Source organism: Cajanus cajan, chromosome 1 (assembly GCF_000230855.2).
Source record: "Cajanus cajan strain Asha chromosome 1, NIPB_CcT2T_4, whole genome shotgun sequence".
Taxonomy (NCBI): Eukaryota; Viridiplantae; Streptophyta; class Magnoliopsida; order Fabales; family Fabaceae; genus Cajanus; species Cajanus cajan.
This window is the reverse complement of record NC_138517.1, coordinates 79,589,513-79,660,333: the sequence shown is the minus strand read 5'-3', so window position 1 is coordinate 79,660,333 and position 70,821 is coordinate 79,589,513. Positions and strand designations below refer to the sequence as shown.

Here is a 70,821-nt window from a genome sequence, read left to right as displayed (position 1 = left end):
GGTGGTAATGTAACAAGTCCCACATCGGGGAGGTCTCCTTACCAGGGAGGCCTTATAAGGCGGGAGGTTCTCCAACCTCTTGGGCCGGCTTTTGAGGGATGGTTCCCCTCCTTAGCCTTATGCTCGTTACAATGGTGCTTTCATTGAGCACACATCTTCCAATACCAGCCAAAGTATGGAGTGACATTAGCATGGATTTCCTTACCCATCTTCCTTCGTCAGCTGGGCACACAGTCATTTGGGTCGTCGTGGATCGCCTTTCTAAATATGCGCATTTCATTGCCTTGCCTACACATTTTAATGCTTCATCCCTGGCTTCCCGTTTCATGACAGAAATTGTCCGCCTCCACGGGTTTCCTCGCACCATTGTCTCTGATCGAGATAAAGTCTTCCTCAGCTCCTTCTGGCGTGAACTTTTTCGCCTTCATGGTACCAAACTCTGTTTTTCTTCCGCCTACCACCCGGAAACTGACGGCCAAATGGAGGTGGTTAATCGAGTGCTAACCGCCTATTTACGTTGCTTTGCGGGGGACTTTCCACGCCGTTGGTACCTCTTCCTTCACTTAGCAGAATTTTGGTACAACACCACACTTCACTCAGCTTTAGGCATGACTCCATTCCAAGCTTTGTATGGTCGCGCCCCTCCTGCTGTTCCAGATTTTGTGTCGCCACCCACCGCGGTTGTTTCAGTCGCCTCCCTCCTGCAACAAAAGAAGTTGATTATGCATGTTGTCCACGATAACCTTCGTCGTGCACGTCAACGCATGGTGGCTCAGGCTAATAAATCACGTAAAGACATTACCTTCAATCTCGGTGACTGGGTTTTGTTGCGTCTTCAGACGTATCGCCAGCTATCCTTGGGTCGTTCCACATCGCAAAAGTTTCGTCGACGTTTTCAAGGGCCCTTCCAGGTGGTGCGTCGCATCGGTGCTGTCGCGTACGAGCTCGATTTGCCTCCATCCGCGGCGGTCCATCCGGTCTTTCATGTTTCTCTTCTCCGGCAGTTTCACGGCGACCCCCCTCGAGCCATCGCCGCCATCCATGGTGATACCCCTGAAGCTTCCCTCGAACTCTCTCTCTCTTCTCCCACAACTGATGCAATTAATCATGCTTCCCAGTCTGACTGTCCACTTCAAGGCTCCACTTCCGCGCATCTAGAAGGCTCCGTCTCCGCACAGCCGTTGGATCAAAGCTTGATCCGTGGTTCTCCAACCATGACCACATCTGAGCCGTTAACTAAAAACACAACTGCCACATCAGCTTCACCTTTGGACTTCGAGGACGAAGTCATTTTTCAAGGGGTGGGTAATGATGCGAGGCCCCTTCGCAGGACCAGGGATAGGCGTCCCCCAATCTGGCTTAAGGATTACAAGGTTTAATTGGGCTTCGTATTGCTTCCGGGCTAGGATGTTATCGTATAAATGTTTTTTATCTTCCACTAAGTCTCGTAGTGGGCCTGATGGATCTACATTCCTAGGGTTCACCTTCACTATATATCTCAATTGTATTGTGTTGATGAGGCAATGAAGAATTATCACAGTTTATTTTCATACAGTTTTCTTTCTTAGGTTAATAGTAGCGTTGTCCATATCATTTTTCCAACGTAAAATCCCTAAAATAACCGACGTAGAATGTGTATTCTGTACTAGTAAATATTAAAACGCATTTTGTTAATATTTCACACAAAATTTTGTGAACTTTACGATTCTACTACTTAATCAAGAGAATGGCTCATTATATAAGACACGAAACTCACAAAATATATAATTTTAGTAAATTTTAAGCAATAATACAGTTAAAGACAGTGTTAATGAGAATTTTGTTTGCATTTGATTGAATTAGTTAGTATCGAATAGATATATGGATATAAGTAGATTTAAATAAATAAATAAATAAAGAGACTTATAAATAAAGAGAACTTATTTTAAAGAACTAACTATGTTTTACCAACTTGCATAATTATTTTCCTAAAAAATGTTACACGTACTAAACATGGGTTAAATAGGTTGAATTGCAAAGTTATGATAAATAAATAAAAAATATGATAACAAAGAAAATAAAGATAGACAAAAGTATAAAGTAAAATGAAAAAATTACTACTTAATGACAAATTTGCACGCAATCAACTGCAATTTTTTTTCAAACTTTTGGGGTGTACATTTTAAAAAGAAACAAATATCATTGACATAGTGTGATACAATTGACAAATAGTCTTATCTTTTAAATATCTTATCAAAAGTTTGATCATTAAATTCATGTGTAAAAAAATTATTATTGAGAAAGATTAATCTATTAATTAAATAGATTTCAATATCTTTAATCATTGATTTTTGGTATAAAAAAAATATTCTGGGTTTACGAAAACAAAAATAAAAGAAAAGAGTTGTAAATAATAATAAATAAACAAAAAAAAAAGTAATATGGCATTGCTTTGTTATTAATTGGGTCCTGTAATTAACCACAATAGTCATTATCTTATGTCTTTTCCTTTGCAACAAAATATTTCTTGTTAGGGGCAGGGATGTATAAGATCAATGAAGAAAAAAAAGATAAAGATAAACAAAAATGTGAGATAATTATTGTGATTTCTAACTAGTCTTATAATAATTAACAATTTGGATTCCACACACAAACACTACTCATGTTACGTCTGATTCAAGTAGATAGGGAGGCAACAGTTATTTGACTAAAGGTTAATTTGTAGCCCATTCAAAATGGAAATAAATAATTCATCGATTATAGGTTTGCATGAAAATCATTATTTACAACTATCCCTAAATTATTTACCCATAATTTTAAAGAGAATATACCAAACTTCTCCCGAACAATATAACATTGATGAAACTTTTTGACAAAAGAAAATTTGCATAATTGACAACTAGTATACCTAATTATTTCATTAAGTAGCGTTTCCTAGTATACATAACACTACACACATGTCTACTTTCATTTGGACAAAATCCAGTCTTATAATTAACCTCAAAATTTTCGTCATCGTGAAGTCACCTATATACCCATGCTTATGGTGACAAAGTAGGCATGCACGACAAAATATATTTATATAACAATTTTCATGAGTATACATTTAGTGATTAAGAAGAAGTTAATGATGAGTAGTGGCTTAAAGAACACTGGTGTATCCCAGTGTAGAATCTAAATGCTTTAATTACGATTAAGTGTTGAATAAGTTTTAGGTCTGCAAGCTAGCTAGCTAGCATGCACATCTGAATTTCCTTGAAACCCCAACTTTGTGGTTGAGATCCACCATGCACCAACCTCCTCTCCCTTTTGTTGACAATTGATAGTGTTTCCCACCTCTTTCCCTTTACTCATAAGGATCCAAGAGAGTAGAGAGAGAAATAGAGATAATGCCCTAGAAAAGCAATTGACTTTTAGATATTTACATGGTTGACATTTACATATGGTTTCATGTCTTCAAAGCATCCAATGATCCAAAGCTAGCAATAACTCACTCATTTGGCTTATACTAATGACTAGTAGTTGTGATCCACTCTATGAATCTTACCCTTATATATAAAATAGATTATATTTAAAGGAAAATGTCAATTTTATTCTGCAGAAATAAGTTACTATTTTAAAGAAAAAATAGTCATTAAACTAGTTTTCTTCCTATTTGATTTTTTGTTTAATATCTCTCTTAATACATTGATGATATAATAGTGAATGGTTAGCTGGCTATACACAAACTCAGTTGTGTTTTTTTGTCTCCCTTTGCAATGTGTTATGATGAGGGAGTCCCCCCTATGCCTATGGCTTTTTATTCTGGAAGAGGAAGAGATTTGGGACAGAGACCCCCCCCAATGGGTCAGGTCCACTGTCCTTTGTTTTCCATATTACATTGCGTGATTTTGTTAATAAAATAAAAAAAACAAACAAACAAAGGTGGAAGTCCCTTTCAATTCCTTCCGGTCCCATGCAGGGACTCAAAAGGTTTTTGTTTTCTTTAATCTTTCGTGTTGTGGTGAATGCTGGTGAACCTTTTTCCTTACATGCCCCAAAAACACTCTCATCGACTCACTAAGTATAACACTTTACTTTTTATTTCAAAAACAAGTGCTAGATTTGAGCTCAACTCGTATTTATGTTTATTACTAATTTATAATCACTAGAGTAAAAGAGATATTTTGTATCTCTTTATAATCACTTTGTGTTTCTTTGTGTGTTTTGTTTGAAAAATAAAGATATTACATAACTTCTTTGTAGAAGTAGCGTGACAATTTCTAAAAATGAAGTTAAATTGAATTATTATTTTAAAGAGGCTAACTTAGACTTAATTATATAGAAATAAACAAGACCATATAAAAGTGGACACAAAAATAATTATCAAAAGTGCCATTTTCTTTAATAATAATAGTAAATAAAAGATACTACATCACAATTTCTTTATCGAAAAGTCGGAGAATATTAAATGTAGGGATAGAATATTGTGTCGGTGAATTTAATTTGAATTTGATTATACAAAGATAAATATATTCACATAAAAATATATAAGAAAGTTGTTAAAAAAAAGTGATATCATTTTTATTAATAAAATATATTAAGTTTATTTAGTTAATGCTCAATAGAAAAATGTAGACAATGCTTTCATTTTATTTCTTCAAATTCACAAGATGTCTACATGCCGGTGAATATAAAATTAAATTTTCCTTGAACGTCAATTGACCTTGATTAGAAAATGTTTTTAATGGTTTTTTAACACCTGCACTTAAATTGAAGTCTATTCAAATAAGTAATAAATACTTCCCTTGTTCAATAATTCAGATTTTGCAAGTGTACGTGGTGGGCATGCATCCTCGACCTTAACATACGTTTCAATAGAATTTTTTTTACCTTAAATTTCAGTTCATATTTCGTGTGTCGAATGATCAACCATAATTCTTACATTTAATAGAATTATTTATTAGCAATTGAAAAATATAATTCTTATTTAAGGTTCACATAATTACATATTATGAAAAATGTCTTAATATATATATATATATATATATATATATATATATATATATATATATATATATATATATATATATGTGTGTGTGTGTGTGTGTGTGTTTATGTATGTATGTGTGTGTGTAAAAGATACTAAAAAGATAAATAAGTACACATGTATATACTATAATCTAAAATTATATTATATGATCTTAGGCGTCAATCAAGCAGTTACAACAAAAAAATCAAAAGTAGTTAAGGGCTACATTGTCAACAACATGACTCACGAAAGTCATTGTCTGTCTCTAACTAATCCCATCTTACTCTAATGTAAAGTTGATTATCGCAATTCAACCATCAAAAAACATACAAAAGTAAGCTAAATTTAAAAAAAAAATCAACATAAAACAAGTATAGATGAAATACACTATATTACTAACAACAAAATATAAACCACCCAACATGAAACCTCATGGTTCACACATAACATTCAACAATATATCAACAAAGTTAGAAAGGCAAACAACTCTAACAAGTCATAATCACACCATAATCATGTCATTCGACAAGACAATCACCAAAGCATATGAACAACAAAAATATCGCATCATGTCATACGCATACATCTTAACTAATGTGTCGTCACACATTCACATGTGGAGATCTCTTACAATGCCTGAGTAGTCTAAGTGGTTTCATTCTACGAAATCAATTCGATCATTTTCACATCTTACACCCCTACTAGATCGACAATGAAATTGGGGTATTTATCCATGTACATGATTTCTCAGATGTCGTCATTTAAACTAGGAAAGTCAAGTACTGTCATCAAATATAACATAGCTTGGGTGTGGGCTTATCACAACATTGAAATGAATTAACTAAGTCCTTATGAATTACAACCCAACTAACCATCCTCATGATATCACACACATCTCTAGTAATCAATTAAGGGTTGTAGCCAGTGTTTAAAAATCCAGATCGAATCAGTCGGTCGGACCGGTTGGACCGGGAATCGGTGGTCCAGCCGGTCTGAATCTTAAGTTGGATCGGTTATGCAGTCGACTCGTTTCAAACCGGATTGAACCGGTCAATTTTTCGGTTCAACCGGTGAACCGGTAGGTCAAACCGGTTCAACCACTTTTTTTCTTATTCTTTTTAAAAAAAATTTAAGGGACCATAAACCACAAAAATAATAATGAAAATTGAATCTCTTAATGGAAGAACAAAGATTTTTATTAAATATAACAACGACTACTTGTTCTAATGTATTTGTTTATAATATATACAACTTAAATAACTTTTATAGTGTATTATTAATTTTAAATTATATATTTAATAATATAATATCTATGTAAATATTACATATATTATTTTGTGATATCAATTGCAAGCATATTATATATGTAAATATTTTTTATATTTTTAATTTGTATTAATATACAGTTTAACATGTAATTTTGTATATATTTTTTAACAAAATAAAAATAAAAATAATTTTAAATAAGATAGAAAAATTGAAATTTAAAATAAGATATGAATTTATTAAAATTTATAAGTATAAAATATATTTAATATGAATATTTTTTTAATAAAAATAAATAAAAATCGAGTCATGCGGTTCAACTAGTGACCCACCGGTTCAACCTTTGATCCACTGACCCAGTACCTTAACTGGTTCGATGACCGGTCCAATTTTTAAAACTATGGTTATAGCTCTCGACTTTATACCTTACTCTAACATTGCCTAAGGATCTAGAGGTGTCAAAGTGAGCTTCAACTTGGTGAGTCAATCTAGCTTACCACAGATTTGGGCTGGGTTAGGTTAGAAAATACAAAATTATATATACCAATATTTGCTAAATTTCAAGCCAACTCAACTAACTCGTGAGCCAAACAAATTTGAGCCTAAGTGAGTCGAGTTGACCTGTTTAACCCACTACAATTAAAAAATAAAAACTATATTTTATAGTTTATAGAGTTGTGATTTGAGATTTTTATTGAAATTTTCTTTTATGGTTGCATTTAAATCTATAATAGACTTATTTCATAATAAAATCTATGATTAACTTCATACCTTACTTCAACATTGTCTAAGAATCTAGAGGTGTCAAAGTGAGCTTCAACTTGGTGAGTCAATCCAGCTCACCACGGATTTAGGCGGGGTTAGGTTAGAAAATACAAAACAATACCAATATTTGCTAAATTTCAAGCCAACTAAACTAACTCGTGAGCCAAACAGGTTTAAGTCTAAGTGAGTCGAGTTGACTTGTTTAACCCATTACAATTAAAAAACAAAACTATATTTTATAGTTTATATAGTTGTGGTTTGAGATTTTTATTGATATTTTCTTTTATATTTGTATTTGAATCTATGATCGACTTATTTCTTAATAGAAAAATTGCAACTCTTTATTTTATTTATTAAAAACATAAACATTTCATTATTTTTTATTTTTTTAAAAATTGGTGATTCAATCTTCCTAATCCACCAACCTGTGGTGGGTTGAATTAGATTGAAATTTTCCTAATTCATAGTGAGGCAATCTGAGTGAGTCAGGTTGGCTCACTTTGAAACCTCTATCAATAATCCAACCATACAATCATCCATATATGTTATCTCTAGTCAACATCTATAGAACAATTAACATCAATCAATTTACAACATGTAATAAATTCATCTCATTTATCCATGCTCACTATTTAATTCTTCAAATAACAAGACATCATCAAGCAATTCGCGTCCAACGCCCAACACCATCAAGGCAAGGAGTTATTTGTCTCATCCACACTCGATGCCATACAACCAACGACCGATGTGGATTAGGTGAAGACCTCTAAGCCTCATGTTTGGCACGGGCAAGGTCCCATGCCTAACCATAAAATAATCTGCGATGATTTTCTCCTTACGTTCGATGTCATTCCTTTGGTGTTCGACACCAGTCCAAACAGAGCCAATTCTCTCATCACATTCTCGACACCATTCAAATCATGTTTGGCATGACCAAATCACAAGTTATTTTCTCTTTTCACTCTCGATACTACCAATCATGCACCTGACATGAGTAAGACAGAGACTCCTAATTTGAGCCATATTTGGCGCCATGAAGATGCACCTAACGTGATGAAAAGTTTTACACTTGCAGACTCACGAATTTGCCTCAAACTACCTAAAAATTAGAAAATCACCAACATGCAAAGCAAGATAACACGTATACCCATCAATAACAATCTATTTCGCACAAGAGTTCCAACATGCAACCAAAATCACTCAAACTCACCAATTTTTCCCTAGTGGAACCAAAAACACCAAACTTAACATTTCCACCATACAATCCAACAATCCATCATCATAAACACATTTTGATGACAATCAAACAACATGCCTTCTCAACAACTCAACATAACTAGCATTTCTTGCTTTCTTTATCTCAAATTTGTAGAAAATTGAGGAAGGAAAAAAGGTATAAGTCAAGCTTCGAGCAACAAGAAGCTATACACCACACCACAACCTTGATTCTCAATAAAGAGTTTCAAATCTACACCCTCCACAAATCAAAGACGATCTCTGAAAAAAAAAAAAAAAAAGAGGGAAGATTAGAACTCCAAAGTTTTTCTCTCTAATTTATCTCTTTAAGTTTATGTTAACAAAAAACTTAAATACTTATGTCCTCGAGGTCAAACTAGACCTTTGCTTTGAGAAACCATGTAAAATACCCTAAAACTATTCTAGAGTTTCTTATCTCTTAAAATTTCTTAATCACGTCACAAAACAATTAAACACAATTATTACTATTAATGAGAACTTACAATATTATACCATACTTTAGTGCTTTGAAAAGATTCTAACGAACCACCAAGAAGGTTTTTACTTGGAATTTTCAACTTGTTGACTTCATATACGAAAAAATTTATAAGAAGAAAAAAAACTAAAAAGGAAAATAAAAAATAATAGAATTTAAATAAAAGTTATTTAATTAAAAAAATGAAAAAATATAAGTTAATTTTTAAAATTTTATTTAACTTTAACAAATACGTGTACTTTTATTGTTTATTTTAAATAAATAAATATAAATTATATATATAAACATTAATATAATCAAAATCAACTATATATATACGTACATAATCTACTGTGAATGAGTACTTCTAGAAGTATAAAATAAGAAGAAAAAAAAAAGAATAAAACTTTATTCATAAACTAAAATTAGTTTCTTCATAAACTGTTTTGTTTAAAATTTCTTTCTTTTTACTTTTCCAAAAATCTATTTTTAAGTTATACATAAGGTAGTTTTTTTTATTTATAAATAAATTTATATCATTATTTTCTTCTTACTTTTTCTCTTAAAGTACTTGTGAAAAAATTTATCCAAACAACCTATAAGTCTACAATACAATTATAAATAATTATTTCAATAATACAACAAACAATAAAACAAGTACATGATACAATCATATATAAGTCTTAATAAACAAATGAATCATAAATAACATCATAAACTAATGTCAATAGTTAAAAAGTCACGAAAACTATAGGTTATTATAGTCTGTCCACCTGATAGGTCAATTCAATTCAATGTATCATTCAACCTATTAAGTTGGCAAATTCTATGAGTTAGTGAGTTGAAAAGTGCAACTCAATGCATCTCGTTTGGACATGTTATGAAAATCAATTCACTAGATTGCACCTATTTCAACATCCTTATACTTACTACAATTAACCATTATTTCCTCCTTATACCAAATAATATTTCAAAACATACTCCAAGGCCCCCCTGTGGGCGTGGGCGGGGGGGGGGGGGCCGGGGGGGGGGGGAGGCGGATGCACTAGAAAATATTAAGCCATTATGTGCGTGTGGGTGTGTGTTCTTAAAGCATAAATAAAGTCTATAAATTTATAATAAAAAAAATTGAAAAGTATTTGATACTTCACTTCATTATTTCAAATCAATGTATAAAATATTTTTATAATATTCATTAGTTTAAATTAAAGAAACAAAGTATCAAATAGTTTTAAAAAATTTTAAAAATTCGTTGACTTAATTTATGTATTAAGAACTTTTAATTCAACAGTTTGATCGTTGAAATTTAGTATAAAAATACGAATAATTGAATGGAATAGGTTTAGGTAAACTTACTATTAGAGTAAGTTTTGTTAGACTTACTTCACTTAATAACTCATGTTTCACATTAAATTTCAATGATTCAATCGTTAAATTAAAAGTTCTCAATGATAGACCAAGTCTACAAATTTTTAAAAAACTTGAAATCATTTAATATTTCATCATATAAATTAAAATCAATGTATAAAATAATTTATGATTATTTGTCAATTTGAATTAATGAAATAGAGTAACAAATAATTCTCTAACTTTTCAACTATATTAATATTAAATTTTGTAATAAATAAATATTTTAAATATATAACTTATATTTTAGATTTATACTAAATAATTTACAACATGATATATATATATATATATATATATATATATATATATATATATATATATATATATTATAAAGGAGATTATAAAGGAGGTACATGAATTTATAACTATTTTTTTATCTTCACATTTTTTTAGACATTTTACTCTAAAAATAATAAAAAATAATATGAGAAATTAACCACACGTATAACCAGTCAAATAAATTACCTACTTTTAGTCACTCAAATTCTCAAAATGTTAAACACTTTTATTAATTAACCTCAATTTTAATTTAATTTAAAACTTTTTTAAATAAAATTCAGAGACACAAAATATCTCAATCTCACTTCTTTATAACAATATATAAAGGATATCCTCATGTTTGATTTCCACTTTTTTTTTTTTCTGATGTATTTTAACTCTAACGAATCCTCTAATTTTTTGTTTGATTACATAAAAAATAATTACATCTACATAGAAATGAGAGAATTCAAAAGTTGATTATCGGGTTAGATGTTCATTTTACTATTTTAATTCTGACTGAAATCATATAAAACTATAAACCACCCAAGCAACCACCCACTACTCTCCATTTTTTTTCTTCATTTTTTATATAGTTTTTTTTATATATTTATTTCCATTTTTTTGATTTTGATTTCATTACATAAAAAAAAAAAAATCGAGTGTATTGCGTGACAATAGTAAATGTTAGGATTAGAGATTTCAAAGTCTTTTTTTTTTTTTTGTCAAAGATGTGAATGGGAACTCACCTTACTCCACATTGATCATCGTTTAAAGGTAAACCATACACCCATTAATCTAATCTTTTGGTTTTTCATAATCTTTCACGAATATTGAATTATATCCATTTTGATTTTCAATTTTTGATCTTCAAAGTAATAAATAATTATTAAAAAACATCTTAATTATTCATAGATACTATTCAATCCTATATATGACTAAAAAAGTAAAATAAGTAAAATGATAAGAATTATTTCATTTAAATTATAGTGGACAAAATGAAAATGAAGTTTAAAAATTACTTCGTTTAAACTATAAAAATAAAAAAATAAAGTAAGTAAAACTATAAAAATAAAAAATTATAAATATAAAGATTTAAAATATTTATCTTAACTATTAAGATTAAAAATGTTTGGAAAAGGTAAATATAGAAACTATAAAAATCTATCTTAAATTATATAAACTAAAAATAGTTTAAAAAAAAATAAGTATACAAATAAAAAAAATTATTTTAAATTATAAGAACTAAAAAGTAAAGTAAATAAAATTATACGGATTAAATTGTATTTTGACCAATTTTAAACTAACTTAAAATTAAAATTTTTGCTTAATTTGCGTACATAATAAATTATTCATAAGTAGGTTATAGTCAAATGCTGCTGTGGCCTGTGGGTGAAAGACTATTTTTCCCAATGGTATTACTATTATTAACAAGTCAAATCATTTCTTTTAATGATTTTGGATTAAAAAAAAAACTAGTCAATCTTTTTTCGTTTCTTTGTGCCTTTATTTATTTATTATTATTGTTATTTTTGAAGAGGGGGTGGGGGATTAGTATATCATGTAAGTTGATTAATGACAATTACAAATAATAAGTTGAGGTCTAGTCAAGTATAGTGTCCATAAAAGAACCTACCCTTTCTGGCTCTCAATCTTCAGAAATTCTAAATTAATCGGTGGCAAACTATGGAATTTTCTCCTTCCAGTGAACCACGAGAGACCCTTATGCTACTTGAAGAATTGAAACTTAATCAAGAGATATAAAATATATATATATATATAATGGGTATTAAAAAGAGTCAGAAAATTCCACCCCTTATCAATATGTGAAAAAAAAGGTTATGAATGTAAACTTTTCAGCTGGTTTCTTGGCAGTTCAAATTCTGGCCTGAAAATGATTGATAAGTTGTTGAGGTCAAAAGCATTATTGCATTTCTGAATAAAATTCCCAAACATGTTTTTATGTGTACTCACTTTTGGTAATTTGCTCCCAACTTTGTTTCTTGTCAACTTCCAAACATTGTTAAACGCTAAAATTGTGCAGCTAAAATTGCTGCACAAATGTTGCTGGTTTAGTTCACATCATAAGAATTGCGTTTAGTATTGGCAAACCAAAAAAATGCGTTTGATAATTGAAAGATGTTTCCAAACAATTCCCCTTTCAATTAGTTCCGAATATATTCATAGTTTTGGGGTCATACTAAAACTTCCAAATTCTTTCCACAACCTAAAGAAAATTTAAGATATCTTGTTGAAAGTGTATATAAAAACAATGCAGTTCATTCTATATTTATTTTTGACTGTTTTAATATATAGTAAAATAATCAATCCGATCAAATTAAAAAGAATGCTCTAAATATAGTCATGTTAACTTTAAGCATCATTATTGTTGAGATAACGAATAAAATCACATCAAGGAAATGACAAATAACAAGTTAGTGATTGAGAACTCTTCTCAACCCATTATCCAAAAACTTATGGTAAATAAAAAGTGAAAAGGGTGAAAAAAAATGAAGCAGTTTTGCAGCAATAAGACAAATCCCAACGATGTTTGAGAGTTTTAGCAAAAAATGATATGATTACTTGGGTGGACTCTCTAAGAACCAGATAATGCAAAACAAAAGAAGCTAACAGTACTCTTTGAATTTTGACAATCCTCATTTGCCACTGAATATATATATTCATCGAATGATTCAGCTGAAGAATCAAATCATTGAAAATGTTCAGCAATAATAGGAATGAATCACTCCTTTGACTTCATTCAATTTCTTGTTTACGACTAAAACCGAATCTACAAAAATAGATTTCAATAATAATTATATAAAAGCAAAAAAATGGATTGAAGGTATTCAATTTTAGTTTTTTATTTAAAATTTTATCTATTTATTGTACCGGAAGATGAAGTGCTTAATATTAGTAGCATATTATATTATAGGAGATGGTTGGCATAATCAAGCCATTTATAAAATAAGAATTTATTCGATACATGTTTATTTATTTCTGCTTTTCCCACAATGAAACTAAATGTTACACGATGTAAGTTTTGGAACATGAGCTTCAAAATTCATTACTCAATGCCTCAAACCTTGCGAAATGTAGAATGTTGTATTTGTGTAATAAAATTCTAAGTGAGAGTGATTAGTGAAATGGAGAATATTGGAAAGAATGATATATGTAAAAAAAATTCAATAGATAAATTTTATTGTGAATGAAGTATGTCTGACAGGATCCTCTCCTGATTTAAGCTAAGACAGAGGATTCTCATTTTTCTTCAAATAAAAGTCAAGAAAAAAGAAAATTACTTATGATCAATTCAGAAAAATATATATATTTGTAAGTTACTTAGAATCACTTATAATTCGAAGAACTTACACAACCATTGACAGTTTGACACCCTTGCTTTTATCTTTTTTTTTAAAGAACTTTTTTTACCTTTTTATGTAATACATAAAAAATAAAAAAGAGAAGAAGATGATTGGTATGCTCTCTTAATCAATACTGTACCAAGGAACAATTTATTTGATTTGAGATAACTAATATATTTCATGTCAATTAATCTGAAAGCAATTATTGTGGATATATAGAGTAACAAAAGAAATCCATTTGTTTATCCACTTTTCTCTGTCTTGGTTTTTGGTCAATAGATGGAGAAAGAAACACATGATGGCCTAAGGCCCGAATGCAAGCCCTCAGTATCACTATGCAGCCCAACGTGTCCGACTAGACAAAAGCAAGTACCCACGAGAGCCCAAACCCACAACTTGATAACTGCCTCGAGAGTATGGATTTCGACCCACTTTTCCAATTTCCAGTAAACATATCATTTATTAACATTTTTCTTAGATTGTGTTTGGATAAAGGAATTTCAAAAAATTTAAAATTTTATAAATTTTAATTGTTTCAATTAAAATTTCTTTATTTTTAATATGTTTTTTTTATAAAGCAATTAAAATTCTTGATTTTTAAATTTTCTTATTTGGATGAAGAAATTAGACTTTTCTATTTTCTATTTTGATTATTTTTAAGACTTTATATTTGAACAAAATAATTAAATTTCTTTTATTTATAGAATCTTTTTATTCATTATAAAATAATTATTTCTATTTATAATTTCTTTTATTTAAATTAAATAATTAAAATTTCATATTTGTATTTCATTAACATAAAATTGTTTACTAATTTTAATCAAATAGGTGTAAAGCTTTCCAAAATAAAAATAAAATAACCTATGTTAAATTTGAATTTTCTAACTACATAAATTAAGAACCTCTAAAATCGACTTAAAAAAAACAAGAGATAATATAAAATTATATCTAAATAAATCAATAGCAAAGATTAAAAAATTGCTAGCAGTAACAATATCCATTTTTCAAGTCATTACTACAAATTATTTATAATAATATATCACACATTGTTGTATTATCCAAATGTATAGAGGCTTCATATGACTTAATCTTTTTCTATTTCCTTAATTAATATATATATATATATATATATATATATATTTTTTTTTTTTATTTTTTTTTTGGGGATTTTTTGTCAATCGATCAATTCCTTTGAGTCGAAATGTGCTACAAGACTTGGTATAATCTTCAACTCATTCAACATTCCATCTACCACTTCTTCAACTTTTTTTTTTATCTCCATCTTCTTTTTGATTACTTGCACAAAATCTCCCCACACTTACTTGGGTAGTTTTTTTTTCTTTATTGTGGAACTTCATTCTTTTAAGTAAATGATCAAACTATAACTCCTTTCTCTTTATTTGCTTCCTTGCTTGTGATATCATTTGTATTAAATGCATTATCTGCTCCAATTCTAGTACCTCATCCTTGACAAATAAGTCAACAATATCATCCCAATAAGGAATGACCTCGAATCGAAATCGTTTAACTTCTTCATGCAACTTGAAAATAAATAGAAACATGTTAATAGTAATTTGAGTATTAACAATCAAATCATTCAAATAATATTAACATTTAAAAGATGATTGACTACCTTAACATATTCATTTCGTGAATTTATGTTTTCAATTGCAATCATATAATTTGTGCTATCCCAATCAAACCCACTTCGACTAAGAGTGTTGATGACAATTCTATACAATGTTTTTCAAAGTCTAAAATGGTTTTTGGCATTATGTCCTACTAGGTGAACTTTGAAATGCTTAGACAAAACATGAGTTACAGTATTGTATACCATTACTTTCCAATTTTCATCTCCTTTATTGCCCAAGCTCCTTTGGTCTCTAAATACATTGGCTAAAGCATGTTCCATTTCTAAATTCCATGAGAAGTAGCTTCTCATGTCATCTTTCTTATCCTCAGTTGTTATTTTTATTTTTTCCATTGACTTGCTCTTGACATTGCTTAACTTCATTTCTCTTTAAAACAACCATATTTCATTTGTACATGTCATAAAAATTCAATGCACTCATTTAGTATTCCAATTCAAGCAAATCAAAATCTCAACGGTTGCACATTCTCAAATGTTAAATTGTAACTGTGACAAAATAACTAATCTCTTGAATCATGAACAATTAATATGTAATTTCAAAGTTCACTAGTAAGAACTAGTAAGAACTTGTATGGGCTTCTTTTGTTTTGTAATTATTTTGCTATAATTTATAAGGTACGAACTAGTTATTTAATTATAAAATACAAATATTTTTTTCCCAACAACATTTTTCACCACACAGAATCATCCAAAACAACAAATCAAATGCTTCTTTAGTACAACAACTTCATGTTGTAAAGACACCAAACCCATTCAAATGGAAATTAAATTAGCAAACAAATGAACACAAAACACAAACTTAGAGAATAAATCACATATGAGAAGAAATATAGAGATAAATCAAAGATCAACAAGAAATAAAATACATATAGAAAATCCTAGACATGGAAGAAATTTAAAATTACAAAAAAACGCATAAAAAATCAGAGATAAACAAACCAAGGATTGAGCAAACAAAATGTGAGTAAGAGCTTAAGCAAGAGAGAAATAGAACAAAAGAGCATTTGAGCGAGAAATAGATCAAATGAGAGAGAGGCGCAAACAGCTCAAGCCAATGAGCATGGAGTGAGAGTGCAACAAGCCATTGAGCATAGAATGAGGGAAACAAAGAGCAAAAATGAATAGAATGCAAGTAATAAATTTTGAAATTCTCTTATTTTAGGTGGGAGTTGAAATATCATGCTTTTAGTTAATTAAAATTCTAATATGAAATCCTACAAATTTAAATTCCTTTCTAACAAAATATCCAAACAAAAAATTTAAAATGCCTATTTAAATTACACTTGCATTAATATTGTTTGACACGAGTAATAGTGACTTGTGTTTTTTAATCAAGTTATTTAAGATTCAAATCCGAGTCTTTGATATTGAATAAACTATACTGGGAAGGAAATATCTACCTTATATGCGCTCACGGTTTTCGACGGAGATTAGTCACTACTTTAGGCACTAAGTTACTCAGGGTTTGAATATTAACTTTGAGTTTGAAATAAACTATATTAGAAAAAGAGTATTTACTTTATGTGTACTCACCATCCTTGACAAAGATTAGTCATTACTTTTAATAGTAGATACTTCGTATTAATATCATATTTAAAAAAAAAATTTCATTTGAATTTTTTTACCCAAACACACAGTTATATTATTTCTATGATTGTTAATGGAATTTATTTCAATTTTTTTAGAAATTTAAATTTTGATCTTATTTTACCCCAATTGATATTGTCATACTTGTAAGTCATTTTATCACGTTTTGTTTATTTTATTATAAGTTGCATGGATTAAAAAAAAAGAAAGTTATTTCATTGCTCGTGTTACCATCTTTTCCGCATTTGACCATCTGAGTTGTGAAGGATGGTTCTAGAATCAATAATCTAATATTCATAGGTTTCATCTAACAGTATGTTTATTTATATATATTTTTTATTGTGAGAAAAAATGCTCTTTTTATTTTCTTAGCATTTTCTGAATGTTGCAAAAAAATGAGATTTGCAATACACTGGTTAAGCAATCTGTAGTCCCAGAGAAGCATATAACACCTCCAGATACCATCTATCATCGATAACAGTGACTAATCTCTTGACTACGTTGGAGGCACTTCAAAGAGTGGGATAGCTGGCCCTAAAATTTAATGTGATTACATACACAAAATAAGATTCGAACCCTTAACTTTACTTAAGTGTGGATTAACTCCTATCGCTGAATCACACACTTAAAATTTGCAAGCATCACAGTTGATGCTCAGTAAATTAGCAAGTATTGCTTAAATGAGGAGCAACCAATAAAGGGACACGGTCAATTAAAAGATAAAAGATAAATGAAAAGGAAACGAAGCTGGTATGTCGATCTTTTGTTTGGTTATTTTGGCTAATGGGACGAGACGCCAACACACATGGACGAAACCACTTATCATATTGTTACTCTTGGTCTCCATCATTTAGGTAGTCGAGCCAATTCATACGATCATGTCACATCATTTTGTAATATCATTCATCTTTACTTGAGTCTTAATTTGACACAATTTCAATCTTCTCAACTTCTGAATAGGTTAACTCGTCACTCTCAGTAATCTCAGTAATCGAATAGGCCGAGATATCCAATACTATTAAGTCCACATGCGACTGATAAGAGTTACATTTCTAATGAACAAAACAAATAAGATTAATTAGTAACTAGAAAACAGGATTTCCAAATTCAAATCTAAATTGATCGCTATAAATAATTATATAAAATAAAGTAAAATTATTGTTTATTTATAACTCTTTTAATATTTGAATTCGTGTTAATTTGAGAGTCGAAGTGTGACTATTTTTTTTTAATATACTATTTTTTTTATATATTTATTTAAATAACCTAAACTCAAATATATTTACCTAAATATACCATTTAATTTTTTAGGTGAGAAAAGGGATTTTTCCAAAATTTTGAAAAATCCCTTTGAGAAATCGTTACCCAGTAACCGATTTCTCAAAGGCTCATTTTTTTTTTCGTTTTCTGGTTTTTGTTTTGTTTTTTTTTATTTTTAATTTTTTTTCCAGATTTTAAATTTTATTTTTTTAGTTTTTCAGTTTTAAATTTTAAGTTATTTTAAATGTTTTTATTAATTGTAAATAAAATAATTTAGTTAAGTTTTTAGAATAAGAATAAATAATAAAATAATTATTAACTAAATAAATAATAAAATAAATATGAATTTAAATTAATAAAAAAAGACAAAATTTTTATTTAAAATTATAGTAAACAAAAAATACAATATTTGGAAGGTTTGATGACATTCTAAGTTTGGTGACTTGAACTCCCTTGACGATAAAGACATTTCTTTTTTGAGTGACCTACATTCTTGCTTAGAGAACACCTTCTTGGTTGTCCTAGTTCAACCATATCCACGTATTCTAGATGATTTGAGACGACCTTTTTTATTTTTAATCTTTTTCCGAATTTGGTATGATTTGTAGTCTCTTTCTATAGGAGTGATTACACTACTTTTTACATAGCAATAACTACACTGTTAAAATAATGTTTATTTATTTGTTTTTTAAAATTTTCGGTAATACCCTTCAACTTTTCACACTTGAAGGCTTACGAGGTATGGATTTTTTGTTTTCATGGCTTTCCATGGCTTCTTCTCCATTCTTTTGTCTTCTTTTCAGATTTTTTCTTCTTCTTGGTTTTGTCTTTTTTTTTTCATTCTTTTTTTATTTTTCATCTTGTCTTCTACTTTTACTCCTCTAATCATTGTGTGGTCTGTGTTTTACAACTCTTACTATTGTAGTCTTCTTCTTATTCTTACTGTATATTTTTTCTATTTATTATTATTTACCCTCTTTCTTTTTCTCCATTTTTTTTAAAAATTCTTTTGCCAATATGAGTTTTGTTTGTATTAAAAGTTTGCCCTTTAATCGTGGAGTGTATGATTTATGTGTTCTTATTTTACTGTTGTATGCATTACATGTTCCTTGGGGTCAGAAAGTTTGTTCCTTTCAAAAATGTATTTACTGTATTTTGTTTTTATTTCAACTTGTTCATCTCAATTAATATTGTTTTTATTTAAAGTTGTTATTTATCATAATATTTTTTTTTTAAATATTTTATTTAAAATTAATTTTATTCAATTTTATTCTTTAAATTTAATTTTAAATACATTTTTATAATCTAAATTTAAAATAATAACTAAATTAATTATTTAAAATTTCATTATAATTTTTTTTAAAATCTATATATTTTAAACTGAAAAACTAAAAAAGAAATTATAAATCTAGAAAAAAAAACTTAAAAAAAAAATAGAAAACGAAAAAAAAGGGCCTTTGAGAAATCGGTTACTGGGTAACCAATTTCTCAAAGGGATTTTTCAAAATTTTGGAAAAATCCCTTTGAGAAATCGGTTACCCAAATTTTGAAAAATCCTTTTGAGAAATCGGTTACCCAGTAACCGATTTCTTACCTAAAAAACTAAATGGTATATTTAGGTAAATATATTGAGTTTAGTTTATTTAAATAAATATAAAAAAAAACAGTATATTAAAAAAAAAAGTCTCGAAGTGTCTTTTATAAATATCTCTTTTATTAATAAAGAATTTAGAATCTAACGAAAAAATTTATCAATGTATCCTCAAATAAATACCAAAATTATTCCTACAAATAAACAACTAACATTTATAATTCATTGATAAAAAGCTTAGTTCACCATACTGCTACTTGGATTTATATCATACAGTAAAATTAACAAGTTTTTCAGGCGTGTGATATGCAAGATTTAACAAAGACTTTCAAGAAAAGTAGTTGAGACACATAATTAACAAGATCATAAAAATCAAAAGTATAAATTAAATTTCAATATTAAAAAACTAGTAATTAAAAATAATATTATACTATAATATAAATTATTTATTTAATATAAATTTGAATTATAATATAATTTACATACTTAATTTCTTTTTACTAATATTTTAATTTATTATACATGTTAAATGTTTATTATATAATTAAAAATTATAATAAATTATATAAAAATAGATATTATGTTTAAATATATGAATCATATATTAAATTTATGGTAATTAATTTATATTATAACAAAATATTCTTTATTGATAATTTATTTTGAATATTAAAATTTAATTAATAAATAATTATGGTAAATAAAATTAAATTATATAAAAAGCTAAAAATTTTCTTAAAAATTCTAATTATATAAATACTTTTGGACAAGATAACTTTCGTGTTTAATATTGAGAAATGGATTATAACTTTTAATCGTATAAATGATATTTATTATGAGTTAATCACTTATTCGGTATAAATTTTTTTTACACGAACAACTAATCATATTTTTTAATAGTGTGATCATTTACTTATTTAATTAAATAAAAATAAAATAAAATAATTTAAATATATTATTGATTATTGGTAAAAAAAATTTAAATTAATAATATATGAATCTCATTTATTATTATATAATCTGTCGCAACGCAACCGTTAGCAAACACAGGAACACAGTGTGAGCTTTCGTCGAACATTTGGAAGGCAGAATGGGAGGGAGGAAGAAGAAGTTCATCGACAAGAAAAACTCTGCTACGTTCCAACTCATCGCTCGCGACTCCTCCGACCCTTCCTTCTCCCACTCCGACCGCGTCTTCGTCCGCGTCGACAACAACCCTGTCTCCATCCCCGTCGCTGCCGACTCCGTTTACGAAGACGCCCCTGACGACGACGACGACGAATACGCCGCCGGACTCGACGGCGGTCCGCTGCCGGAGGACGTCAGGCGGGAGATTCTCGAGCTAGGATTTCCGGATGATGGCTACAACTACTTGAGTCACTTAAGGGAAATCAAGAACACTGGCGCTGGTTCTTCCTTCTTTCACAACCCCAAGTTCAAGCTTCAGCACCTCCCTCGAGATGTTAAGGTGCTCCCTCCTTTTATCTTTTAATCTGAATTTTGTTGTTTTTTTACATGGAACAGTTTTTTTGGAGTTTTTTTTTCCTGATTCACAAGAGTGTCAATAATAGAACAGTGTTTTCAGAACCTAAGTGATTTTTGTTTCGTTGAGTGAGTTAGTGTTTGAACTGTGAGATCGGTGATGTTGATACGAGGAGCATGGATTGAAGGGATGATTAAATAGCTTGGTTGTATGTTGAATTGGGAATTGGTTAATTATGTTTTTTTGTTGTTGGTGAGTTTAGGCGTATGATGCTTCGAGGTTGCAAATTTCTGAGGCTGGTGGAGAGCCTGAGGAGAATTCCTTGTACAGTGTTGCATCCAAGACTACCAGTGTAAGGATTCAGAAAGCGGTTGATCCTGAAGTGGCTGCTTTGCTTGATGATAGCGATGTGTCACGGTTGGGCTCTGATGTCGAAGATTTGGAAGAAGACTTTGTTGTCAGGGCCAATCTAGATGAAGACGAGGAAGAGAAGGATCGGTTATGCAATGGAATGAATTTCGCTATGGAATCTGTGATAAATGGAAACCAAAACAATGGGCAGGCACTGCAAGTTTCTGCCCATTCCAGAGTCACAGACGGCTTTGTACCTTTGGATGGGGCAACAGATGGTGTACCAGGAGTGGACTGTGTTGGTGAGAAGCCTAGAGTTCGTCGTTTGCTGGATGAACAATTTGATTTGGTGAGTTCAGCTGTTCATAATATTTTATTTGCTGTCTATTTTGGTTCATTGATGCTTTCTGTTTACTAATTATAATATTTAATCAAGTATGTTGAGCCTCTTTGTTTCTGGTACCTCAGGAGGATGCCTTTGCCAAATTTTGTCCTTTATTGTATTAGCAATTATAATGTCTTTATTGACTGCTGCTGAACTTTTTTGCCGTTAAGATTCTCATTCTCTGTATATTTCTGTTATAGCTTGAACGCCAAGAATATGGATCTGATGATGACTATGATGATGATGGTGATGATTATTATGAAAATTATCAAGCTGATGAAGATGTGTCCCTTGCTGAGAAGCTTAAACGCTCTCTCAACAACAACGTGATGGATGATCTAGAACTTGATGATGAAATGTATAAGGTTCCTGCAGATTTATTGAAGAATAAAGATGCCCCGCTTGAGGAACAAGACGAGCCTGCTGCTGATGTAATTCGCCGTTGCAAGGAATATGCTGAGGAGTACGAAGTTGAAGATGAAGACAAGGATGTTGTATTTGTACAAGAAAGTAGTGATGAATCAGAAGCTTGGGATTGTGAGACTATTGTTTCGACCTACTCTAATTTAGATAACCACCCTGGAAAGATTGAAGCGCCTGGAGTATCTAGGAAAAAGAAATTGGCTGAAACTGTGTCTGCGGCCTTGAGTTCCTCTAGTCAAATAATATCCCTTAGAGGAAAACAGAATCTCCCAGTAGACTTCTTGCCTAGTGGTAGGAAACCGACCACTGAAAAGGCTAAAGGCCCGGGCATCGAAAGAACTGAACAGTTTAAGAGAAAACAACATGGCCTTGAGTCAAATGAGGAGAAGAAAGAACGGAAGGTATCTGTATCATCAACTATGATGCTTCATTTATGCATGCAATTGTTATCGACTTCTTTTTGAGACTTACCGGTTGTTTCCCCGAGAATAATAACAACGTTTATGTTTGGCTTTTATGTGTCCACTTCTACTGCTACTGTACAACATTGACAGTAATGGCTGTGTTGTATTGTAGGCTGCTGTCAAGGAGGAACGCCGTGAGGCGCGTCGCATGAAAAAAGAAATGAAAGAGCTTTATAAATGTGAAGCACATCGAGCACAGAGAGCTGCTGCTGTGTCTGGTCCTTCTTCCATTCATCTTATGTAAATTTTCAAATTGTAAATTGACGTGGTATTTTACAAAATTTGGTAAATTGATTCATCCTAAATAAGAAGTGGGTATTGCGGTACAGGGAGATGACATATACAGAGTTTAAAGGAAAAAGACAGTGCTAGTATATTGAGATTTATTAAATGAAATGATTTTTATTTACTTTTAAATTCAAGTAAATAAATATTATCTACATCTAATCTAAGTGACTTTTTTTCTTTCTTGAAGCATATCAACTTATGCGCTAATTATTTGATGTTATTTTAAAAGGTGTTTTATGAATATGACAATATCCATCACAATTTTAACTGTTAGTTTGGATTGCTTGTTTTGTCCAAAATTAAAAATCGAAAAGGAGATGGGGTGGGGAATGAATTGCTTATGATAATTTCACATATATGTGGTATTACTATTAGACTTTGCAAGATGTATTATTGTCTTAGTGACTCCTGTATCCTTCCTGGTAAGAAAAATGGGTTTCAAACTAATAAAGAAAACTTTAATTATGTTTTTAATCTTTATAAATTGGACCATATATATATATATATATGTATATATATATATATATATATATATATGTTCTACATCAATAACTCATGTTTTACATCAAATTTCAACGATTCAATCGTTGAATTTAAAATTTTTAATGCATAAATCAAATCTGCAAATTTTTAAAAAATTCGAAAACTATTTGATACTTTGTTTCATTAATTCAAATTAATGTATAAAATGATTTTATAATTATCTGTCAATTTGAATTAATGAAATAAAGTATCAAATCATAATCCATTTTTTTAAAAATTTGCAGACTTGATCTATGCATTAAAAATTTTAAATTCAACGATTGGATTGTTGAAATTTGATATAGAACATGAGTTATTGAACCTAAATAGACTTATTCTTGGAGTAAACAGATCTCTCCTCTATATATATATATATATATATATATATATGACCAAGATAGGTGTAGTTATAACTCTATCATGAAAAGAAACACTTTGAATTTCAATTAATGCCCTGAAATGATGGCATCATTTTTCTCAATTATCACTGTAAATGAGTGTCTCCAAATTCTCTGTGGCTAATGTGGATTTTTGAGTGCTGACTATGTGTTCCGTTTGCTGATTTATCTTTGTAGATAAGTTAATTCCAAGTACTGGCTTCTCACTCGCGTGTCTGCTATTCCACTTCTGTGAAGCTTGTGAGGTCTTTGATGTCTTCGTACATCATGACAGTTTTGCCACTTGAACATTGCACGGGAATTTTGCGAGTCTTTTTGCCCAAACAAAAACGTGCTCAGAGTTTTGTTATTCTTATACATAAAGGTTAAGCAAAAATAGTTATTTAGTGGCTTTTGTTCTGTAGAACAAACTCCCGCAACCATATTTTTTGCTTTGGCCTAAGTTATACAGGGGATATGCAAATTGTTTTAATTGTCTTTCAGTGTTTTGTTTTTTATATGGTCTAGTGAACAAAGGCTATGGCTATCAATTATATTTTATGCCTTTTGGCCAATATATTATGATGTATGTAACAACTAATTTAGCTATTTAGAATTATGAAGTGATTTTCCTTTCTAAAAAAATGAAAACTGACTTGTAAAGAAGTATGACACGAACAATATAAAACTTGAGGATGATCATATCTATTAAGAATAAAAACTGACTTGTAAAGAAATAGAGTAACACAGAGTTGTAATAATTGGATTTTGTCATCCTCCCCTCCAAAAAACCATATATCGGTGGGAGCTTATGGTGTCCATTGATGCCAATCTCGTCGTGGTCATTCAGGTCATTTATGAAGATCTCCCATCAAATTTGTGTGAAATGAGCGGCTATATTGCGAGCAAGACAACATCAAATATTGAGTCCTAATTAAAATGAGTTTTTGGGCCAGCGGTAATTTTCAAAGCACTCAATAGATAGGGATCGAAAGTATTCTCCTGTCATGTGATTCTAAACACTTTCAAGCACTTTCGAAAGATTGTTTTCGGATGTGTTAAACATCTGGAAATGTGTTTCTGAAAAAGAAAATATATAATAGGGGTATTTCTTTTCGTGTGTAAGTGGGTAAAGATTTAATTTAATACCTTAATCTATTTAAATCAATCTAATTATAGTTTTGTGTTGAGTTGAATCATGGAATTGTATTGAATAATTTTTATGTTACTCGATTATAATGAGATTGCTTAATGAGTAAAGGGATTTGTTTTCCAATAGATATAAACAAACCAATCTACAATATATTAAATTAAATTAATTAAGAATACTGTACACAAAACAACCTATTTTATATGAAATTATTTTGAATAATAATTAATTTAATATTTAAACATATGTTTAATTATACTTTTTTTTACTATATATTGTAGGAATAAGTTGATTAGTTAAATTGAAGAAGATATGAAGCAAAAATAATAATTTAATTACTTAAATACATTTTTAGTTCTAAGTATTATAGTTGTACAATTTTAATCTCTCAAATTGAGTAATTTAAGTTTCATTATTATTGTGCAATTTTGGTTCCTCAAATTTAATCAATTTTAATTCCTGTAAAATTGTGTGATTTTAGTTGTTTAAATATTACAATTATATAATTTTTGACCTATTTAAATTACATGTTACTAATTTTAATAATAATAAATATATATAAACGAATACATGAATGAAAATTATAGTATATGTAACTTAATTAGGTCAAAAATTATATAATTGCGATATTTGATGAATTAAAATCGTATAATTATGATATTTGAAATACTCAAATTACTTAATTAAAATTTGAGGATTAAAATTACACGATTATGATATTTAAGAAACCAAAATTCTTTAATTAGAATATTGTGAACTAAAATTGCACAATTCAAATACTTAAATATCAAAAAGACAATTAAGCCTGATTTAATTTTACTTGCTATATAATACAAAATTTGCTACACACAATGCTTGCTTGTTGAGATATTTGTGATTTCTTATCAATGGTTGTTATAATATTATTTATACTTTCAATCATGTATTAAAATTTAAATAAAGTATCTCTTTTTCTTTTGTTCATTTGTTTCAATTTTTAAAAATATATATTTTGTTTAATTATTGAACCTTAACCCAAACACCTAGCTTAACCGACCAGTTTACCCCTGAGGCTGAGATATATTAAAGGTGTACTGTAGACTGTATATATAAGTAACAATAGACATACTATTAAATTAAATGTTGAGAAATGGGCTGAGTCCAGCAAAAAATAGGCCCAACGGAGTGAAAGGGAAGCATAACCTAAGAATGCATAATAAAAAGTGGAAGTGGAACCCTAACTGGTGAGGGAGTGTGGGAGTGTGGGAGCAGAGCGCAGAGGAACACGATGCAGATTTTCGTGAAAACCCTAACGGGTAAAACGATAACCCTGGAGGTGGAGTCTTCGGACACCATCGACAACGTCAAGGCCAAGATCCAGGACAAGGAGGGGATTCCGCCCGACCAGCAGCGCCTCATATTCGCCGGAAAGCAGCTGGAGGACGGCCGCACCCTCGCCGACTACAACATCCAGAAGGAGTCGACGCTCCACCTCGTCCTCCGCCTCCGCGGCGGCGCCAAGAAGAGGAAGAAGAAGACTTACACCAAGCCCAAGAAGATTAAGCACAAGCACAAGAAGGTCAAGCTCGCCCTCCTCCAGTTCTACAAGGTCGACGACTCCGGCAAGATCCAGAGGCTGAGGAAGGAGTGCCCCAACGCCGAATGCGGCGCCGGCACCTTCATGGCCAACCACTTCGACCGCCACTACTGCGGCAAGTGCGGCCTCACCTATGTTTTCCAGAAGCCCCAAGCTTAGCCTTTCAATCACTTTTTCTCATTTTCTATATCGTTACTTTCAATCACTTCTCTGTTGGATTCTTTATTATTCGCTTCTCAATATATTTTGCCTTTTGTGTTCATTGGATTTTGTTTTCTTTTCTATGTCATGTTCTGTTGTTCTATTGTGTGTGCTTGCATTTAAAATCCATTCATATTACTACAAATGTGAAGCCTTTTATTTCCATCTCCAATCCTCCTTTATAACAACAAATCAAGAGGTACAGCAGCTAATGTCTCACAAGCTAAATAAACATAATCTAACCAAATAGACATGGCTTCGAATAATCTACTTTTCCTCCGAGGCACCAATTAATACATAGAAAAACCCACACAATAAAAATCTCACCTACAAAGAACCACGCTGGGGATAGATTTAGTTAAATCACTTCAATTTACATTTTTACTTGTTTTATACTGCACCCTCCTATCATACCTACCACAACCTATACTCTTATACCTATGGTGTTGTACAGTGCCAGAATGAATGATAAGGAGATACCCGGGGATGCTGTTGGCTGGAGATCGGTCTCCTTACATAGATATACACAACAGATCCCTGCAGTCTACACCATTTATGTAGTTTTAGGATGTTCTATCTGATGGCGCAAGCTCGTTTTTATCAGAATTGAGATTGATATTGGATTGTGATTCCTCAGCTGATGCAGCCTCATCCTGCTCATTCTCATTTTTCTTTGAATTCAAAAACCGACCTCCACATCCTCTTGCTCTCCTTAGTGCATGCAAATGTCGAGATTCATGCAAGTATGGCTGAAACATTTGTTTAAAGGTCAAGTAAGGGAATCCTTAGAGCCACACACAAAATATCAACATCAAGAAGTTAGCAGCTAACAGCACAACTTCTAGGAACCTTTATCCCTTCATTTTCCTTTTTTTAATAATTATCTTTTTTAAATCAAATTTTGGCATCATTAAAAAGGAACCTAAGAACGGATAGGGATAGATATACCTTCCGGTTCCTTGCAGCTTTTTTTTCTGATTCAGCTTTAGCACGGGACTGTCTACGTCTTAATATACCGTGATACTGTTTTGCATTGACAAACACAGGCTCCTCAACTGTATCAGTTGGCAAAGGAACACCTGCTTGTTGAATTCCCATTAACTGAAGATGGACCTGACCCAGGATATATAATTCGATAATATGAGAATCATAACAAGAAGCCACAATATTGCAAACATCCAAAAATTTAGAATGTACCATTGGATTTCCACCATAGGGTTGTGGGGGATAAGTTTGTGCATCATAGGGAGTAAAGATACTCCTGTAGTACGGATCTGGATATGGGTAAGTGGGCGGTGCCTTCAATTAGAGACATAAGCAACAAAAGTCAGTAAATTGAAAACAGAGTTTACCTTGTAAAATATGCTGGGTGACAGAAAAACCAACAGCTATGTAGCAAGATAAAAAAAAAATATATGTCCAGGAAGGGCAGGGGGTATGAAAGTGATTCAATTGCCTGACCAAGTCTGAGCAGCCACTTCTTACTTCTTTGATATCACATCAACATAGAAAATGGCACCAGCACTTGCTCAGGCAATCGTTCAACCTTCAATTGCCAGGATAAAAAAATTCTGGTCATTTCAAGAAAATAACCTCATCAACAAACGTAACCTCTAAAGAAACTTACTTAGACGGCAAAACTTCAGAGAAAACAACACTATTTGTCAGATTACAAGTCTTCATTTAAGCCATCCCAGGCTCTACACCAAGAGCCCTAGCAGTTTCTAAAACTTTAAAGCCCAGCATCAAGTATTACTTTCATATAATAATTAAAAATAACTTTCATTTTTGTTTATTAAGACTCGAGACACATGGGCTAACAAATTTTATCATGACAATATATTAGACAATATTCAGAATCAAATTTGTTCAATGGTAAAACAAATATGTATATCTCTTGTAACGATAACAGGTAAGAAGTGTTTGACGGCATAAAATGGCTATGGCCCATACAAAACAAAACATTCCCAAGCATTTTGAAATAGTTAAATATTAAGATACCAGCTCCAATGAAAGCACCGAGGATGGCAAACCAACAGGCCTTATTTACTAAGACAATTAAAAGATAGCCTATTAAAATTTGAAGTTCATACCACAGCATGTCCAGTTCCAAGCTGTGGAGGTGTTGCATACGGAACAACCTGAGTACCAATACCTGCATGAGAAATTCCATTTGCAGATAAAGGCTGAATTTGTGGTTCTGACTGCTGCTGTGCATCAGCTTCATTATCTATAAAACAGTGAGTTAAATAATTTCAGGATTCAGACATTACGTTCGTACTTTCTTTTGGGGTTGGGGCGGTGAGTTGGACAAGTCAAATGCATCACTTTAAGAAAAACACAACTTTAGATAGCATGGAAGACAAGCTAATTTTTTTTTAATAAGATAAATAACTAGAAGTCAACCTAATAAATAAAGGGCCATGAAACTTGGCAAGAGAAAATTTTCTACTCCACATGTACCACAACGGCACAACCAGAATGCAGAAGTATCTACTCCACTTGGAACACAAAAGCTCCAGATGTATGTTCAGTTTGTAAGTTTTAAAGGAAACAGAGGTTGTTGAATATATTTAGTTTGAAAGGAACTGAGAGAAAAAAAGGTATATTCTTCGAATGGAACTTTTATGCTAAATCCGTCAAATAAAGTGAGCTTTATATATTATTCTTTGTAATGTATTTATTTTATTTTCCTTGGGCATGGAGTGAGGCTTTATTTGCGGGGGCATGATATGAGTTGGCGGTTTCGGATCTTGAAGATTTATTATTAGTGCACACTATTCTGGTTAAAAGATAACTTCCTCTGCTACAGAACAGGGCTTTAGGATCTTGAAGATTTATTATTAATGCACACTACTCTGGTTAAAGATAACATCCTCTACAGAACAGGATTGTGTTGTTACGAACTCCTTCGATCTTAAATTAATGACTTTCAGTATTTCAAAATCACTGAGGGATGGCTATTCAATAAATCAATCAATTAAATAGAGATATTTATTACTAAGAAGTAAGAAGAGAAAGAAAAAGGAGAGAAAAGAGACAAAATTTAATTAATAATAAATTGCACAACAAGAAATAGACTCTAAAATTGAGAAGAACAAATAATACTTCTCAACAAAAGTTTTATTTTGTAAGGAATCCCAGCAACTAATCCAGTAAGAATTCTACACCATACGTAAAAACAGTAGCTGAGAAAACTGAATTTGCAAATTGTTTAATATTAATATATAGAGATAGTGTAATATGTGTCATTAAATTTTCTCAACAACAAAAAAAAAAGATTTAGTTTCTTACAAAGTTGTAATACAAAGGAGCCTACAAGTTCAAACAGATAACTTTTGGGCTTTCCCATTTTAAAGTCAAAGTTATTATAGAATTCAGGGTTAATTTCTGTACATCCAACAATTAGGAGTTTACTGCTTACTAACAATATTTTGTCTGGCATTTTTCCAAAGAGGAAACCGATAGACCACAAGAAAATAACAAATTATTACCAGGGAATAGTTAAAACAGATATGTTTCAATTTCTAGATGAATATTAATAAGATACTCAAATTTCAATCCACATTCCATCCTACACAGGCGCACCTTCCGGTGAGAGACAAAAAGTATCAAATAGACAGTTAAACTTCAATTGTTTCAGGGAAATATTTATCAGCTTTATTTTATGCACATTGTTACAGCTCAGGACTTCACACCATAATGTTTTAGAATATAAATTCCAGATTCACTTTAGATTTGTCAAGGGTGACATTCTTATTCTTATAAACAAACAGAAAATTAAAAACAATAGGGTAGTAGATTTTGTTGGTCGGAATGGTAACTGTTGTTTGAATTGCCAAAATCAAAATGGATGTCAGATAAGCTAACAAGGGAATAGCTAAAATTAGAACAAATAAGTTTCAAAGCTCAGTTTATGAAATATAAAATAAGAGGTTAAAGGCTTGAGATAAAACAATATTTGGGTTTCCCTAGGTACCCGTCACCCTTCTAAATTGTCTCTACGATGTCTTTTTTGTCTCCTCATATCTCCTTTTAAAGGGGCATACTCAGCAATTCTACATTTACTAGGACTTGTGTAGGCCATCATATATTTGTCTTACTTCCCCAAGATGGTTTTACATCTCACCCTATCCACTCATCAATCACAACATTCCTGAATTTTGTGCTATCCACCTTTCACTTGTGATTGCAGTTCAATACCCTGATTCCAGTTCACATAACATTGAAAGTCTAGCTGCAATTCAATAAAAATTTCACTGTAGCACATAACTTCTAGTGAACACTCTAGTATTAGCACAAATAGTATGTCAAGGTTCTCATTTCTGTTGAACAAATGTTCTTACATGGATGAACAAATCAGACAAGACAACACAAGAAATTTTCCCATAAATTGATCACTTTTGAGAAATGAATTTAATCCACTTATAATGAATTAAAAAGTTAGCTATGTAGCTTAAAAGAAAAATTGGAGAAGATTTTTATTTTAATGTAAATACCTGTGAGTTCATGAGTGGAAGAAGTCATGATTTCCTGATTTACATGCAATAGTGTCCAGATCTGGAAGCAGAACACATATTGTTAACAAAATTCAAGACTATTGCATACATGCTTCGAACAGAAAACAAAATCAGGAAAAAAATAAATTAAGAAAATGGAAAGGAAATATTATCTTTTGGATACTGTATGCAATTATAGTTTCTTCAAATGGAAAGGAAATGTTATCTTTTGGATATACTGTGTTAAAACATAGATGCAACCAGAAAACAAAAAATGAGACAAAAACTAATATCTAAGATGAATGGAGCTTGCAGATGAGGAATAGAGCCTGGCAAAATTTTAAATAAGCACAAAAAGTTGGTGCTGATGAATCAACTCAACAAGATGCTATATTTGTTATAATTGTTTATTAGCTATGCCTATATAAGTAGAATGAATACAGAGAAAGGGGGAAAAAAACACTTTAGAACTACAATACAATATCAAAGAAATGAAAAAAATCCATAGGGACCTTGCAGTGAACATGTATTTTTATGCTAGTATAGTATGCCCAACAGCCCAAGTATAACAAACATTCAAGCCTTTTCCCCAAAGGTGGGATTGGCCACATCCTACATGGATCAAACTATAGTGTTTTATTGTGAATCATGTCCATAGACAAACCATTGACCTATAAATCCTTTTCAATCATTTCACCTATAATTTTTCTCATTCTCCCTCTCCCTCCAGTGATAAGGCTACCTTCCATCTGATCTACTTTCTCAATTAAGGCATCTACCAATCTTCTCAATACATTCCCAAACCATCTAAGACAAGATTTTACCATTTTTTTCTACAATATGTGCCATCCTAATTTTTTCAGTGCACTCATATCTTGTCTAGTATGTCTACTCATCCAATGCAATATTCTCATTTCTGCTACATTGAATTTTTTCTCTTGTTGGTTTTTTGCAACCCAACAACACTCAATTCCATTTCCATACAACATCACATGTCTTATAGTTGTGTGGTAAAACTTCCCCTGAAGATTAAGTGGTACCTTTGTATCACAAATAATACTCAAGTCAAGGCACTCTCCTTTTTTTCCACCCGATTGAATCCTATGGTTTACATTCCCCTTTAACTCCACCATTTTGCATGATGGACTTGAGATACTTAAAACCATGTGACTTGTGGTAAGGTATGGTCTCCAATTCTCACCTCTAAGGTGGATTGAAGTGCCTCCCCCTAAACTTATAATCAATCATTTAATTTATCACCTATTACTGCAGCCAAGGGAGTAGAGAGTATAACAAGTAATTAAATTTTCATACAGATTACAAGAGTCCACTAAAAGGGTCTGCATAAGCCAATTCATTTGTACATCAAATTGTTTTAGCAGCATCAATTAATTATAGCTCTAATAATAGTAACCCTCTTGACAAACATATGGATTCTGAATTGGAATATAATGGATGGATCAAAATAAACTACTAATCCATTTAAGATATGCTAAAATTTAATTAAAACAACAAAACAAGGAAAAGTTGTTAACATATCCCATGTTGAAAAAAACGACATTATTCCTCATGTTGAGGCTTAACCTAATATCCTAAATTCAGCGCATAAACATCTCCTAAAATCACATCTGAAAACCATTATAATTATCCAGATACCAAACCAGCAATTATAAATTTGCAAGCAAAACCAAGGACAAAATCTACAATTACTGTCCATTTCCAATTCTTAACCCCAAATCCCAATACAATAGGTTTCAAAATCAAAGACTCATGAGCATAACCAATCAACAATACAAAGAAAGAAGTTAAGCACAAGCCAGCAAGTACGAGCTTTTTAAAAAAAAAAAAAATCTGATTACCTATCTATCCGAATCGAAATACGAGAATGAACAGCGAGGTTCCGAAAAACAGAAGAAAAAAAACGAAGGCAAAAAGAAAAGATTGGAAAGTGGGAAAGGGAAAAGCGAAGAAGAAGTGATGCAGTTTGTTGAATTGAGAAAAGGGAAGAGAGAGTGTTCTTACGAATTGGGAGTGTTGTTTTGTGTCGTAGCTGCCACCTATCCACACCACACCCACTCACCCAAATCACACAAATAAACCCACACTTACACTTAACTCACTTTCTAATTCCTATCATTTACTTTTCTCAAATTAACTTTCGTATTTTCCTCATTATAATTTTCTACCTATTAAAAAAAAAAAAATTAACTTCTTATTTTGTGTCCTTTTCCGTTTCAGAATAACTATGTTATCAATTGCTGATTCACAAAATAGTCGAGCATCCCTTAAGAACTTATAATTTTCTTCATAAATGTGCGTTTGAATCCTCCCTGATCCCGCTGTCAATTTTTTCATCTGTTTTATAAAGTTAAAAAAAATAAAATTAATGGTACAGATTAAATTTTCTTTCTCTTTCCAACCGCAGGTAATTCAAATGGTGGTTAAAGTGATCAACTTTATATTTTTCTTTTTTTACTTTAGTTTTATATTTTTTAAAAATATTTATTTTAGTTCTTTATTTTTTTTTAATTACTAATGTGATATATTTTCACGTAATTTACACTATATTTATTTATTTATTTGCTATTATCACTGACTGTTATGTTTTAATTATTAATAAAAAAATTCCCAATATCAACGTAAAAAAATTATAACTTAAAAAAAAACATTTATCATTTTTTCAATAAAAAAATAACGGTAGAATCTGGCTAATTGCGTTTAGAGAGATGCAATTTGTTTTTTCTTTTTTCAGATAATAAGTAAGTTATAGCGAAGAAAAGAAAGTAAAAAAGAGAAGAGTTGAGTTGGGCTTAGCCCATAAAAATCGGGGCGACCCGACCCATAGCCATAGGGTACATGAAAAAGAAAAACCCTAATGTGCAGCTCCTTAAGCAGCAAGAAGAGAAAGGGTTTGTGTAATCTGTGTGGTGCGTGAGGGAAGGAAGATGGTGTCAGGTTCCGGAATCTGTGCAAAGAGGGTGGTGGTCGACGCTCGCCACCACATGTTGGGGCGGTTAGCGTCGATCGTGGCGAAGGAGCTTCTCAACGGCCAGAAAGTGGTGGTCGTGAGGTGCGAAGAGATTTGCATCTCCGGAGGCCTCGTCAGGCAGAAGATGAAGTACATGAGATTCCTCCGCAAACGCATGAACACCAAACCCTCCCACGGTCCCATCCACTTCCGCGCTCCAGCTAAGATTTTCTGGCGCACTGTTCGTGGGTTGGTTTCTTCTATTTCAAATCTTCTATCTTTTTTATTTGGGCTTTAGGGTTCTGACATTTTCTGCTTTTAGAATGATACCGCACAAGACCAAACGTGGGGAAGCTGCTCTTGCTCGTTTGAAGGTTTACGAGGGGATCCCTCCTCCTTATGACAAGACCAAGAGAATGGTTGTTCCTGATGCTCTCAAGTATGTTTTCTATCTTTCTCATTTGTATGCTGATTTCTACTTTTATTAGGGTCTAATGTTTGTAATTTCAACCGATGATTAATTATGACTTTTAATGTTTTTCTATTAGAAACTTAGGCGTTGTATCCAAACTTACTCTTAATATTTGTGATTCACTGGAAGTGTGAAAAGCTTTTGTGTTGTTAGGGGTTGGTTATTAAGCTCTATCGCGTTGAATAAATAATTGTTGTTTCTCTTTTGAATGTTTAGCTAAATGATGTAAAAATGAAATCAGGGTCTTGAGGCTTCAGAAAGGACACAAGTACTGCGTGCTGGGTCGGTTGTCATCTGAAGTTGGATGGAGCTACTATGACACCATTAAGGTAGGTTTTTGCTTTGTGAGCTTTTGCTGCGCTAATCATTTTAAATGGGCATTTTCTACAATTATTCAGCATATTCTAATATGATCTTATCGCTAATTGTGAAGTCCATATATATGTTTTCGATTTATATATTATATATATTATTCCTATTGTTAAGTTTATGCAAACCTGGTTTCTTTTCTTTCCACAGTTCTGTAATATGGGTTGAAAGTTGTTATTTTCCTTGTTCGATATCGAAGGGGAATCTAAATTAGATTGTTGCATAAATTGGGTTTTATGCTAATTTGATTATGTATAAGCTATTGTTAACCTATAGTAGATAATAGATATGGATGTGTTGTTTGCTGATGTGAGTAATTGTTTTATTGCTTACAGGAGCTGGAGAAAAAGAGAAAGGAGAAAGCAGAGTTGGTTTACGAGAGAAAGAAGCAGCTCAACAAATTGAGGGTGAAGGCAGAGAAGATTGCTGAGGAGAAGCTCGGTTCCCAACTTGATATTCTTGCTCCTGTCAAGTACTGAGTAGTCTTTGCTAGTGTTTTCTAAATTTTGGGTGCCACATATAGCAAATTGAACTTTCCTTTCAAATTTTGTTAGTCTTTCATATATGTTATGGGATAATAGATCGGATATCTGATAATCTTGGAAGCTGTCTGTTATTTATTCGTGTGGTTTTGCAGAAATTTTGTCATCTAAGAAGTTTTCGTTGCCTTCCCCGATTACCCTTTGCTGTCTTTTAATCGAGTCATTTTAACGAAATTTGTTGGCAGTGTTTACTAGCAATTCTTGTTTGTTTCTGGTAGAATTTGTTTTTGAAATTGTTGGAATGATCCTTTGCTCGAACAAAATGTATGTGGCTGTAGTTCCCCTTTTACCCATGGAAGCTCTTGTTTCTATGGCTGTGCCATCAAGGTTATATGTACTAGAGTTTTTTATAAAGTACCTTCTGTGGAAAATAATTTTTTTAAAAAGTTTAAATATGTTTTTAATCTTAATTTAAAGTAAATTTGTTTTTAATTTTTTAAATTTAAAATTGATCTTGTAATTCTTATAATATTTTTAAAAAGTTGTTTTAGTTCTTATATTCAATATATTTTTTAAAAATATGTCAAATATTGTTGTACAAAACTTATTTAGTAATATTTTTGTTTGTGAAAAAATAATACTAAATTTGTTATATAATCGTTTCAATGTTATTTTTAATATGATATTAATAGTTTGAAGGGTTAAAAGAGGATTTTTGAAAATTATAAGAATAAAAAATTAATTTTAAATTTGAAGAGGCAAAAATAAGTTTAATTAAATTTAAGGAATTAAAAATATGTTTATGGGAAATAAAGATCATCTTAATACAAATTTACGCAACATCTATGCGGAGAAACAAGATATTCAAACTACACACGTTTTCTTTTCAACGATAGTATCCTCGATGAAAATAAATCGGTATGAATTTTTACACAGCAGAAACAAAGAAGAGTGCAAGGGTGGGAAGAAATGGCAAAATAAAATAATCAAAAATGAGTAAAAAATTGTGAGTAAGATGAAAAATAAAAATAAAAAAGGGCCTGAATAACGTTTCCTTCAGTTCGATGAAAAAATGTATATAAAAAAGCTAACTATTGCCCGCCGCTTTCAGACTCCGTTTCCAATCATGGGCCAAGTTATTCTAGTGAAACCTTTAGTGTAAGCTTGTGATTATGTTAGCAGATTATCATTGGGGATTAAGTATGTTTAGTTTATGATTTTTTTATTTTATTTTTACTTGTAGTTCTGAATAAATTTTGTTTTGTTTGTTTCTAAAACTTTCTCTATAAACAAAAGTGAAAATTTTATAGACTAAAAGTTAAAATCAGTAAAATTGTCATAACTCAAATTGGTAAAAACAATGACAATTGATAAAAATTTGAGAATTAAAATATATTTAATTCTTAAAAATAATTTATATTTAATTTTTTTTATCACTTTTTTATGTTTAGATTTACATATAAGTAAAAATCACATCGATCTATAAAGAAATGATTCTTTGTAGTTTTTGTCAAATGTAAAAGGAGAATGATAATTTATGATTTAGACTTTATTTCTAATGCACACTTAGTTTAAGGTCATTTGAATGTAGGTGACACCACACTTACTTAACACTCAATGAATCCCATTATTACTTGATACTTAACAAGTCACATAAATGGAAGTGATGGTTTAATTTAATGTGTATGAAAGTTATTTATTATTTTTTTCATTAAATATATTTTTGTTTTAATTATAAGAAACATACGAATGTTTTGAGTATATTAATTGTTTTTCTTTTATTGTTAAGAAAATTATATGTATAGAATATTTTACATTATTATTTAGTCACAAACTATTATGTATAATGAACTTGTTAATAATACTATCTTGAAAGTCATATCAATAATAATTAATAATTATTTTTAATTGATTGACAATATTTATTTATATCAACAACAATAATTTTTAATTAATTGATAACGTAAAATTATTTTACATCGATGACGTATAAATATCACAGTCAATTATTTATACCCTTTATTTATACCATTAACACCAATGTATTGTTGATTATTAACTCAAATATATTCATTATAAATTTTTTTTTTTGAAATCAGATGTAATGTAATTAAAAAATGATCACAGTAAAAATTATTAAAGTTCAATGATATTTGGAATAAGATTTAAATCTATAATATTAATTAAAATTATCCAAACTTAACTATTTATATTAATTTTGTTGAATTAACTATTTTTTCTCATATAGAAAAACACAAGGTACTAAGGTAGTGTAATTTAATACTTTAAAACTTATTGAGGGTTATTCATTTTTTTTCATCTAATTCTTTCATAACTATTACATCATATATTATAAACTGTATAATAACTATATGTTTACACATTATATATATATATATAGGTATATATACAATAAAATAAAATAATATATCATAGTCTAATAATAAATAATAACATAATAATTATGTTTAGTGAAATAGAATAAACTAAATCAAATCAATGAAAAAATATTTTTTTGATTGTTTCTTTAATTTACTTATATTTATAATTATAATTTTTTCGTATATATATATATATAAATAGAGAGAATGTTTCAAATAATTTTTTTCTTCTTATCAGAATAAAAATTATTCATAATTAGATTAAAATAGATAATTAATATTAAAAGATCATAAATAAAATTGTCATTAGAGACGATAATAATAATGATGACAATGTGTTAATGAATTATGATATGTATGCTTTTTAAGTTTAAAGTATTTTTTAGTAAAAATTAATAAATCAACTATACATAATAAAAAAATTTTATTGATGACAATTTAAATAATTTATAGTTTTGGTTGAGTGGGGGAGAAATTTGAGTATTTAGAAGCATGTGAACCTATGTTCAATCTTACCGTCTTTATAATCTTTTTATCTTTATTTTAAAAAACAATTTATTGGCTATTTTCTCATTAAATGTATTAATAATATTTTTATTTAATTTTGAAAAAAGGAATTAAGTATTCCTAAATTCATAGGAAGTAGCAACCTTACATCACATGGGTAGGTGAAGGCGAGAGAGAGGCAGTGACACTACGAGGAGCCAAGGAAAAACTAAAAAAACCCGACCTTTCCCTTTCGCCAAAGGATCATCAAACTGACCCAAATCAAAGCAGTTTGACACAGTTGTTGTTGTTGGTGTGCCACCTTCCTTATATTACACATTTACACCCATTCTTATCATTCTCAATTCTCAATATTATTACACTTGTTCACTTTTCAAACCCATCCCTTCTTCTGCTGTCACAACTTCAACACCCTCGATCTTAAGATGGCTCCTTTGGCCTTGTCTCAGGTACATCCCTTTCTCCACGCTGTCACTGTTTTGCCTTCGCGGAATAAATGGGTCACCCCAAACGGCATCAAAATTTCACCTTTTCTTTACTTGTTTTTTTTTGGCTCTATTTATCTATTTGGGTTCTTAAGTGGTGAGTCAAGACGTGTTTGTAGAACGTCAAAGCTTAGAAATTTAACCCAAGTGGGGGTTTAAAATGATTTTTGTTTCTCCCTAAGTTTTTCAGTTACCGAGTGAAATTTAATTCATGAACTAAGACTTTTGTGGGGGTTTAGCAGATGGCTGCAACTGTTCCTGTTGGCAACGATTTGACTCTCAGAAGATCTGCGTTTAAGGTTTGACAGTACTTTTGATTCGTTTTTTCTGCCTTTTGACTTTGGAAACATGCTAATCTGATGCTTCTGCTGGTTGTGTCATGTTAAATTACAGATCATGTTGTCTGAAGAATGTTTAGTTATGCTAGTTTTTTATGAGTATGTTAATTTAGTTTTCTGTTAAAATACTTTGAGGGATCAACTGTAGCGATTAGGGGATGTTCATGTTTATTTCTGAATGCGTTTAGATAAAGCCATGTTTACAATACATTTGATTCGGTTCGTTTCTGTACCTGCTTGATTGGAATGGGGTTGAAGAAATATGGGGTGGAGGTGAAGGTTTTATATTTTGGTCAAAAGGCTAGGCTAACCTCCTAGGTTGGCTATAATCCATTAACCTGTGGCTTGAACATTATATTAGAAAAACGCAGAGTTTTAAGTATTTTGGTGTCCACTTAACACATGTATATTTTGAGTTTTGCTTCTTGTTTTGACTTAACATGTGTTCTGAGTTTTACACATTGTTTCTTTAGATACTTGTGTTATTATATATCAATTGATTTTCATAACTGGACTGTCAAGGCACTATGTATAGTACTGCAGTTGTTAGAATAAGAGATTCTGTTTATATAATTACGTTATGAAATTTAGCTTCCTATATTTTGTTTAGTAACTTGTATTCTTAAGGAAAACTACACTTGATGATGCAGGCCCCTAGCTTAAACTTCTCCAATAAATCATGGGCACCAGTATTTACTTTGGACTTGAAGGCAAACAACTCTTGTTTGAGAAGTCGACAAGTGATATGCATGTCAGTGCAACAAGCAAGTGCACCCAAAGTTACTGTCTCACCTTTAGAATTGGAAGATGCTAAAGAACCTCCCTTGAACCTATACAAGCCTAAAGAACCCTATACAGCAACAATTGTTTCTGTTGAGAGGCTAGTGGGACCAAAGGCTCCTGGGGAAACTTGTCATATTGTGATTGATCATGGTGGGAATGTTCCCTACTGGGAAGGACAAAGTTATGGTGTCATTCCACCAGTAAGTGGCTTATTAATGATAGTTATTCTTTGCTTCCTGTCGTTCCTTCTGAGTAATGATCGTGAATCTATCATGATTGATCTATGCCTAAAGATTTTTTGGATAAATTAATTTTGATGGAAGGACTGCATTTTTGATATTTAACATTGTTCAATTATGTGTTCTTTCCCAAAGAACTTAATATTATTAGTCATCATCAGAATTTAAGCTGATTCTGCCCCCTCTTCCCCCCTCCACCTTCCATCTAAAAATTAATGGTTCCTTTGAGCTTATTATATCATGTGTAAAGCATTATTCCTTTTTTCATTGGGTCAGATGTTGAAGTTCATGCATTTGAAATTCTGAATGATTTCACAACTTGCAAATACTACTTTACATTGGTGGCAGGGTGAAAATCCAAAGAAACCTGGGGCTCCCCATAATGTCCGACTATATTCAATTGCTTCCACAAGGTATGGAGACTTTTTTGATGGTAAAACAGCGAGCTTGTGTGTGCGCCGTGCTGTTTATTATGATCCCGAGACAGGAAAAGAAGATCCATCCAAGAATGGCATTTGTAGCAACTTTTTGTGTAACTCAAAGCCTGGAGACAAAATTCAGATCACAGGTAAGAGCCAACTCTTTTTACTCCAGCAAAAGTTGACATAATTTCTCAATTCTTCTATAACTTCCCAAAATTTGTATTCCGACAAAGTGATGCCCCAGTCCACCTTGCTCAGTTGGGGATTTTCTAATCTCTTCTTATTTATTCATATGGGGCTTGGTTAAGAAAAATGATAAACTAAATAAATAAAAAGTATACTATATGTTAGTTTAATTACCAATTAGTACTAAACTGCATATCCAAATTCATTAGTTTGAGCTTGAAAGTTTTGGTTCAGTTTTATGGTTATGCCCCTATTGGATTTTAATGCTCAGTGGTTGTGTTTTCTCGCAATATTTGACATTATAAAATTTATAATATCCTTTCACTTTCCGTTAAATACAGTGGTCATTCATCCTTTCGTCCTTGATTTTTTCTATTTCATTTTGGTTTGTCCATCTCTACTGATAAAAGTTGCAATGTTGTTTACATCCTAAACTGTAATGCTCAATGTTTGTGTGTTTGTTTCCTGCAATATTTGACATATAAAATTTATAATACCCCCCCCCCCCCCCCCTCTCAAAAAAATTGTCCTTCAAAACTTGGCGGACACATTAATCCCTGGGAATGTAAAACCCCTTTCTAGTTCATAGAAATCACAATGTTAATATCAAGTCTTGAACACAAGACACGTTAGCCCCTTAAAAGGACCAGTATGATTGACATTTGTTGTTCTTAGGAACTAAGGTGCGGTTTTATGCATTCTTAGGAACTAAAGTATCCACCGCCAAATTTCTCACAATTGAAAAGCAGTTATTCTATAATTTTGTGATAGTATAACAAGACCTACATGAGGTCCATATTCCACGTGAAGCAAATTATAGTGCTGATTTCCTGGCCAAGTTAGTACTTTAGTAGTCCTGGTTGTTTGGAGCATCATCCCACCTCTATTTTAACTTTCTTTTATTGTCTCTGTTCTTTTGTTCTTTCTTTTGTTAGCTCTTGTTTTTGTTCATTTTGTCTTGCTTCTCCACTCACCAAGAAAAGAAAGATATATAACAAAATGGTGAGGCAAACAAACTTGCAATGTTTTAACTAGTCTTAGGTTGTCAAGTATTTCACATTACAAATGTTGGTGAACTTGCATCTTCTTGGCTAGGAATTGAGTCATCTACAATTTTTGGGCAGGCCCTTCAGGAAAGATAATGCTTTTACCTGAGGATGACCCTAATGCTACCCACATCATGATTGCCACCGGTACCGGTGTCGCTCCATTCAGAGGCTATCTGCGTCGAATGTTCATGGAATCAGTCCCTACATTCAAGTTTGGTGGACTGGCATGGCTTTTCCTTGGAGTTGCCAATTCTGACAGTCTTCTCTATGATGATGAATTCAGCAAATACCTCAAGGATCACCCGAACAATTTCCGCTATGACCGAGCCCTTAGCAGAGAACAAAAGAACAAAAATGGAGGCAAAATGTATGTTCAGGATAAGATTGAGGAGTATAGTGATGAAATCTTCAAACTCCTGGATAATGGGGCCCACATTTATTTCTGTGGTCTAAAAGGGATGATGCCTGGGATCCAAGACACACTGAAGAGGGTTGCTGAGCAAAGAGGGGAAAGCTGGGAAGAGAAGCTTTCACAGCTTAAGAAGAACAAACAATGGCATGTTGAAGTCTATTGAGATTCTCTAGTGCAGATTGCAGAGTAGTCCCCTTTGTCTGAAAGGAGAAAAAAACAAAAACAAAACAGAAACATTTTCATTTGGTACATTTCATTAATAATATTCATTAAGCTGCTTGAGTAGCTGTACTTGTTCTGTATTAGTAAATTGCAATGATATATTGTCTTCTTATGGATACAGAATTGAAAATCCATGTCAATGGTGGTGGCAATATTGTAGAGTCCATTTTGTTAAGGGTTTTCATATTTTCTTTAACCAAAATTTTAATTTTAATTTTAATAAGGAGAAAAATGTTTGCAATATTCTTTTTAACATTCTTTTATCAACACTTTCTCTATAATTAGTTAAAATTGATTGAAAATCATAATTTTTTTTTGGGGAGTTTTACTATTAAAGTGAGAATTTCAGTAAATTCAGGTTGCTAGTAATATTTTTTTTATAATCTTTTTAGTATACTTTTTGAAACTTTTATTTAAAATTTATTAAAAATTATAAAATTTTAAGTCACGGCAAATTTCTTGTAATGAAAAGTGAGATTTACTAAATTTTGTAATTCTTAATGAAGTTTAATTAGCTAATATCAGTTTTCAAAAGAGTATTAAAATTGTTGGTATTTTTCTCCTATGAAATATAATCAAGGCCGAGTATAATGAAAAAAGAAATAAAAAAAAATTATGCAAGAGTATTAGAACTTGAATGAGGATGAGTTCCTTTAAATTATTTGGTTATTTAATAATATTGCGAGAATTTTGTCGTATTTCATAACCATCAGCAATAATATGTGATCGACGATGACAAAAAGTCATTATTTACAAAACATTTTACTCAACAAGTCAAGACGTAATCCTTATTATTTTGTTTTATTTTTAAAGATCACTTTATAGTAATATTCAAAAAAGCAAATTAGGATTGCTCTTCTTAACGTGCTTATTCAACTCAATACGAAATAGTATAATGTCTTGTATAATATTCGAATAGCATTATGTTAGGGAAAAAAAATGAGAGGCTCATTTTAGCTATGAACATGTGACTATTTGAGAATAGCTTTTATTGTTCACGGTGATTTTATTTAAAATGAATGAGATTGTTTTTAAGGGAAGATAGTTAATTAAACAAGATTGTCTATAATAGAATATATATTTATAATTTATATGAAAATAATGTAATTTTAACATGACAAAGATAAAATGAAAAAAGAAAAAAGAAAAAAGAAGAAAGAAGTAGAAAGCAATAATGTGAAAAGGACAATGGAGAAAACGGTGCAGGTGCTTTATGGATATCCGATTGTGATAGATAGTCACAAAACAAAACGCCTTTTTCGAAGGTTTCTTACCATGAAATCCTTCCACAGAACATCAAACGCTTAAAACCTAAGCAATCTAAAACAAAAATACAATTACAATTACATCACTCATAACACTTTTCACTTTCCCACACCCAGTATTATTTTTATTCTCTTTGAAAATATTTTTCTTCAGAAATAAAATTCTTAAAACATATAAAAATGTTCAACTATTTAATACAATGTACTTAGTTAAAGTGATTCGACATATAGTTTTTGATTAATAATTATTGGAATTTAATATCCAACTTAAACATTTGAATCTCACAATTAAAAAATAAGGAATTTATTTTTTACTCAAAATAGCTATTTAATATTTATAAAAATAAGGAAAAATATAATATCAATTACACCAATATACTATTTTATTTAAAAAAGCATTGAATTAAAAATAAAATTTATTCTCCGTTTCCCTTCATTTCAAAAGTCAAGTCCAAAGTCCATATCATACAATGACACTATCTTTATCTTTTGTACTAGATGAATGAAAATTACTAATAATATTAATTTTTTTAAAAGACAAAACTCAGATATAATACCATAAATATTGTTGTTGTTCTTTAATTGAAATTAAAATTTTATTTTAGTAATATAAGCAATTAAAGATGAAACTTCAATTCAAATTGTAAAAAACACTAATAATATCAATATTGTATCTAAGTTTTTAACACCTTGTTTATTATTGAGTAAATTGATTTAAGTTACAATATAACAAAAATAATAGACCTAAGTTTTTTTTTTTTTTTTTTTAACTGAAACACATGTATTTTCTGTGAAGAGAGTTTTGCTTTAGGACAAGAACATCACCATTTATGAGCGAAATTTTTTTCTCTCTCATAACTATATAATTAGGATTTTTTTTGGATCTTTACTTTGGTGTAAAATATCTTCTTATCTTGTTAAAAATATATTATCTAACATAATTTTAAAGTTAATCTTTCATGTTTGTGGAAGTATTAAATATTACAAATTTGAGTTATATGATTTCTCATTTGACAATTTTTTATTTTATAATTTTCAATAAATCTTAATAATAATAATAATAATAATAATAATAATAATAATGGAGTTAGTACTAGAGAGTGTGTAGTGTATGCATAAGGTAGGTGATGTATGTATAAGTTATCTAATCAAATCTAATAAAAGAAATAATGAAAAAATGATGTTAAATAAAAGTATTGCTTGCGTGTATATATATATATATATATAATAATATAAATCCCATTGTGACTACCATTCTCTTCCGTTTACCGATCCCACGATTCTGTTTCTCCTGATGCCGTCGCTCTCGGGACTCGCCGCCGCGATCCTCATCGCGATCGCCCTACTTCTCGCCGGACACTCCGCCGCCCGCGATCTCCGCCCCTCGGAGCACGGCCTCGTGTTCCAGGCCTCGCCGCCGGCCAATTCATCGCCGGAGATGAGGTCCTTCTTCAGCACCGCCAAGGGCTCCTCTCCCTCCGGCGCGCCGCTCCGGAACGCCACGGAGTCCCTGCCGCCGTCGTGGTGGGGAGTCGGAGGCGGCGGCGGAGGAAGAAGCCCGGTGCGACGAGCGTTGACGACGGCGAGCTTAGTGTGCGGGATCACAGGTGGCGCTCTGTTAGTGGCTTCGGTGTTACTTTATCTGTTTAAGCAGCGAAGAAAGCAAACGCAAAACGAATCGTTTGGCACTTGTAATAATAATAATAATAATAATAATATTAATAGTAATAATTATCTTAATGATGGCAATAACAAGCTTCAGATTGTGCCAGTTGTACGCAATTCTTGACTTCAATTCCCACTCTCTACTCTCGTGTGTAAATGATGGATGTTCCTCCTTTTCTATATTTTTTATTATTATTGTGTACTATTATTTTTTGGTGTTCAAATTATTTGTATGTTACAAAAGTTGTGCAAATAAATTAACGCTCTCATTATTACTCTCTTCGTCACTATACTTTTCTCAATTATATTTTTTTTATCTTTATAATTTCATAAATTTTATCTTTTATTCAATTATAAAATTATGGAGGGAAAAAATAATTATACCTAAATTAATTTAGTTGGACGGGAATTTTTTATTATTATATATTACTTATTTATTTATTTTATTTGTTAGTTATTAATTTATTTTAGAGTGGCAGGCTAATTTTTTTTTCTCTCTAATCTGCAATCAAGTGAAGTGACTTGTGAATGAATATATGAATTTTAGTAAAGTGAGTTTTTTTTTTTTGTTTTTTACATACTCTGATTTGTGGTCAAATATGTGACTTGTTAGATCAATATACAATTTGGATAAAATCTACAACATGATTTCTTAGATTTTGTTGTTTAAACTATGAAGGCCTAGTATTTTTATTAGGTTATAACAATTTGGGTGTGAACTTACCACAATGTAAACATGCATAACTAAGTCTCCTATACAATTAGTTTGTTGATTATTCTTCAAATACTATGTCTCTTCCAATACTTAGTTAGAGATTTTGGCCCTTGATCGACCTTGTACCTACTCATTTTGGTTACTTTATACGCATATGGTTCGACTTGACCCTCATACGAATCAACAATGATCACTTTATAATTAGTATAACACGACCTGACTCCTATATTGTGGTTACTTATAAATAGCATGCCTCGACCTTGTCTACATATTACATTAACTAAAGTCTTAAAAGAGACTCAACTATCTACTTTGAGAGTCAACTACTCAAAAATGATTTTTCAACAACTGAGCTCATAGAGCATCACAATAATATTCTCACAATAGGATATCCAACTTTTGAAAATACTCTCTCCTCTAATCCTATGTCAATCAACACAACGTGCCTTAATGCCTGAAGCATTCTTAGCACCATTGCCCCAACATTACAATAATATCATTATCAATATGCATTATCTCAAAACAATTTATAAAGAACTAGCAACATATATCAACATACATCATATGAGATATACATCTACAGTCTACATGCTCACCATTTTATCAACCAAACAACATGATTTCATAAGACAACCCAAGTTGGCTCCATTCTCCCTACGCCCAATGTCATTAAGGTAGAGAGCTCTCGAGCTCGCCTACACCCGATATCACTTAGCTTGCTCCTGACGTGAATGAGACAAAGAGCCTTTGTTGCAATCACAACTAGCGTCTAGTGTTGTCTAAACAGAGAGTCTTTGTCTAGATCACACTTAACGCCTTTCAACTAGGGCTCGACATCACTAATTCAAAGAGCTCTAAAGGCTTTCACGCTTAGCACCATTCAACCTATGCTCAACATGACTAAGTTAGAGACATCTCCTTTAACTTAAGCCCGACATTACTAATTTCAAGCCCAGTATCAGTGAGGAAGAGAGCCTTTAACCTATATCATGCTCAAGCCTTGAAGTTGCACCTGACGAGGTGGTGAAATATACATTTGACAAAATCATGAAATCACTCAATCCACCTAAAACTCAAAAGATTCTAAGCATGTAACATAACAATATACATCCACCCACCCTACACAACTCATTTCTCATCAAAATAAAAATATGCTACCACCAATTACCTAAAATCACCAAAATCACCTCAACATACTTCAAAACATCCAAAACTCACCAAAACATGAATTTCACTCCAAAATCATCAACATAGCCATGAATTTAGATAAATTCAAGCACATACAACTTCAACAATCAACAAAATTTGAGTTATAGTTTCTCTTACCTCAAGGTTAACAAGAATAAAAGGAAGAAGAATATAGGCTCCGAACTAACTTTAAGAGGCTCTACATGACACAAGTTTTGATTCACGACTCTACTAACATAAATCAACAATACAACTTCTCAAAATCTCCGAGGAAGGATTACTCACTTGAAGGAAGGTTTAGGGAAGAAGAGGTTCTCTCATACTCCAAAACTCTTCTCTCTAAACTATCTCTTTAGGATTTCTTAAGAATGAACTTATGAAACTCAAGTTTAAAAAAAAAAAACCTTATATACCTTCCCCTTCATGTTAAACTGAACCTATGCCAAGAGAAATTTCTAAAGGCTTAAAACTCACAAAAATTCTTAAATTTATGAAGTTTCTTGGTCAATAAACAACGATTCTCCACATTATAATAATTAATAAAATCAGCAATAATTAGTAAAAATATATAGTGTTATAAAATGAACAGAAATAAATAGTTGTATATTTAAATAGTTTATTTTTGTTAACATTTTATGAATATATAAAAAAAACGCTAAGAGGATAAGCTTTATACTATATTAAAAAGTAAACTTTTAAATTACTACAGCAGTCTTTAAGAAAGTTATCAACGTATTTTAGAACATTATTATGTATGATACATTATATGGAGCTGCAAATCGGAAAAGAAAATCTATTTCATTTATTTTCTCTCCATTCTTTCATTTATATGATTTTAAAAGTAAATAATATTACTGTAAAAAAAATAATAACATTCTTCATTAAATATGTATCATCTCTACTAATTTATTTCCTCAAAACTTTTGCAATGGAAGAAAAATAAAAATAAAAAATGGAGAAGATCTTCATCCCTAAAAATTGCGAGGTGGAAATAATAGAAGTTGTAACATCATCCGTTGAATATATTTCCTCATATATAAATTAAAATAATTATTTTAAACAATAGTACTTTTAGGAATTATCTTTAATGTGAGATTTTTTAGTTGAGTTTTTTCATTAAAGTATTTTAAGCATTTTTCTTAACTTCTCATCACTTACAATTAAAAAAAAATTAAATTTCAATAGTTTTTTTTCAAAATATTATCAATAAGTGAATAGTCTTCCATTATAACATAAATCATTTATTATAAATCTAAAATATAATTTATATATCTTAAAATATTTAGTTATTATAAACTTTAATAACAGTATAATTTATATTAAAAATTTATTATTATAAATTATAACTATTGAAAACAAAGACTTATTCTATGCTATGTATAGACTAACAAACTAGTTATGAATAAATTAAAATTTTAAATATTTTGCAACTATTTTTCTTTCCATATTTTTTTATAAATTTGCAAATACTTTTAAACATACAATTTATTTTCTCATACAAATTATAAAACAAAATGTATTCATTTTATTATTTTGAATAAATAATTAGCAAATTATATTAAAGTTAACAATTAATTAATGGTCACAATATTGTTTAAGATAAGTCTAATTTTATTTGAACCAACACAACAACTTGTTGGTTGATTGTGTGTTATTTATGTTTATTAAACTAATTAATTGCATTTAATTCATTCATTGAATAAAAATTAAATCACAACATTACCTTTAATTTGGGTAATTTGCAGTTGAGTACCTTTTTCATATTTTTAAGTTTTTTTTAATTGAATATCTAAATAAAAGATTTTATTTCACTACAAACAATAAATCAGAATGAAAACAATAATATTTTGAATTTTAAATAGTTATCTAGTCAATGATCTTTTATTTTTAAATTATTTTTCTTAATACTCAAATTTTATAATAAACATTAAATATAAACACTATTAGTTTTACCAATAAGTAATTGATGTGAGTGATATCAAGCTAGAGGAGGGTCTTGAATTTGAATCTTGTTTGAAAAATGTTATTAGAATGAAAAACTCTATTAAATATGAGTAACTAAGTTCCTCAATAAAGATTAATCACATTAAATATCTCGTATATATATCATGTCTTAAAATAAAATAAAAACTTAAAAATTGATTTTTTTTAAAACTTTGTAAATTCAAAACTTTGAATGATTGCATATTTTATATTTTAATTTATATTTTCATTATAAATAATCAAAATTTTCAAATACTTTTAGATATGTATTTTTCATTAATCCTTTCATGAACTCAAATTATATTTTAAAAATTTGTAGATTAAATTTTTTTGATGATTGCATAGTTTTTATATTAATTTAATATTTATGGTTCTCTATATATATAAATTAAAATAATTATGTTATCTGACAGTTTTATCTTGGAATTTCAATATATATTTTTTATAAATGTATAAAATATTAAAAATATCCTTGTATCACAATATATATATATATATATATATATATATATATATATATATATATTAAATTTAAAATATAATTTATTTTCTAAAATATTTATTTATTATAAATTTAATATTAATATAACTTATATGTTCAAAAATCTATTTATTATAAATTATATTATATAAAACAATCATTTATCATATGTGCACCAATAAATTGTTGATTCGAGTGATATTCAATCTATTTAAGGTCTTCAGTTCATATTTTTCATATGAAAAAAACATGGTTGAAAGATGATATCTAATTAAAGGTAACTAGTCAAATTTTTATCAAAGATTAGTTATGAACAAAATCTATTTGTACTAATAACCATATAAAAAAATTGGAACACTTTACTACCTGCATTTTATTGATACAACTATTTGGACTCATTTAGAATAGAGTTAATCACCTATACACTGTCAGTATAAAGTTTTTTTTACACTGACAACCAATTATATCTTTTAATTGTGTCATATCACTGTTATAAGTAAATATGTTTATAGTGACATGACACAATTAAAAGATATAATTAGTTGTCAATATAAAAAAATTATATACTGACAGTGCATAAGTAATTAACTCTTTAAAATATTATTTAGTAAAAATAATATTTATAAAATCAATTTTAAACCATTAAATTTATAACTATTATTTAGTTTCGATTACGATTTTTATTTTAAAACACGTGTCAATAAAAAAAACTACAGGTTTACCAAACAGGCACATGCACATGTTATTACATACTTGCCTCACTCATTTTCTCCTCCCTCCAAATAACGTATTATTAACGCGCTACAGCTTTAGAGTTTAGACATTTGGCAAAATGAATTAAGGGTCTGTTTGGTGCGGTAGAAATTGAAAGAAAGAAAAAGGAAGTGCAACTAAATTGGTTAATTTTAACTCCCCAATCTACCCACCCACCCTATAATCGATTATAAATAATAATTTTAAAACAACAACAATAATAATAATAACAGTAATAATAATAATAATAAATCTTTATTTTTTATTGTTTAAAACCAAATAACCCTCAAAATTGATTTTCACTTTATTTCTCTTTACCCAATCAGCTTCTATTCTATTTTGTTTGTTACTTATTTCTGTTTTTCTACACACTTCTCTCTCTGTTTTCTTCCTCTCTACTAAACACCTTAAATGATAAGGAAACATTTATTTTCTACCAAGGCGCATCGTTTTAAAAAGAAAGTTTTTTTTTTTTTTTTATATATATATTGAGAAAATTTACTGAATGTTTGATCAAATGATTTTTTTTTTTGGGTAAAATAGGGGGCATTGGTCAAATGATTTAACAGACAAATTAAATAGGCAAAAATACAGTTTTATATGTTCGGACGATGAGTCAAGGTGAAGAGAAAAAATTACAGAGATTTGTTCAATTACAGTAACTATTGATCAAGAGGAATCCACTCGAGTTCAAGTTCTAATTCTCCACATTCAACATTCTGGAGCTTGATTGACATGAATTGTTTAACCTTACCATCAACAATATTGACTGTGCTATCCTCAATAAGTGCATTGTCATCGGATTTTAACCATTTTCCTATCTGCATATCGCCAAACATTCCAGCATCTCCAAATGCCATAGCAGATGTTATCAGAGACTGAAGATCAATCTCTGCTTCTCCCATTATATCATCAGAAGAAAATGTGTCAGAATCAAATACTTTCTGCATCACAGCCAGCCAGTTAACAAGATTAAGTGTCAGATTCTCAAACCAAAAATATCTTCTTTACTATGTAAACAGAGAGAGGAGCGAAAGAAAGAAAAACAACACATTCGCCACAAGATGCATTATACATAAACATCTCAACAGCCTACCAACAAAGAAGAAACCTATCATTAGAGTGTACAAACAGCCAGCCTATCTCCAATCTAACCATCAGATTTGTAGCAAAACTTGATAATAGATAATTATTAAGGGCGAAATTTTCATTCAACTAAAACTAGAAATGAAATGGCAAAACAAGAGGAATTCTCCCAACTTCACAAGTGTTAGTAGTCTGGCGAGCCATGCTCATTGTTTTTGTGTTGGTCTGTTTTCTTGAGACAATAGGATTCTAGAGTAATTTTTAGAATCTATCAGTGAGATATTGGAACATTCACCAAGTACAATAGAGGTCTTGTTAATTTAAGAGCTTTGGGGGAAGAGGAAGAAAAACACTTCTAGTTGTGATAGCAGTAACAACTATTTTCACTTGAAGAGCAATGCAAGAATAATCAAAAAACCAAATTTCCCTCCTCATCTACTCTGGCATATGATTATATTTGTGGATCCTATGTAGTTTTGGGATTATAAATGTGCTTCTTTGACACATTGAAGCATATCTTTACTGTTTTCGCCCCCTTATTGCATTGCCTTCTCTTTTTCCTCTCATTCCACTAAATACAGTATTCCAAATTGCATCGCATCTCCAGTTCAATCTTAAACACATTAAACATGATGACAAACAGAGGACCTTCATTCTAAGCGCAAATGAAAAAGGCTATGTTCTAGAGGCACTATGTATATATTAACCATTTTTGCTTCTACATCTAAAAGATGGCAGTAAAAACCATTTTTCCTACTTCTCTTGGATCATGTTGAAGAATGTAAGACATTATTTTATGGCATTTTGAGAAAAATAGGCCGCTCAATAAAGATAGAATTCACAAGGGAACAAATGAATAAGAAGAGGCTGCCAATCAATGGAGAGAAAAATCTCTGTTTATATACTTAATACTTAATAGGAGATATTCCAATCACTTATTAAGAGGAGAAATGCTAATAATAGACTCTCTACCATACTCTTTTGAACACAATCTCTATTATTGATTGAAATTTATTAAAAATTACAATTTTTTTCTGGATTTCATTTCTTATTTAATGAATCTTTCTCCTGATATTGTAGTTTTTAATAAATATTAACCAATAGTTGAACATATATTAAAAAGAGTGTGTTGCTAGCATCCTCCACTTATTAATTATCATACCAAAATAGCAAAGCAGGTAAATGAGCAACGCCTAGAATTGGATACGTTTATATAACAATTCATTCTTACCATAAATTCAGGCTTTTGCTTCCAACAAAGTTATTCTAAGTCATAACCAAGTTACAAACTGCATTTTCAGAATAGAACTGTTTAATTTCCAGAGTGGAAAAGGATGCAAGAGAAGATGACCGTGACTTTGAATTGGATTAAGTTGCTTGCAATACAAGGAACTTGTTTGGCAAGGTATGTAGAAACCCATTTTTTTTTTCAATGATGTGGCTCTATATTATATGACATTGAAGTTAGTGTCAGATTTTCACAACATCAAAATTCAAACATACCAATTTCATCTGTCCATAATGTTCAGGAACTGATAGCATGTATTCCTCATTCCAGACTGGATTCAAGTTACTCGGGATTACAGTTGTCTGGACAGTCTGTATGCATCAGCAATAAAACAAAATCAATTTAGAAAGAAAATTATCCCTGTTTCTAATTTTACAACTATAAATAGAAAATTCAGAGCAACAGTTTCCCAAGATCATATAGTGACACCAACCTGCTGGCCAAGGCTCAAAACAACATACGGATCACTTGACTTTATATCTCTGATGGCTAAATTGGTGCCTCTAATCACTTTCACCTTCAACAGTCCAATAAATTCTACCATGCCTTCCTGCTTTTACCACAAATATCAGTCACATTCCAAGGAAATCACTCATGAGAGCAACTACATTGCCATTGCTGTCAAACTAGTGAAATTGGATAATGAAGAACGCCTCATCTCATCTATTATTAATTATTTTTATTAGAAGGATTTCATCTGGTCCAACAATGATTCAATTCAATAAAAATCTATTTTACAAACAAAAAGATGCCTACTCCAAAATTGGTAGCAATATTTCTCCCCCACTCACAAATGTAGTCAGATAATCAGATGAACAAACACAACATAAAGTTACCATTCTCTGAGAAGTACTAGTACTTCTAAAACTATCCATCGTGCTATTGACAGAATTTGATTGTAGACTGCTTTTTCCAGACACAATGCGCAAACTAGGTTTGAGAAATTCTTGAAGTTCATATTTTGACCTGCAGTTGAAATAGTCACAAATTACCAGAGTCGTTGAAACAACAGCAGAAAGTCAAGAAAATAAACACGTAAGCAAATGGGTCAAACAAATATCAGGATAATCAACATCCTTCACATTACCTACTTAATGGTGACTGGAGAGAGAATTTTTTCAAAATGAACAAAAAGATGCTATGAAGAGCATATACATAGTGTATATGAAAACAAGTCTAACCGAATGAATTTTGAACGCTGCTCATGACCAGCATCTGGTCCAGGTTTCGTATATCCTTCAGGAATATAAGCTTCATAAATTGAATTGGCAGAAGCATTTCCCCCAACTTCCATCATTGCATCTATTTCATCCTCTGACCAATCATCCAATGCCACAGACAAAACCTGAGAGTAAAAAGAAAAAAAGTAATGCTTTCAAACAAAATGACTTCAGTACTCATGCCACTCAACTTCAAAGACAGCCCACTGGAAAAAACTAGGTCAAATCATAATTATTAGTTAATTAGCTAACAACTGAATATTTGTTTGCCTTACTCGCATGCCAAAAGGTTTACTGTTTCAAGGATTCACACTGAACATGTTAGACCCAGACTCAGAATGATAAGCCCCACATTTGGAGAGTGCATGTGAGGAAATCTAGGAACAATGTGCAGAAGAATAAACCAGTTGAGAATGTGTCAACTACGGGGGATTAGTTAAGATAGGGTTGTTTCAATCATTAAGTTTGTCTTCTAGTAGTTATTCTGTTCGGTTACCTTGTCAGCTTATTTTTCAGAGGATGTTATTTCTTGTTATCTAGCACTGGCTAAGGGAGCTACTTATTGCGAACACCCGGTCATCTTTAGGGTCATTTTTTCAGGGAATTATTTGAATAGAAACAGAGGATATTTCCTCTGCAGAAGATTTGCACAGGGGATTGGTGTCTATCGGTTTGCTGGGTCACTATTGTAAACCTTGTATTCATACTTCAGAAAAAAATAAAGTTAATCTTTAATACAGTATAAAAAAGGTTCCTAATACAACATAAACGTTACAGTTTAGCCTATTCATGCTCCTGCAAAAGCAAGCTTCAACCACAAAATGAAAACCAAGACCAAAATGCTCATCATACTTTTAGTATCGAATTCCAGTTCAATGACTTTGGCCTCACTAGCTAGCTCTCTTCTTTCTTAACTGGGAGATATAGATATGTCTTTGCGACTTTTCAACTATTATTGCAGGAAACTGTGTATCCAGCAGCTGTATAGTTCTATTTCTAACTCATCTTTGAGACAAAACTAACTTGATCACTTAATCCGACATAAAAATTGATACATGCAAGACATTCAAATGATTTCATTTTCCACATTTTATTTCCAATCAAATAAAGAAAATCATATTTTATATCTATAATGTTTAGTACAACAATGTTTGGTATAAAAATGAACCAAAACACATGGAACAATACTTTAACTAAATTTGTTGACCACCACCGCCACTACAACCATTGCCATTGCTGACACCACTACCGCTGTCATCATCATTACTATCATTGTCACCATTACCGTTATATTAAAATAATTAATATGAATTGAATTAAGAAAATTAATATTAAGAAGGGTATTGCAAAAAAAAAAATTGTCTTATAGCTTAAGCATTTGTCCCGAGATGTTCTCTTTGGTTCGCAGTAGTGGAGGGGTTGGATAGGAAAAAAGAGGGATTCCAGTTGTAAGATATCTAATGAAACCGTCATTGGAATTGAGATCTCATTCAAAGAGAAAGATATCAAATATCTAGAGTTCCTTTTTTGTATATTATATGGATATGAAACAAATCATAAAATATAAAAGAAGGACAAATCCTTAGAGATCATCAGAATACTTTAAAATATTCTAATATATAAAAATGATTCATCAAATATTTCTCATTTTCTAACAAAAATCATGAATAGAATTGACAGGAGGAGAGATGCCTTGTGATAATTTAACTGGACATTGTTTTTCATTGCCTATGCCTAACTGTCGTATGCATCTAACACATCTAGGTACAATTCATTGTACAAAATTTAGCTGAAAGCTTAAAGCTAACTAAAAGTTTGAAGCTGGAGTTGATAAGCTAGTTGTTCCAAAATAGGTCCCTAGAAAGCCTCATCTCTAGGGGCGTGCATGATTCACCAAAACTACAATTTATTGTGCTAAGTACACATGTTCAATATAGCGAGCAACTAACACTACTGAGATGTGTTGGCAACATCCACATTGCTATGGCGATCAAATGAGAATCTCTACAATAATCAAGACCCATCTGTCCATAAAAAGTCTTTGAAACAAATCGGCCTTTTGCCAAGATGCCTTAGATGGCCTTAAACCCACCTAACAACTCTCTTCCATGTGAACACACGTTACGAAGCTACTCTCATCACACATTTAAGAGGTAATGCACCTCAAAAGCACCAAAATACATAACCTGCAGCATCACTCTATACTCTGTCACGTCAAGAACCTCATGAATGATAGGATTAACCCTGACCATTGATTCTAGTCCATACTAGGAAGCATCCAAGGGCTCTCCACCTTTCATGTTGAGATGAGGTAGTCCGTGGATAATTGTCTATGCTTGTTGGTAATCACCCTTGTCATCTCACACCAATAAACATCTTAGCCTCTTTGTAGTTTCTCCATCAGTTGTTAGCATGGTTTTGAAAAATAGACCAAAGCGACTGGTTGGACTAGTTTGACCAGGAACCGGTTCAATTGAACCAGAAAACCATTTTGTAATGAACCAATAGAAAACTGGTAGAACCGGTCAAAACTAGTAAGACTGGTGAAAAATAGGTTAAACCGGTTTGAACCGGTCCAATTAAAAATATTTTTTAAAATTTTTAAAATTTAGTTTAAAATATTTTTACATATTTAATTCTAAATTATAAATTAGAATAACTTATTTTTAATACTTGTCTTATAAATATAATTTAATCATATATGTTAATTTGCAAGTTTTAATATCTTTATTTTTTATAATTTATATCATATTAATTTGATACTTTTTATTCTAGATGTAAAACTTATTATTATTAATGAACATTGTTATATTTTATTAAAATTTTAAACTAAATATTATATTTAGTTTAGAATTTTACATATACATTTAATGTTAATAACCTATAAATAATTTTTTATTTTAATTTTTAGTGTTATAAAATTATGATATTATATTTATTTAATATTATTTTTGTATTGATAATAATAATAATTATTATTTTATTAATACATGTTTGATCATGTTTCAATCATGATTGAATCATTGAACCTAAAACTAGTGTTTAGATTGATTCGATGGCTGGTCCAATTTTAAAAACATTGGTTGTCAATCCCTCTCACCTAAAAACCCTAGCCTCTTTTCCATCACCTGCCACCTCCTCCCTTTACCCAACCATTTTGCCTCACCAGAAGTTTCAGAACAAAGGTTGCCTGGCGGCAGTGCAGGTTGTTGAGCCTGTCTGGCAACACCACAGAGGGAGGAGTGGCCACCAATGCCTGTGACAGTCACAATTAGTGGCGCTACAGCCCACAGACGCAACTCAAATCCGCTCCATGATGACAAGTAAAGACACGAGGTGGTCCTAGCTACTATAGCAGTGTGATCACGTGCATTTTAAATCTATGATCCTAGCTAATTGAATTAAAAGTATTTGCAAAAATTAACTATTGAGGTAACTGAAATTGACATAAGAAAAACAAATTTAGTTACTAGGCTATGATTTAAAATTTAGTATATTTATTTAAATAATCATCACTTTTCATATTTGAACTTATTTCAAATAACTTATGTTTTTACAAATTAGGATAATATTTTTTAATTTCATTCTTAAAAAAAAATTAAAATATTTTTATTAAATGAATTTATATTGTATTGATTTTAAATTGTAAAGAAATGATATTTGATGAGTGAGTATTCAGGAATTTTCAATGTAAGAAGAGTAAATGAGGAACTATAATAAGATAGGAGCTTATAAGCTCAAAATGCTACATAAAATAGAATTTGTTTAGATACAAACTTAGAAAAGTCTCTAAGAACAAACTTTTCTATTGAAAATATAGTCTTTTCTAGTAAAAAAACTCTCAAAAGTACTTCTAACTTGTATCTAAACAGGCTTATAGTGTCTCAAAAATTGCCTCAAGTTGGTAAAATAAGCTCCTTCACAAAACAACTTTATTCTAGTCAAATAAGCTAAAAACTAGCTTATTTATCTTGTCAAACACACTCCATATCACATCAAATTTCTTATATATGTTCTGGAAAATGTAAGAATTATCAGTCTTTTCAATTGGTTGAAGACAAAAAGGAGGAGATACTCGGTTCAAGCATCAAATACTTTACATCAGGAAGGAAAAATAATTCTTCAATCCAGGCAGCAATGACTTCCACAACAATGAGACAACCTATGGATGGTGATACATGTGAATGACTTACCTTTGATATATGAGTACCAAGGCTTCTGTGCATACCACAACATTTTAAGCATATAAAAACTCCAATGTTAGCAGACCTGAAAAGCAGTCAGTAAAAGTGAATTCACAAATTAAGAGTGATATTCATGACACATTCTTTATTATATTTTACAAGTAGCAAGTTTCTACAGCTTTATGTGATATTTCATTTTTTGTTTAGTTAGGAGGTATAATTTCTTCTATCAGGTCAGCCCTTGTAAGAATAAAGTGGTATTTCCAATTGAGACTTCATGTCCAAGCTAGAGATCAAATCCTGATTTTTGGTTAAGAAACACAAGTGATTCATCACTTGTGTTAATGACTTTTTGTCAACTTTATGTCATATTCACAAACGGTTCACCAAAATAAAAAAGTCTGATAATGTCCATCAATATAAACCACAAGTGTCATGAGTGAAACACTTACGCCCATTTAGGATCTGGTGCATTACAATCAGCACAAAAACGATTATCACGTTGGAGCAACAAATCTTTCAATTTTCTTCTACCTGTAAAAGACCTTCCAATAATTCAACTTCTCAATAAAAACAAATGAAATTAGTTCTGCAGTATCCCCCAATTACACTTCATAGGCATTCAAAAGAACCTTAAAGCTTCTAAAGATAAGTTCAATTTTTTTAGGACATGTTTGGATGGAGGTGTTTGGGGCTAAAGGGAAGGGAGGGTGAACTTTCTGTTTTTTTTAAATTAAAAAAGAAAAGGAGTAAAATGAAAATAAACCCTCCCCTTTCCCTCCAAACCCCTCCATCCAAAAATCCCTTAAAAGCCCAAGCCAGAGAGAATATTTACTGATAAAATATGCAATTCTTAACTAGATAAAGTTGTCATTCATAACCATCTAGTCGATAATCATTTGCTGAAACCCCTTGAAGTTTACATGAACCTAAAGCATTAAACAATATCAGAAAGCTACAGGAAAATGTAACCTAATAGAAGTATTAGTAAAATCTTCTTCTTCAAGCCCCTTCAAAGGTGGGAGGAAAGGGAAAATGTTGGACATCAAGAATTCTTTTTCCATTTCGGAAAAAGATGAGTTGGCATGATTATTGTTGATTGGATAGATGAGTGATCCCAACCTTCTATCTTATCTAACAATTGCCCTTGAATCTAGCTGAATTCTTCAAAATTACAGCTCTTTTTTTATTAGCTGTCTAGTAATACTCAAAACAAAAACTCTTCAGGGAGCCTGGAGTTTAGCAATGAGTGGTAAAAAGACTGGGTAAAAACTTTACAAATCCATAAGTCATTACAGGAGCTAATGGTTAAACATTTTTGTAATATACAGGACCAATCATCCATACTTATTAGAATAGGTCAGTAGAATGTCACTAGTTCTCAGCCAACAATAATATTCAATTGTTAACACCTCATTAATATATATTATCACATTAAATATCATAAGATTACTTGAGACAGGTCTTCCAAGTTCCATTCGGTAATTATTCATAGATGTGCTTAAAGCTGATGGTCATCCAGGCTGCGTGCAGCCTCAATAATAGTCAAGCAAAACAACCTGGAAAGGAAGAAACAAATATCTGTTTAAGCAAAAAATTTCATTGCCAAATTGTGCCAACAAGATGAAAACTCAGCTAAATCATGTAAAGATAAAACTTAGATAAATTTCCACAGATGTTTTTGCCTTCTGTAATTGGTACAAATTACAATTTTCTAATCAAAATTGGAGTTTCACCTTAGTAACCCTGTAATAAATTCCAATTTTGAATAGAAAACAACACCAAAAACACATCAATAACCTATGTTGACCTTTAATTGATACCTTTATTATGAGGATTATTGAGGTGAAATTCCAATTCTTACCGGAGAACAACACCAAAAACATTTAAAAAACTACATCTAAGTTTGGTCCATCCAATAACTACAAAACTTATCCTCTACATTCAATCTCACAGCACTTGAAATTTAGATAATCATATGATCAATAGAATAATTTTAGGGAAAAATAATCTAATCTGAAGACAAGGGCACAAAAAACATATACATACGGAAGAAGAGAGAGATGATTACTCAATCAAGACTTAGTTTTTGAAGTCATTTACAGTCATTCACACTGTTTTTTCACAGATTATATATTATGGCAAGTTTGGATAAACTTCTCAACAAATACTTAGAGGGGGGAAAAAAAAGTACGTGAATAAATCTTTTCCCTCGAGTTAAAATTATCTTATGCCTAAGTTCATTTTAAAAGTTCTCGCATTTATCATCTCCAAAAGCTGATTTTAGTTTATATTTAAGTTAATTTTAACTCATGGGAGAAGCTTCATCTATCATACCTTCTTATTTTTTTTCTCCTATATACACTTATTGAAAAGTTTATCCAAACATGAACTGTGTCTGCATATAGTAGTATAAGACGCACATACATACACATATCGAAACAGGACCGTCCTCGTATAGTCGTATGTAATTGGGAACTCCCGAAGTAGAAAAAAAAAAAAAAAAACTAGAATACTGAAAACACCAACTTCTAGAATCGCTCCTCCTCACAAAACAGACTTAGGGAGGAAAAGGTTTTGGAGCATTCTTTTCGCAAGTGATGCAAATTTCAAAGTAATCAAAGATGGGGGGAAATGAATATCGAACCGCACCTACCACAATTTCTTTCTCTCAGCAACAAAATAACAAATTCAGATTTCTTACAGCGAATTGGATAATAAGGTGATCGATGCATATAAAAACTTGTCGATAGAATAATGGATTTCAGGACAGTGATGAAAATTCCGTTGAAGAGAATTCAGAGGTGTTAAATATGCATGAAATGAGTCTTATCATCGGAAAAATCAACGACAATGAAGAAAAAGACACAGAAGATATAAACACGTGAGTGTGAAATTGAGATCAGAATGAGAAAGTGAAGCTTACCAGTGAATTAAGGAATCGAAATGGGTGACTTTCAAATCCACGGAACGATGCCAGGAGGGTGGTGATGATTTCAATGTCCGAAGTGGACCATTCTATCACAACTACAAAAAAAATTCTTTATATATTTTCATATTTTTTGTTCGTTTAAAATATATTTAGCTTAATTTATTTTAAAAAATTATTGCAATATTTACCAAACCCACTTTTAAATTTTAATCAAAGTTAAATTATAAAAATTATTCAAACATAAATCAATATTTACCAAACTCGCTTTTAATCAAAGTTAAATTTATAAAAATTACAATAATTCAAAATCAACTTTACAATGATATTTTTATAAAGAGGAAGTGAGTTTGAATAAACATTATCTTCGGGTACCACATCATACCATATTAAATTTGTGGATTATTTAAATTTTAGCAAAGTTATTTATGGAGATTACTTGGAGATGTTCTAATATATAAACCAGGTTCCTTTCAAATAATTTTAATAAATTATTTATTTTCGAAGACTTAAGTAACAGATACGTGACCATAGTTTGAGTTAGCCATTTAAGGAAACTTATTTTATTGTCCACATCAATAAAACAATGTGGGTGAGACCTCACATCCTTCGAAAAATTAAATGTTCAATCTAGTCAAATGTATAGATTTGGACGTTTGAATGTTAATTTAAAATTAAATTCAATAAAAAATGTATTTTAATATAAAAATAAAAATATGTGAAGATAACTTTTTTTTAAAAAAAAAAAATTAGTTGAATTCAACTCAATTAATTTTCAAACAGTTGAATGTCTTTGTCACAAATTGAAACATGTTTGACAAATAAATAATATTAGATGAAATGAAAAAGGTGGTTTGTAAATTACTAACCCAGAACCTAACTTGAACCGATTATATTTGTAAAAAATTGACTGATCTAAATTAAATTTTAAGGGTCACGTATTTTTTATTTATTTATATGAATTATATTTAATATTAAGAAGTTTAATATAACTTACGCAAACTAGATAAACTCCGTTATTAGAGTCACATGTGTTTGACAAAAAATAGTATTAAACCGATAAGTTGATTAAAAGTTAAGAAAATACTAATAAGTTAACTTATTTAATAAGTATTTAGTGAAATTAGTTGTTAAAATGATTAAAAAATATATAATAAAAAAACGTATTTATATATTTTATATCAAAATGCTAATTTTTAGACAAAACCATCTCTCTCTCTATATAAAGCAATTTTGTAATGTAATTATCTACTAACCTATCCGATACAATTTTAAGAACCCTTCAAGTTGGGAGATAAAATTCCAAATTCCTCAACTTGGTGATGAAGGACTGAAATTGGGCCTTTGGTCAATGTATCAACAAGTTGTTGATGAGTGATAACATGTACAAGGTTGAAGAAGCCTGATCAAACATTCTTGAATGTTTAATAACTAAATACATATTGCATTATTAATAACTGCTAATAGAAAATATTATAAACATAAAATATAAGTAGACGGAATTCAATACAAATTAAAAATAAAAATCAAATTTAATGTTTTTACTCAAACTAAAAATATATCTTATCCTTTAAATTTCCACCGTCAATTTAATAATGATTAACTAGTACATCCAATATTCGACGATTTTTATTCTTAAGGTGGCATTGGATCATTTTCGTTTCTACTATTAATGAACAGTGAAATTTTAATTTAATGAAAAGAAGTGAATATATCAACATTTCATAAACTCATTTTTTTTTTAATTTGAAATGAATATGCTTTATAAAATCATTTATATATCTTTGTTATTTTGAATCTTTGAAAGAATCTATTATCGACAATCACCAATTGTGATTATTATTAAAAATAATAAACTTAACATCTAAAAAGTTTAAAAAAAAAAAAAAAGTTAAACATAAATTTTTAAACATTAATTGTAATTATTATGTTTTATTTTTAAGTGGGGTTGCACTATACGTAGATATAAATAAAAAATATAATTGCTATCTAACCCGTGAACATTCTTCAACAATGTTCTAAAGGCTAGGAATAGAGAATAGTTATTTCAAAAAAAAATAATGAATAGAGAATAGAATTGAGAAATTCAAGGTGAACCAATAGGAAAGAGACACATGTGAAACTTATGATAAGCATATGTCAAATTTGTGTGAGAAGATAAGAAAGCAAAGGTGCAAGCATATGAATTGAAATATGATAACCAAAGTTTCTTAGGTGAACTAACATACACTTAGTTTCATGGCTAAATATTCTGACCCTCATATATGCCAATGTCTGAGTCGGTTGTTAACCTTCCGGCGACACTTTCCGGTCACAGTCGCCGGAAACCGCCGCAAGACCGGCCAACAGTTGGTGGAGGAAGTTTTGTCCTTGGCCAAAGGCCTACTCCACCTTGGACTCACACCTGGTCACGTGGTTGCCATCTCTGCTTACAATAGGTAAGTACCCTTAATTCCTTTGGTCCCTCATAAGTCATAACACACAGTATGTCATGTGAGAGTCCTATAAACTTGGAGTATATATATATTCTTTATCCATAAGAATCTAACTCGGTATCAGAAAATTTACAATGTACGCATGTTCAACTAGACTTCCTTAGAGCATGTATTATAACACACACATTTGTGTATCTTGTAATGAAACTAAACTACTTTGAGGGATGGAACCTTGTGTACTTTCTTGTTCTAAACCAAGGATAAGTGGACCTGAGATAATGGTGATTTGGGCACGAGTTCCTTCCTTTTAAGGGCAAACCATATGATATGTCTAAAGTCAAACTTTTGTCAACACTTTTTATTATTATTATCTTCTGAATTGTCATGTTGATCCTGGAAATAAAGAGGAGACCACTTATTTATTGACTGTTGATAAGATTTTACTTCATAATAAAACGATATTTAAAAAAATTAATGAGTGTGTTGCTTCTTTTCCTCGTTTATAATTGAATCTATTTGAGCAAGATACATATATTTATGAACTTTTTTCTTCTTCTGCATTTTTGGCTTTGTTAATGCAAAGGCTCTGTGTAATTTAAAATGCAACAGTAACATCGATACTCTTATCCTACTAGGTAAGATTGATTACAACTTACATAAGTCATGCGATGTCATTCAACCAAGTAAAAATCAAATTTTCAAGAATATTATTTATCATGAGACCCCTTGTATTAATTTCCTCTAATATTCTCCTTAGCCTCCCTCTACCCTTCTTCACGTACTTTCTTTGTATGTTATTTTTTAGTAATTAGCCTTAAAAATACATCTTAGCTCACTCAATGAGATAAGGATTGCTCGTTGTTGTATAGTCTATAAGCACATGATCCTATCCTATTTCTATTAAATGTCTAGTTATTGCTAGTTCATCAATGATTTTTGGATGATAGACAGCTTCTTTATTTTTCATTCTATTTTTCAGTGATAGGTATCTGGAGTGGTTGTTAGCCATTGCATTTGTTGGAGGAATAGCTGCCCCTCTGAACTATCGCTGGGTGTGTAAATTTGCTGTAGACTTGAACTTGATTGCTTAGCTTTGGCATCTGTTAATTTTACCTTTATATTTTTGACAAGCACTATCATGAAACCATCTTCATGCTAATTTGGCATTTGAGAGCTATGTTCAATTGACCTCCTCGTTGTTCATTATGCACATTCACACTCTAGCTTACCACACACCATTTCCTATTTACCTTAATATGTTTTCAGCCTTCTTCTTCTTGTTATTTCATCTAGACTCATCTTTTTCCACAAAGTATTTCATGCGCTACTCATAAATTTATGCTTTAAAACATTTTCTTTTTCCTGTAGAGTTTTGAAGAGGCAAGATTAGCAATGACTGCTGTGAGGCCAGTGATGTTAGTGACTGATGAGAGCAGTTACGCATGGTATTCAAAACTCCACCAAAATGATATTCCATCTCTGAAGTGGCATATTTTGTTAGATTCCCCTTCCTCAGATTTCACAAAGTGGAATGGTAGGCATTAAGATAAAATTTATACATGAAACCTGTTTCACTTGAATGATCTTTATGAATTGTTGCTTTTACTGCTTTGCAGTGATAACTCCAGAAATGCTTAAGAGGCATCCTGGAAATCTTCTACCATCTGATTACTCCTTGGCACCTGAAGGCGCTGTCATAATATGCTTTACTTCAGGTTCAAGATTCTCAGTCTCTTCGTTTATGTATTATATCGAAATACGCATGTGTAATGATTTAATTCAATGACAATCTCCATGCTAGATTGAATACTATGCTGTGTCAAGTGATTTCTTGAAATGGAATTCATACGATTGATGAAAGTAACTAATTCATGCAATATTTGTTCCATCTGAGAAATAGAAACTTCTTTAACTAAGTGGAATTAACTTTTTGACATTGATTTATATGCCTGAACTGTGAAAAAAAAGTATTGGAGCTGAAGCTGATTAATGTTCTTATTGAAAAAAGAGCAGTAGGATTTTAAATTAAAGTTTGTTCAATGAACTTCAAAATTATAATCAATTTGATTTTAGCTAGGAAAAGAAATATTTTATCAATGTTCAAAATTGCTGTTTACAAGCTAGTTGCATATAAACGTAATTAGGAGTTTGAAATATTGATTACTTCTTGATCTTTTGTTCTACCGAAAGGGTCCACTTTCAACACTACTGCCATGATTTTTTAGTAGTAGTGCATGTGCCACTGTTTAAATATAACTCTAGGGGAGTTAATTTCTAATCAAATATATTGTTTTTGTTTCCTTAAATTGTTGTGTTCTTGACTCTAGGAACTACGGGAAAGCCTAAGGGAGTCACCCTAAGCCATGGAGCTTTGATCATACAATCCCTAGCCAAGATTGCCATAGTTGGCTACAATGAGGATGATGTATGCCATTCTGTGTTACATGCAGTTCATATTATTGATCATGAAAACTTACCATTATATCAGAACACAAGGCTGTCAATATTAACTATCCAGATTTTACATGCGTACAAGTTACATGATAAATCCAGCTGAACAGTTGAAGGATGATTGAGTTTATGCCATTTGTTCTGTAACAGGTCTATCTGCATACTGCTCCATTATGCCATATTGGTGGCTTGTCATCAGCCTTGACCATGCTTATGGTTGGAGGTTGCCATGTCTTGATGCCAAAGTTTGATGCAGAATCGGCTGTTGATGCCATAGAGCAATACACAGTGACATCTTTTATCACAGTTCCTGCAATAATGGCCAGTCTGATTTCTATAATTAGGTATATTCCTGTGTCAAATAGGAACAAATCTGTCCTTTTTGTAACATAGATCATCACATGATATGTTATCTAAGAACAAAACTGTCAAATAGTTTTTCAGCATAAATGTTTTCCTATTTAGTTTAGGTAAAAACCATGCATTAGAGTTTAGGAATATGTTGTTTTACAGCTATTCTCAGCTTGATTTGATGTTTTAATAATTTTAGGCAAAAAGAGACCTGGAAAGGGGGAGAAACTGTCGAGAAAATACTTAATGGGGGTGGAAGCCTCTCACATGAGCTCATCAAGGATACTAGCTTATTCTTCCACAAAGCTAAACTTATTTCAGCTTATGGTATGTCTCTCTTGTCCCAATGTTGGCTACAAGAAGCTTTATTGACTAATTTTAGATGGTAAAATCTTACGCATGAAATCACGTTGACATTAACATGTTTTTACATGCAAGTGCTTTTAGGTTGACAGATACTTTAATCTTGAAAAACTGAACAAGAAAACATGTGCTTTGATAAAATTAGACAATGGAAAAATAGAAAGAAAAGAGAGAAAAATACACGTAGCAGAAGAAAAAAGATGAAAATTTTAAGGGAATTGCAAAAAATTTATCTAACAATCAGTAAATACCATTATGAGAACAAGTACACGTGACCTATGAATAACAAATTGGAGACAGACTTCAAGTGATCAGTTCAACTGTGAAACGATCAAACGAACCATATTGTAAGCCAAAATCAAAATGATATCCTAAATTCCTTATTAAAAGATTAAAACAAGTCACTGCTTATGGAAAGCCTTATTAATTAGGATGATCCTAGGAATTGAAATCCTTTGCACCCATTCCCCGGTACTTTAATACCTTATTTTATTAAGATCCCCGTTTATTATATGTGCCTATGAGGTACTAAAAAATGTATGGTGAAACAGAAATCTGGTTGTCAATAAACTAAATACATCTTTTCAAGGTATTTCATTTCAAACTAGTTAAAATTGACCTCCTATACAGTCACCAGAAATATGACTGTAGCCTTAGTTTGATCATCTTTCTTTTTCAATCTGCTTTATATGAAATATAGCAAATCTGTATCATGAATAACATCTCCAAATCTGTATCTATGAAAAGTTGAAAACGCTGGTTTGATTTATTAGGCTGGAGAACATTAGCTTGACAACCTAAAAAACAGTTAATATTGAAGAATGTGTGCTTCTGCTTTTACCACGACATGATCAAAAGTCTCATTTTTCTCGTTTTTATTTTACTTTTAATTAGTTTACTCAAAACAAAATAACAAGTGACAAGAATTTACAATTTATGAAGGCCACTGAAATCTGGTCTCTAGGTCTTGTTGTGTATTATAATGTATGGAAATTCACTGGTCTGGTCATAATAGTCTTTTGTCTGTTTTGTTTATCAAAGGGATGACAGAGACATGCTCTTCATTGACATTTCTGTCACTCTACGACCCGATGAATGAAAATACAAACCAGTCCCTTCAGACATTTGGTGTGGCAGGATCTAAGATTACTTTCCAGCCACAAGGTGTTTGTGTTGGCAAGGCTGCACCCCATATAGAACTGAAGATAAGTGCAGATACTTCCGGTCACACTGGGAGAATTCTAACTAGAGGACCACATATAATGCTCAGGTATTGGGATCAAACTCTCACAAATCCATTAAATCCAAATAACGAAGCCTGGCTAGACACAGGTGACATTGGATCAATTGATCATTATGGTAATTTGTGGCTCCTTGGCCGAACAAATGGTCGAATCAAGAGTGGTGGGGAGAACATTTACCCTGAAGAGGTAATAGAAGTGTCATTCAACCTGTTTGCCTTATCATAAAGAACAAATTTAAACCAAAAGAATATGCTGCTTTATCACAAATTTTTATCCTTCAAAAGGGACTCATGTTAAAATTACCATGAATCGTAGTTTTCATATCTTGAACAATCAAATAAGATAATAGTTGCTTAAATTAAGATACCAAAATAATAAGAAAAGGTTAATAGTTACCTCTTGATGCCATTGTTTCTTATTTAATTTGAATCCATTTGTATGTCTTTGAAAGCTTCTAAATAAAATGAATTATAGAATTGAATAGAATCTTCTTCTTTCCCAAACTTTAATGGGTAAGTTGCAATCAAGACAAAAAGTCTCCTATGTATGTCTCAAGACATTTATAAAGAAAGTAAAAATCTAGCCTACCCTTTCATGAAGGGTCACAGTAGTTTATTCATGTTTGTTTATGAAGAATCATGTTTATTCAAAACATACTCTTTCATGAAGAGTTGCAATAGTTTCACGCATCATAGATCCTTTCAAGTACATTCACCGTGTAATTCCAATATTCATTGATTACAATATCAATATTTGATGATACCATTCAATTAATGTTATATAAATCAATGGAACATCTAGAACTAAAATTTCTGATACACAAGTAACGTAAAACAAATAATTGGATCAGAATATATGCACGAGGACACTTGCATTCGATCCTCATTGTTGTCATTGTAATATTTCCTACCGATAAAAAGAAGTGTAAAACAAATAATTAATGTACAACATTTCTACTTTGCATGTTCAGAAGTTCATCACCTCTTGCTTCTTTTGCTCAGCTAAAAGTTTATCTTGATTTATGGTATTTACAACTCAATGAAAGTGTGAATATATTGCTTGTTTGAAGTAGGTTGAGGCAATTCTACTAGAACATCCAGGGATTGCTAGTGTTGTTATTGTGGGAATCCCAGATGCAGGCCTGACAGAGATGGTAGCAGCATGTATCCAACTAAGAGAAAATTGGAAATGGTCAGAGCAGTCTTCTTCAGATAAAGAGTTTCACCTATCTAGAAAGAATCTCCAGCAATATTGCATAGAAAATCATTTAAGCAGGTACTTCTCCAAAACCATGTTTGTTAAATTTGAAAGACAATACTTTATAGCAGTGGTATAGTGATGATTTCTTTGGATTCTCCTTTCAGGTTTAAGATACCAAAAATGTTTATTGTATCGAGGAAGCCATTTCCAGTCACAACCACAGGGAAAATAAGGAGAGACCAAGTCAGAAAGGAAATTATATCTCAGCTGCAATCTTTGCATAGTAATCTTTGAATATACCATAGCTCTAGTGCCCCTTAAACCACAGCATGCTTCAACATACTTTAATGCCAAAATAGAGAGGAATGGCTTGAATCCACCAATATTGCAATGATTCCTCAGATACACGACCTCATGTCAGAATGTTTATCAGTTTACTGAGTAGGCGCATTAATTAACTGCAATTTTGTATCTCTAAGAATTTTGTAACGGCACATTCTTTCTCCCCTTCCTTGGTTCTTGTCCTTTCTTGAAAATGTTGTCTTGTTCGTGTACTAAACATGTGTTTGATTCCATTTAATTTTAAGGAAATAAATTCTCATTGATTATCTTTCTGACTTTAATAAATATTTAAACAAAATAAACAGGGATTAAACAAAAGAAAATGGTTGTGAAGCTGGCCTGAAGAATTGAAGAATTTTTATTTGATAAAATTCAAATGTTCTTTCATTTTTATTTTTTTTTTGATAATGAAAAAATTATATGTTAGTGTAAGACAATAATCTATGCAAGGTTAAACTCAATTATCAATGCGATTATAAATTATAAAATAAATCTATATAAAATATGAGAGAAATCGAAATCAATCTGTCATTGAAATGTTCATTCAATTATTATTCAGTTACTATTCGAAAAAAAAAATGCTTGGTTAATGGTGCTCTCTCAGTCACTTGAAAAGTTTTGCTCATAAAATACTAGCACATTAAACATCGTATTGTGTCACCGAAAAAAGGGGGCAAAAAAAAATCTTTGGATTCCATAACACGACCTCTCAAAAAGTTTGGCATATGTTCTTTCTTTTGCAAAAACGTTGTATGATGGCAACTCTCACGAGGTGCTTTTCAGCCTTTTC

At 30.8% G+C, this 70,821-nt stretch overlaps 8 protein-coding genes across 21 annotated transcripts; 6 read left to right on the top strand and 2 right to left on the bottom strand.

The window, feature by feature from the left end:
* Window positions 1–20,881: 20,881 nt before the first annotated feature.
* Window positions 20,882–24,736, top strand: LOC109804437 (uncharacterized). Its single transcript, XM_083063836.1, has 4 exons — window positions 20,882–21,322; window positions 21,600–22,037; window positions 22,274–22,897; window positions 23,073–24,736. The coding sequence occupies exons 1-4, from the start codon at window positions 20,945–20,947 to the stop codon at window positions 23,202–23,204; spliced, it is 1,572 nt and encodes a 523-aa protein (XP_082919962.1). The 5' UTR covers window positions 20,882–20,944; the 3' UTR covers window positions 23,205–24,736.
* Window positions 24,737–26,498: 1,762 nt separating this feature from the next.
* On the top strand, window positions 26,499–27,135 carry LOC109803479 (ubiquitin-ribosomal protein eS31 fusion protein). Its single transcript, XM_020365078.3, has one exon. The coding sequence runs from the start codon at window positions 26,565–26,567 to the stop codon at window positions 27,030–27,032; it is 468 nt and encodes a 155-aa protein (XP_020220667.1). The 5' UTR covers window positions 26,499–26,564; the 3' UTR covers window positions 27,033–27,135.
* A 74-nt stretch (window positions 27,136–27,209) lies between these two features.
* On the bottom strand, window positions 27,210–33,753 carry LOC109803477 (nuclear transcription factor Y subunit A-7). 7 transcript variants are annotated; one of them, XM_020365075.3, is made up of 6 exons: window positions 33,596–33,752; window positions 31,574–31,634; window positions 29,230–29,304; window positions 28,272–28,373; window positions 28,023–28,187; window positions 27,210–27,823 (listed from the first exon to the last, which is right to left on the bottom strand). In XM_020365075.3, the coding sequence occupies exons 2-6, from the start codon at window positions 31,583–31,585 to the stop codon at window positions 27,638–27,640; spliced, it is 540 nt and encodes a 179-aa protein (XP_020220664.1). In that variant the 5' UTR covers window positions 31,586–31,634; window positions 33,596–33,752; the 3' UTR covers window positions 27,210–27,637. The 7 variants fall into 7 exon arrangements, with proteins under 7 accessions (XP_020220664.1, XP_020220662.1, XP_020220665.1 ...); XM_020365073.3 differs by having other exon boundaries at window positions 29,168–29,304; window positions 33,596–33,750; XM_020365076.3 differs by having other exon boundaries at window positions 33,433–33,643.
* A 694-nt stretch (window positions 33,754–34,447) lies between these two features.
* Window positions 34,448–36,061, top strand: LOC109803648 (large ribosomal subunit protein uL13w). Its single transcript, XM_020365318.3, has 4 exons — window positions 34,448–34,790; window positions 34,864–34,980; window positions 35,255–35,342; window positions 35,718–36,061. The coding sequence occupies exons 1-4, from the start codon at window positions 34,519–34,521 to the stop codon at window positions 35,859–35,861; spliced, it is 621 nt and encodes a 206-aa protein (XP_020220907.1). The 5' UTR covers window positions 34,448–34,518; the 3' UTR covers window positions 35,862–36,061.
* Window positions 36,062–38,906: 2,845 nt separating this feature from the next.
* On the top strand, window positions 38,907–43,028 carry RFNR2 (root FNR 2). 2 transcript variants are annotated; one of them, XM_020366038.3, is made up of 5 exons: window positions 38,907–39,201; window positions 39,480–39,536; window positions 40,226–40,558; window positions 40,946–41,165; window positions 42,330–43,028. In XM_020366038.3, the coding sequence occupies exons 1-5, from the start codon at window positions 39,178–39,180 to the stop codon at window positions 42,827–42,829; spliced, it is 1,134 nt and encodes a 377-aa protein (XP_020221627.1). In that variant the 5' UTR covers window positions 38,907–39,177; the 3' UTR covers window positions 42,830–43,028. The 2 variants fall into 2 exon arrangements, with proteins under 2 accessions (XP_020221627.1, XP_020221626.1); XM_020366037.3 differs by having other exon boundaries at window positions 39,477–39,536.
* A 2,333-nt stretch (window positions 43,029–45,361) lies between these two features.
* Window positions 45,362–46,105, top strand: LOC109804448 (GATA zinc finger protein). Its single transcript, XM_020366274.3, has one exon. The coding sequence runs from the start codon at window positions 45,448–45,450 to the stop codon at window positions 45,940–45,942; it is 495 nt and encodes a 164-aa protein (XP_020221863.1). The 5' UTR covers window positions 45,362–45,447; the 3' UTR covers window positions 45,943–46,105.
* Window positions 46,106–51,496: 5,391 nt separating this feature from the next.
* LOC109803281 (putative ADP-ribosylation factor GTPase-activating protein AGD13) lies at window positions 51,497–61,770 on the bottom strand. Of its 5 annotated transcripts, XM_020364789.3 has the most exons (10): window positions 61,643–61,770; window positions 60,170–60,275; window positions 59,169–59,250; window positions 58,726–58,801; window positions 54,494–54,657; window positions 54,149–54,278; window positions 53,746–53,865; window positions 53,528–53,623; window positions 53,256–53,313; window positions 51,669–51,882 (listed from the first exon to the last, which is right to left on the bottom strand). In XM_020364789.3, the coding sequence occupies exons 2-9, from the start codon at window positions 60,207–60,209 to the stop codon at window positions 53,296–53,298; spliced, it is 726 nt and encodes a 241-aa protein (XP_020220378.1). In that variant the 5' UTR covers window positions 60,210–60,275; window positions 61,643–61,770; the 3' UTR covers window positions 51,669–51,882; window positions 53,256–53,295. The 5 variants fall into 5 exon arrangements, with proteins under 5 accessions (XP_020220375.1, XP_020220377.1, XP_020220376.1 ...); XM_020364786.3 differs by lacking the exon at window positions 53,256–53,313 and having other exon boundaries at window positions 51,497–51,882; XM_020364788.3 differs by lacking the exon at window positions 53,256–53,313 and having other exon boundaries at window positions 51,497–51,882; window positions 53,746–53,862.
* A 2,052-nt stretch (window positions 61,771–63,822) lies between these two features.
* On the top strand, window positions 63,823–70,297 carry AAE14 (acyl-activating enzyme 14). Of its 3 annotated transcripts, XM_020366414.3 has the most exons (10): window positions 63,829–64,083; window positions 65,060–65,132; window positions 65,449–65,614; window positions 65,697–65,795; window positions 66,408–66,505; window positions 66,682–66,875; window positions 67,082–67,209; window positions 68,287–68,675; window positions 69,562–69,764; window positions 69,854–70,297. In XM_020366414.3, the coding sequence occupies exons 1-10, from the start codon at window positions 63,884–63,886 to the stop codon at window positions 69,981–69,983; spliced, it is 1,680 nt and encodes a 559-aa protein (XP_020222003.1). In that variant the 5' UTR covers window positions 63,829–63,883; the 3' UTR covers window positions 69,984–70,297. The 3 variants fall into 3 exon arrangements, with proteins under 3 accessions (XP_020222005.1, XP_020222003.1, XP_020222004.1); XM_020366416.3 differs by lacking the exon at window positions 69,854–70,297 and having other exon boundaries at window positions 63,823–64,083; window positions 69,559–69,646; XM_020366415.3 differs by lacking the exon at window positions 65,060–65,132 and having other exon boundaries at window positions 63,944–64,083.
* Window positions 70,298–70,821: the final 524 nt, after the last annotated feature.

What these genes read in the sequence shown, in the direction of transcription:
- LOC109804437 (XM_083063836.1), top strand. Translation starts at nt 20,945, where the DNA reads ATGGGAGGGAGGAAGAAGAAGTTCATCGACAAGAAAAACTCTGCTACG. An exon ending in ACCTCCCTCGAGATGTTAAG is followed by an intron (nt 21,323 to 21,599) that starts GTGCTCCCTCCT and finishes TGGTGAGTTTAG; the next exon opens with GCGTATGATGCTTCGAGGTT. An exon ending in TGGATGAACAATTTGATTTG is followed by an intron (nt 22,038 to 22,273) that starts GTGAGTTCAGCT and finishes TTTCTGTTATAG; the next exon opens with CTTGAACGCCAAGAATATGG.
- LOC109803479 (XM_020365078.3), top strand. Translation starts at nt 26,565, where the DNA reads ATGCAGATTTTCGTGAAAACCCTAACGGGTAAAACGATAACCCTGGAG.
- LOC109803477 (XM_020365071.3), bottom strand. Translation starts at nt 31,601, where the DNA reads ATGACTTCTTCCACTCATGAACTCACAG. An exon ending in TTCCACTCATGAACTCACAG is followed by an intron (nt 29,305 to 31,573) that starts GTATTTACATTA and finishes ACTGTTTTATAG; the next exon opens with ATAATGAAGCTGATGCACAG. An exon ending in AAGCTGCAAGGAACCGGAAG is followed by an intron (nt 27,824 to 28,022) that starts GTATATCTATCC and finishes CAAATGTTTCAG; the next exon opens with CCATACTTGCATGAATCTCG.
- LOC109803648 (XM_020365318.3), top strand. Translation starts at nt 34,519, where the DNA reads ATGGTGTCAGGTTCCGGAATCTGTGCAAAGAGGGTGGTGGTCGACGCT. An exon ending in TTCTGGCGCACTGTTCGTGG is followed by an intron (nt 34,791 to 34,863) that starts GTTGGTTTCTTC and finishes TTCTGCTTTTAG; the next exon opens with AATGATACCGCACAAGACCA. An exon ending in GTTGTTCCTGATGCTCTCAA is followed by an intron (nt 34,981 to 35,254) that starts GTATGTTTTCTA and finishes AAATGAAATCAG; the next exon opens with GGTCTTGAGGCTTCAGAAAG.
- RFNR2 (XM_020366037.3), top strand. Translation starts at nt 39,178, where the DNA reads ATGGCTCCTTTGGCCTTGTCTCAG. An exon ending in CTCCTTTGGCCTTGTCTCAG is followed by an intron (nt 39,202 to 39,476) that starts GTACATCCCTTT and finishes GTGGGGGTTTAG; the next exon opens with CAGATGGCTGCAACTGTTCC. An exon ending in AGACAAAATTCAGATCACAG is followed by an intron (nt 41,166 to 42,329) that starts GTAAGAGCCAAC and finishes ATTTTTGGGCAG; the next exon opens with GCCCTTCAGGAAAGATAATG.
- LOC109804448 (XM_020366274.3), top strand. Translation starts at nt 45,448, where the DNA reads ATGCCGTCGCTCTCGGGACTCGCCGCCGCGATCCTCATCGCGATCGCC.
- LOC109803281 (XM_020364786.3), bottom strand. Translation starts at nt 60,209, where the DNA reads ATGAATAATTACCGAATGGAACTTGGAAGACCTGTCTCAA. An exon ending in ACTTGGAAGACCTGTCTCAA is followed by an intron (nt 59,251 to 60,169) that starts GTAATCTTATGA and finishes GGTCTTTTACAG; the next exon opens with GTAGAAGAAAATTGAAAGAT. An exon ending in TTGGTACTCATATATCAAAG is followed by an intron (nt 54,658 to 58,725) that starts GTAAGTCATTCA and finishes TTTTACTCTCAG; the next exon opens with GTTTTGTCTGTGGCATTGGA.
- AAE14 (XM_020366414.3), top strand. Translation starts at nt 63,884, where the DNA reads ATGGCTAAATATTCTGACCCTCATATATGCCAATGTCTGAGTCGGTTG. An exon ending in TTGGCTACAATGAGGATGAT is followed by an intron (nt 66,506 to 66,681) that starts GTATGCCATTCT and finishes GTTCTGTAACAG; the next exon opens with GTCTATCTGCATACTGCTCC. An exon ending in ATAGAAAATCATTTAAGCAG is followed by an intron (nt 69,765 to 69,853) that starts GTACTTCTCCAA and finishes TTCTCCTTTCAG; the next exon opens with GTTTAAGATACCAAAAATGT.